This window comes from Stigmatopora argus, chromosome 14, assembly GCF_051989625.1.
Source record: "Stigmatopora argus isolate UIUO_Sarg chromosome 14, RoL_Sarg_1.0, whole genome shotgun sequence".
NCBI lineage: Eukaryota > Metazoa > Chordata > Actinopteri > Syngnathiformes > Syngnathidae > Stigmatopora > Stigmatopora argus.
Window position 1 is genome coordinate 5,747,390 of NC_135400.1, and position 72,089 is coordinate 5,819,478.

General features: G+C 37.9%; 4 protein-coding genes across 4 annotated transcripts in view; 1 reads left to right on the plus strand and 3 right to left on the minus strand.

Annotated features, from left to right (window-relative positions):
* Positions 1-848: 848 nt before the first annotated feature.
* On the minus strand, positions 849-10,673 carry LOC144088229 (extracellular serine/threonine protein kinase FAM20C-like). Its single transcript, XM_077618551.1, has 11 exons — positions 10,626-10,673; positions 9,413-9,883; positions 8,498-8,676; positions 6,227-6,305; positions 6,064-6,156; positions 5,050-5,165; positions 4,779-4,959; positions 3,251-3,360; positions 3,020-3,101; positions 1,427-1,486; positions 849-1,107 (listed from the first exon to the last, which is right to left on the minus strand). The coding sequence occupies exons 2-11, from the start codon at positions 9,880-9,882 to the stop codon at positions 849-851; spliced, it is 1,629 nt and encodes a 542-aa protein (XP_077474677.1). The 5' UTR covers position 9,883; positions 10,626-10,673.
* Positions 10,674-27,534: 16,861 nt separating this feature from the next.
* On the minus strand, positions 27,535-36,271 carry nptxra (neuronal pentraxin receptor a). The gene is made up of 5 exons (XM_077618973.1): positions 35,329-36,271; positions 30,594-30,870; positions 29,684-29,916; positions 29,021-29,200; positions 27,535-28,256 (listed from the first exon to the last, which is right to left on the minus strand). The coding sequence occupies exons 1-5, from the start codon at positions 36,013-36,015 to the stop codon at positions 28,026-28,028; spliced, it is 1,608 nt and encodes a 535-aa protein (XP_077475099.1). The 5' UTR covers positions 36,016-36,271; the 3' UTR covers positions 27,535-28,025.
* Positions 36,272-40,387: 4,116 nt separating this feature from the next.
* On the plus strand, positions 40,388-56,497 carry LOC144088231 (BAR/IMD domain-containing adapter protein 2-like 2). Its single transcript, XM_077618552.1, has 14 exons — positions 40,388-40,556; positions 40,720-40,795; positions 42,912-42,998; positions 44,187-44,248; positions 44,345-44,416; positions 44,515-44,589; positions 45,511-45,642; positions 47,894-47,989; positions 48,349-48,415; positions 48,726-48,930; positions 49,647-49,712; positions 51,023-51,206; positions 53,703-53,743; positions 53,955-56,497. Exons 1-14 carry the CDS (start codon positions 40,503-40,505, stop codon positions 54,031-54,033), a joined length of 1,296 nt encoding a protein of 431 aa, XP_077474678.1. The 5' UTR covers positions 40,388-40,502; the 3' UTR covers positions 54,034-56,497.
* Positions 55,761-72,089, minus strand: part of LOC144088829 (parvalbumin-7-like) — a 40,709-nt gene continuing 24,380 nt past the window's right edge. The window contains exons 2-5 of the mRNA XM_077619513.1: positions 59,256-59,323; positions 58,027-58,159; positions 57,376-57,485; positions 55,761-56,284 (exon numbers count right to left, since the gene is read on the minus strand). Of these exons, the coding sequence (XP_077475639.1) occupies positions 56,259-56,284; positions 57,376-57,485; positions 58,027-58,159; positions 59,256-59,316 (330 nt within the window). The 5' untranslated portion in view covers positions 59,317-59,323 and the 3' untranslated portion in view covers positions 55,761-56,258. The remainder of the gene's footprint in view (positions 56,285-57,375; positions 57,486-58,026; positions 58,160-59,255; positions 59,324-72,089) is intronic.

Below are 72,089 nucleotides of genomic sequence, written 5' to 3' on the forward strand. Positions count from 1 at the left end.
AAAAAAAACTTTAGTTATTTCTGATATATTAACAACCTAGTTTCCTCTCACATCCCCAAAACATGAACACTCTACCTTGGTATGAGTGTGAGCTTGAATGGTTGTTTGTCTCATTGTATGCTCCAATTGGCTGGCAACCAATTCTAGGTATTCCCTGCTTACTGCCCATAGTTGACTGGCATAAGCTCCAGCACCCCCACAATGCCAACTTGTGGAGGTTAAAATTAGGACAAATGTAATGAAAATAAATACATATAATATACATATAAGAAATACACAATATAATGAAGTGTCTGCTCCCTGTATGAAAATGATTACAAAACTGTAACAATATAAGTCTTATTGTCATCATTCACATGCACATTCAAGCAACAATATTACTTCGAGTTTATTTGTGAAATTTATATATTTCTATATTTCCTAACCGACTTAAAAGAAAATTGCCTTGGCATCATGGCCTTGAAACAACTGGAAATGGGACTTTAAGGACATCCACCCCTGACAATGCTAGGTGTCCAATACATTTAGACGGGAGGGCTTCATTCCCCCTCGCAGTCAAAATTGACTTGACGTCTAGTATCGTCAATAGCCATGAAAGATGAGCATGCACGGCCATTTCAGCCTCCTTAAATGAATTGGACGTCCATCGTTGTCAATGGCAGGAAAATTAATTCAGGGTCAACTTTTTGGAAAGGGGAGATATTTTAATGAGTTTTTTTTTCAATTTCATTTATTGTATATAACAAACTTAATAACTTGACATTCAAACAGACTTGGGTTGCCTTGACAGTGTTTAAAAATCCAATAGCTTAACTAACATTGATAAATCACAAAAAAGTCAAATATTGCTAGTGGCTTATTTGTTGTGAATCTCCTTTGTAATTTCCTAAATCATTGAGAATAACATCATCATGTTGCTTTTCACAGGTTTCCACTGTCTGCAAGATAGTTGCTAAACGTCTGTCCAAAGCAGAGAGATGTGCTTCGGACAGGAGGGGAGCAACAGCTGCAAGAGGATCCTGGGCCAGTGACTGCCGCATGACATCACTCAGGCGAAAGTCTGGATAGGACAAGAGACGAAGGCGAAGGAGGGTGGAGCGCCGAATCCTGTACAGATAAAAAAGAACAGCAAGTAGAAAGCACGAGCTAGAATTTTAAGCATATATTGTCCTCACAATAAATGTCACCACTTTCTCTGTAAAGTGTTAAAATAAGGGTAGATAAATTTCATTGCTCAAATTTGGTTTCATTCATTTACTCTTGTTTTAGCCCAGAATTCTTGGAAATACTCTCCAGGATAGTAAAGGATAAAAACCTTTCTAAATGCAACTCCAGTAAGTGTAAATCTAAGGTGTCCCAAATTAGTTAGCCATTTACATATTAAATGAAACCTTTTTGCACCCATAGGTTGTAAAATAAAGTTTACCTGCAGCACTGCTGTAAAGGAGCTAAAATTGATAGCTCGTCTTGGGAATGACGTCCAAAACTGCAAAATATTAGTTATAGTAGTAACATTGAATAATCATACAACATATTACTGCACATTTGGAGGGCCAATATGTTGGGCAGTCCATACAAATGTTCAACTCATTTTGCTGTAATTGACCATGGGACTGGGACTATTGGCTCCTGCCTGTCTAAATGGATTGGATGCCAATTGCAGGGAACTAGGGCTAGCACAATTAGTTGACTAATATATTAGCACATTTTTCATAGTCAATAAAGGGACAATGTGGACATCTAAATTCTTTTTAAATATTTATGATGATGAAATATATACATAAATATAACTGTAGGAGTACCGTATTTTCACGACTATAAGGCGCACATAAAACTCTTAAATTTTCTCCAAAATAGACAGGGCACCTTATAATCAAGTGTGCTTTATATATGGACCAATACTAAAATTGTTATCACGATAAAATAAAAGAAATCAGTCGATAGGGTATTTTCTCGTAGAAAAAGTACTGCGCAGTGACTGCTGGGATATATAGTTCTTTGTCAATGCACCCAATGGATTGTGGCCTGGCGATCGGCATCAACACAGCTTTACGAAGCATGGACACTAGCTACTAGCTAGCTACTATTTGCGAATGGATTGTGGCCTAGCGATCGGCATTAACACAGCTTTACGAAGCAACTTTGATGGATTTGTGGGTGATGATGACGTGAGTATATTGTAAAATGGCTAAATAAAGTACAACCGAACTCAGTTTTGCTTCCGTTGCCTTTTTAAAAACATGTTTTTAGCGTGTGGGTGTAGCGTGTATGTTTAAGCTGGTATATATGCCTGGCTGCGTCTATAATAACGGTGCGTCCTTTGTGTGTGTAAAATACAGAAATAGCACTCGTTATTGACACTGCGGCTAAAAATACGATTCGCCGTATAATCGTGAAAATACGATACGTCTTTTTTAATAATTTGTTTTTATTTGTCTTTTTGATAGATTTTTTTCTCCCTTTCTTTAAATCCTAAATCACTGCACACTCACTTGAAGATCAAGTATTTGCTATCATGGCTTAGTCAGACACTGTTTAACCAATTGTCTGTCTTTGATGGCACTGCACATGCAGCAAATACCCACAGCTGATTGTTACCATCACACTTCATATAGATTAGGTGTCTACTAATGATAAACTCATTTAAATTCACAGCAGAAGGATGATTTAATGACACAATTGAACATCTAACATCATTCTGAGTAGGGTGACAAGCAATCTTTTTTTTTTTTTTTTTTTTTTACAGTTCCGTGCATAGCGGGCAGTCATCTTGAGTTGATTAGCACGGGTCATGGTTATTCAGTCTAAATAAGGGCATACCCTATGAAAATGCCTGTTTATCTGCTCTTGGAAATACTTCAAAAGGCAGGAATTATTGTGATCATAACATTTTACCCTAGCATTGAAAATAGAAAAATCCTTAAATAAGTTGTATCTGTTTTATTTTATTTTATCTAATGGTACAAATTGAACATGCATATATTCCGTTCAATCATTTATAAAGTTTTTGTCTACTTACGCTCGTCCATTATCGAGATGCAGCAGGAATGATTCATTGCCAAATTTCTCAAATGTCTCATAGTGATGTCTGTCCATGTTGCCTTGGAAATAAAATGCAGCTACTCAAACTCTGCAAGATGCTGTACTTAAGATAAACTTTACACTTAATTCATGCCATGTCGAGTTTAGTCATTCCTACATGACTCACCCTCCTTGAATTTTGGGTTTTATTTAGAAAGTAGAGACTTACTCATGAGGAAGTCCAATATAGCCATGTCTATGACATCCACCAGTCTGGTGCCATTGTTGTATGGAGCAGTTTGCTTGACAGTGTCACAGTAGGTGGGGTCTTTTTCCCACCTGGCACAATAGAGTCCTCAACATTAAACATTAAGCTGTTGAATTCATAAACAGAAGTTTCAGTCATTAAACAGAGCACCAATTGTTATTACTAATAATTTCTATGATAGATCTTACAACTTACAACAAAGTAATGTCATGCACACGCCTGTAATTTTCTGTCAGTTTTTACTCATTCATTCAATTTCTGAACCGTTTTATCCTCTTTAGGGTCGCGGGGGGTGCTGGAGCCTATCCCAGCTGACTTCGGGGGTACTCGGACGTTTCGTCGAAAGACGTTTGGTCGACCGGACGTTTGGTAGAACGGACGTTTGGTAGAACGGACGTTTGGTAGAACGGACGTTTGGTAGAACGGACGTTCGGTAGAACGGACGTTTGGTAGAACGGAGGTTTGGTAGAACGGACGTTTGGTAGAACAGATGTTTGGTCGCCGGGTTGTTACTGTTGAAACCAGCTCTAAAAATTATAATCATGAGAGAGAGAGAGTGAGTTTAATATCTAAATATCTAATATCAAAATATCAACAGTAAACTCTCTGTCATAATTTGACAGCGAGCGAACCTGGTGAGCAAACGTCCGTTCTACCAAACATCTGTTCTACCAAACGTCCGTTCTACCAAACGTCCGGTTGACCAAACGTCCGGTCGACCAAACATCCGGTCGACCAAATGTCCAGGGACCAAACATCTTTCGACGAAACGTCCGGTCATGGAGTAGGGGCCAGAGGCGGGGGACACCCTGAATCAGTGGCCAGCTGATCGCAGGGCACAGAGAGACAAGGAGGGTAATATATCGACTCACTAACTACTCTTTGACGCAATGGCTCCTTTGCTAAACTGGATGGCTTCTACACCGCGCTAACCTTACAGATTCATAGAGCCACTTTGAATAGGAGGTCAGCAAGGTCTTAGGAGATAATAATAAAAACCAACTCCAGCACAACAGTTACAAAAAAAATAGATACAGGAAGTGTGTTTTAGTTTCGCTTGTGTTTGGTGACATGATGCATTTGCGGGTGCAAGAGCTGATGGGTACTGCACGCTTGACTGTAAACAATTGTCAACGTTGCTAAACCATGCATGGATGTTGTGATTGAAGTGAGTGGAAACTGTGCCTGTCTTGCTGGCCAGGACCAGAAAGTGGGCTCAAGATCAACACTTTTAAAAGCTGCTACACTGAGTTTTTCTAAATTGGGAACTTTTTTGTATCTTGGAACAGTAATTTGCATCCAAAGTGTTTTGTAACCTGAAAATCTATAAATAGAGGTACCAATGTACTGTGTCCAATACCGAATAAATGTTCACATAGTAAAAAATTAAAAATAAACAGGTCGAGATTTCGCACTTTTGAAATCATACGTAAATTTGTGAGCTAATGTGATAATTGTATTCATGATGTGACACATATGGAGCACTAACTGGGCAAGTTTGGTGCGGCTGTACGATCGTTTCCATGGTGACCTCCATGACCTGCGAGGAGCAAGGCTGAGTTCAGGTAACATGGCTGCTAAGGACACTTCCAATAAGTGTGGTCGGCCGCACAGTGGATGTTCTGTTGAGCAGTAGTAGTCACACTGACCATAGAAACACACATTCCCCGCTAGGGAGAGTCGCATAGAGACACATTTTAGTGGTGTGACATAATATGAGAGATGGTGTGGAGTAACAATATCCCACAATGACAGCATACCAGGGGAAGTGAAGAAGGTGCGATACAGCTTGCGGTCAGTGGTAATCTCTCTGATCTCACTGGTGAGATTGATGAGACGACCGACCACTGGGGGGATTCTGTTGAAGCCCAGCAGTCTGAGACACAGAGATCAGAAGGAAAAGCTCTTTAAAAAAAGAACAGATTGTCATAGAGCCAGAACACTTAGGTTACAGCAGGGATGTTCAAATGTATTTGCTCCAAGATTTACTTTTCAAGGAGTCCCCCTCCTGCGATTGACCTTTTTTTCTGGGCCACTGACAAAGCTCAGCATTTATTAGGTATGTTTATATACCTCGCATTAGAGCAAGGGTGTCGGACGTCTTTAACGTCAACTTGAGTTCACGTGGACCGGACCATTTTAGATATAATATTTAGATTTTATTTTAATAAATTGATTAAAAGAACTGGATTAAAGGGCCTGAATATTCAGTTTTTTATAGATCTAAAACAATGTTTATTTGAGCTTTTTTCTCTTTATTTATTTAATAATTGGTTATCATTTCAAAAGGAAACCATTTTTTTAAAATTATGTTCCATATTAAAGAGGAAAACAGAAAATATTTTTATATATTTTTAGATTTTACAAAATGATTTTTGAACTAAAACACAGAAAAAAAAGATTAAAAAATGACAATTATTGTTTTAAAAGGGGGAAAATCCGGAAACTTAATATACATCTATACTTTTCATTTGAATTTGATCCTAAAACAGAAAGTCGGCACTCATTATTTACTTTCCCGGGCCACACAAAATGATGCGGCGGGCCAGAGTATGAATTATTTCAGGAAATCTTACATTCATGGGGTGGGAATCCAAATTTTATTCTTACCGTGATTGAGATGTTACGGGAATAAGAATCAACGGGAGCAAGAACATGGAAAATTAAGCGCTCTGACTTTGCAGAATGGCCTCAAGTGTGGGGAAATTTCTCAAGTTATTTTCTTTTCATTTCATGATACAGTTGAACTTTACAGAGAAGCTGTTTCTTGATACCTGTCAAGATGAAATGCGGAGATTTCTGCATTGTGTCTTTCAAAGTCAGAGAAGTAAAAGAGGTCCACATCTGTTTCTTCGTCTCTGGCTTGCCTAGATAAGAAAGACACTGGTGCTGAATTGAATGTAGGATAGCATTAGCATCTTGATACATCGATCTTACTTTCTTGGTTTGAGCAAAGCTTGTCCGTGGTTTGGAAATGACATCAGGAGTTTGAGCTGTGTACCCCCTGGCTTTTGAACTGAAAGATACAATTAAAAAAAATGAATTTGTACCTTTTATACAGAAATTGGAAAAATGCAATCTCACTCATTCAATTGCCACATTTTTCTAATCAACTACTGCACAGTTTGACATGATTGCAATAAATCACGGATTCAGACCACCAATTCTGGGTGTACGTCGCCCGGTGCAGGTGGGATGGATTCCAGCACCCTCCACGACTTTTGTGAGGATAAGCGATACGGAAAACGAATGAATTAATATAATTTACTGTATTCTGCACTGTGCTGGAAGTCTGATTATGCTGCCTTAAAACCAATAAACACAAAACAATGTTCTTTATGAATGACCTATTCCAGAATGTACCAAGTCAGGATATTTACCTGAGATGTTTATCTACCCATGCGATCGGCTGGCCACCGATTCAGGGTGCCCCCTGCCTGTGGCCCGAAGTCAGCTGGGATAGGCTCCAGCACCCCCCGCAGCCCTAGTGAGGATAAAGCGGTTCAGAAAAGGAATGAATGAATAAATGTTCATCTACACTTTGCAATGTTAGCGATATTCCACATTATCCATGACAATTCTTTGATTTTTCCCCCCAGATGATACAATGCAAAATTATTTAAAAGGCTTTTAGGATTTAAATAGTATAAGTGACTAAAGGTACATGTATTTAGTGATGTGACAAAGATCAGACGTCTTTTAAATGTGTCAAAACCTTTGACTGCATGTATTAAGGTTCTTTTTTTAAAATGAAAAATCTCCTATGAATGTCTTGCTCTGAATGTAAACTTTGGCACAGTTTACGATCCCTATTCAGTTACAAAACTGTAATTTCCTTGCCTTGGGCTCTCAAAGACTAAAGTTAATTCTAAAAATTGAGTTCAGTAAAAATGAACTGAGAGGCATGTTGTTTCTGTTTAACTAAGAAGAAAGTGAATTATCATAATTAGATGAAAACTAAGCACTAGTGGGACCATCATGGTTAACAGCTATATCAATTACTACATTTATTCTTGCCTTGTTGAGCAATGCAGCTTTCTCAAGTGAATTACACAATGATGTCTGTTGGCTAAAAATCGAAAAGACAACTAAATAATTAATACTGAATGGTGATAAGGGCTTTAAAACTTTGATTGCATGAACGTTACCTGATGCTCTGTCATTTTTAAAATAACACATAAATTCAAGCATTAAGGTGAGCGATTTTGCGCGGTACCCGGACATTTCGTCGCCGGATACTTCGTCCCCGGACGGTTCGTCGAACAGATGCTTCGTCGCCGGACAGTTCGTCGACCGGACACTTCGTCGACGGACAATTGGTCGCCAGATAGTTCGCCTAACCTTAACCACTGACCTTAACCACTATTAAAGAAGACAAAGGAAATTCACATATTCTTTATTAAAGAAAATAAAACAGCAAAAACTTGCTCGACAACACAAACACATTATTATTTGGGCGTGTGCAAGCGCTAAATGTGCTCGTCTCTAAACACACTACGCACAAAACGGTTCCTCGGGGGGCCCTGAGTGACTTCACTAAATTACTATTAACTGTTTTGTTTTTAATCGCGAATTGATGTGGCTACGATTCTGACTGGATGCTGATATTTGTTATGAAGTATGCCAAAAATACTGCATCTCTGACTTTGATATAGACGCAAACGTTTGATTTTAAATCAAGCAATCTATTGTCCTTTCAAAGAACAAATTCTATTGACTCTATTAATAGGGGCGAATGGGCCTGTTCTTAAAATGGCCGACAAGCGACGACGTCTAGCTCCGTTGCCTCACAACGCGCATCGGAAATCTAGTCTGTATACATGATACCTATGGGAATACCAAGCAAAAAAAAAGAAGGAAGACGACAAAGAATATGTGAATTTCCTTTGTCTTCTTAATAGTGGTTTAGGTTAGGCGAACTGTCTGGCAACGAAGTGTCTGGCGACGAATTGTCCGTCGACGAAGTGTCCGGTCGACGAACTGTCCAGCGACAAAGCGTCCGTTCGACGAACCGTCCAGGGACGAAGCGTCCGGCGACAAAGTGTCCGTCGACGAAATGTCCGGTCACGATTTTGCACTATGTTTTCTTATCTTTCAAATATCCAATTCACAATGTGGACAAAATACAACATATACTATAATCCTGTTTCCACTATGCCGCTTAGTCTGCCCTCTCAACTGTTATTACTGTACCATTTATTTTCTCACCTGCACCAAGTATGCGTTGCGTTGCCAAGTAATGAGTCAGCTTTGACACAGAGAGGTCCTTTCTCTTGTACAGTTCGTGGCGAGTTATACCCAAGTGGAACCGCAACCAAGGCGGGTGTGTCTCTGTGTCGCTTGTCCAGAAGACTTTGTCATAGCCTTCTTCTTGACTCGAACTCAGCCTATAGGGGAGAGATTAGACCGTGAGGCATTGCAAATATTGTATTACCTTACCTGAGAGTTGGGCAATTTTTCCACAAAGGGCTGCATGGATCCTGGTCTCTGTTCCAACCTTATCCATGGTTTTTATCAAATGTGGCTAAAAGTAACTATATGAGTGTCATTCTTTTATTTGTCTTGATTTATGATATTTTAATTTTTGTTTGTTTGTTTTGTCTGGCCCCTGAGGCATTTGACGACTAAAAAAAGGAAAATTGTGAAACTGAAAACTAGAAAATCGATAAACAAAATCATTTGGGAGAGCTGCAGAGAACACAAACAAATGCAACAAAATGTAGAAAAAAGGCAAATGAAAGACACCAATGACCTACCATTATATAAACATTAATAATAATAATAATAATAATAATAATAATAATAATAATAATAATAATCGTACATAGGCTTTGTCATCATCATTGACTCGACAAAAGCCTAATTGTCATCATACTCAGCTGCGTATGACAAAATTGGTAAAAGTTGTATTAGTTTTTTTGGTTTTATTTAATAAATGGACTTGAACATGTGTTAAATGGACCCTAACTGTTTGCCATTTGAAAGATAAAAGTGGTAATGTTTGATTAAGGGATAAAAATACATGGAGGTGGTTACATAACGGCAAAACTTTCAGTCCATTGTTTTACTGTCATGTGATGCCAATTTGTCAGAACAGATGAACATTTTCCAAACTGCACTCACCAGTGAGAGTCACTATTGATGCCTCGTTCCTTGTAATCACCAATGTGCTCATTTTTCTTGACTCTTAATAGCCAGTCATCCTCTAGCAGCTCTGCTTCTGGCAGGTTATACAGCGGATGCTTGAAAAGTGCCTCCAGCTTTAAGGCCTCCTCAACGACTCGATTTCCTTTTCCAGTGCCAATCCTTTTTTTCTCTATGCCAATGGCACCAGGCATTCCGGTCCCTTTCCATTTGTAAGAATTGTCATCTGGGGAACTAGTTGATAGTTTGTGTGAAGAGGAGGAGACAGACTGATCAATCTGGCTATCTTTTCTTGGGTTCAAGGAGGAAGAAGATGAGTGCGGAAGGACACATGCTGTTTGGAGCACCGTGAGACAAAAGATTGCGAGAATGACATGAAGAGCAAGGGAGAGAAAGGCTAAGCAAAGATAGATAGTGCGTGTAGATGGACCAAGGTTCTGTCTCACCATGCTGGAAAATAAGAGCAAAAGAACAGGCACTTGAAAATTGCATGGACTCTTGAGCCCTGCCTACTTCAAACCTAATCACGATGAAAGATTTAGTATTTTTTCTCTTACCTTGTTGTGTAATTGAACGCCCCCCCTATTTATTTTTTCTCCTGTAAATTGGAAGCTCTGTATGTATTGGTCGAACATTTTCAACCACTGTACTTAAAAAACATTACAAAATATGTGGACCTTAAACACCTGATTGCGAGAATTGTCCCTGTTGTTGCCATGGCGACACATCTATTTCAGTGGTTTGGATTTCTTGTGGACTTGCCCAGAAAGCTCTAATGTTGAGTATAGTACATTCAATACTGAGAGCTCTGGTAAAAAATAAATTCAGTTTTCAAATAGTAGGCTGAGCCCAGGAGCAAAAAGTTTCCCAATTTAAATAGTATTCATAGTGCCTTTAATGTATGGTAATGTTAATCCATTGGCTTTTACTTTTGTCAATACAATAAGCTCAAACAAATGACTTAATATTCAGAGGAAAATTAATTACATTGCATCCAGAGAAGACTTGTAAATCCACTGTAAATACTGACAGGATTCTAGTTGATGAACAAGTTGGGGATTAATTAAGAAATAAATAAAAAAGCTAATCATTTACATGAGATACTGAAAAGCCTGCTGAAGAAAATCAATAAATTATTGAACTTGCTGATCCCAATTCCCCCCGGGTATGGCAGGCAGAAGAAATTACTCACATCTCTTTCCCTTCAAGACCTTTATTTCTTCTCCCACACTCTGTTCTTACTTCCTCGGCTAATGAGATGGATGCCTGGTTGTACTGTGGTGCGCAGTCATGTGTTTGTTTGTAATGGCAACTTCAATTCAAACAGAAGAGACATGTCGTATTGACCCGTGTCATTGTGACCTGCACAAAACTGATCTTTAAGCCTGTCTGTCAACGAATAGAGTGATAAACACAACCACACAGGCAGGTGCTGCAGAAAGTAACAATTTGCCCCTGACGTCATATTAACAACATTTTCCAAAGCAGTGAAGTGTTTTTGCTTTTTCCCCCCCAAAAGCAATAGTATCCTCACATTGTTCCGCTCTATACTAGGTCAAAACATTTTTGAAAACCAACAGAAAACAGTCCAATCTCCAATGTCCAAAGTTAACATAGAAAAATCCCTTTGCTTGTTATCTAATGAAGTAACACAGTAAATTTGGTGTTATTTAGAATCCAAATATTGACTTGTAAATGTTATCGATTTCAAGACAATAATGATTCGTGTTGCACAGATACCTACCAGTATCAAAAAAATGTCGTCATTGGTATTGGAGAGAAGAAATTAGACCCAATGCTGTGCAATATGCACAAAATGTTTCCAACTGGTGGTCACCCTACCCAAGATTTTTGCATACCACTATAAAAAAAAGAAGTTTTGTCACCCTTCCCTAGATGATGCAAGATTTCCAATCTTGTGGCATCAAATCATCCTTCTCTTGTGAATTCAATGAGTTCATCACTTTTAGACATTCGATCCATTTAAAGTGGTGGGTGGACGCAGATGACCGTCCATTCGCTGCCAGCCTTCTCTTTTCAAATGGACATCTATCATCATCAACCAAGCCATTACAGCGATTACATTACATTCAAGTAAACATGCAGTAATTTAGTATTAAAAGATTTCTTTTTATTAGATGATTTGAGGTACAGTATGGAATCAGCCAATACCACTCAATGGATTTTTGGAATCGGTATCAGGAGCCAAAAATGGTATCGGAGCAATACTTTGCCAAGATAATTTCATTCGAATATTTTCCTTTTTTTCTAATGAAAATCTTTTGTAGTGTACAATAATGACATTATGATTCTTTTATTTTATGGCTTTGAACCTTTCTAGATTTGAAGGTTTATAAGTGTATGTATGCTGCCACCTAACCAACTACTCTTTCTTTCCGTTAATTACTAGCAAACTGCTTTGGGTCTGAATGTATAATGAGTGTTGTTGCGGGTCACAGAAGAATATGGAACAGTAATTAAATCTGCAGCACATTTTACAGTATTACCCACTCAGAGTGTAAACTCAAACAGTTTTTTTTCAATATGTGCTCTACAATATGGGTGAAAATGACCTCAGGGTACCCTACAGGACAGTGGCGGGCCATGCATTTCACACCTGGGCCTTCAGTAGTGCTACGTCTGAATCAATCCAACCCTCAACAAGTATTTTATGTCTATAAAACCTTTACTGCAGCTACAGCTGCAACACATATAAAAAGAATCAATAATAACCTCAAAAATTTAAATATTATTTCGGAAAATAGACACAGGACAATGCAATTTTTGAGACAAGGTTTACGATAACGATTATCCCACAATATGTTGATGCAACAATTATCTATACAAAGGTGAGGGATTTGATCTACAATTTTCTACAATAAAACAGAGAAAACTGAGAAAAACAAGCTCTTACTAAATAGCAAAATAGTTGTGGGGGTGTCTAGCTCACACTCAGTCAAAAAACCTTTTCATCGATTATGTGAATATGTCAGCGTCATATTTCTGTAAGCAAACAGAGCGACACTTTTATAATCAAATTCTTTGAAACAAATGACTTCGTTAAATTATTGCCTTCTATTGACAACAATAGAGGCTTGTTTCATTTAAACTGGGATAACTGGCCTTGAATGCTCATTTTTCAATGCTATTGACGCTGCTAAATGTCTAGTTCATTTGGACTGGGAAAATGTGTCCATTAGCCCCCTCCCAGCCAAGAAGAATTAAGTGTCTACCTATGCCCTCTATGGCAGTCAGTGAATTAAAATAGACAATATTCTTGGTAGGAACATACAGATATACTATTGGGATGCAAAGTATGGGAAAACCATATCGATATGTTTTCTCAACCCTACTGTAAAATAAGAAAGAAATGATTTTTTTTGCATGTTTCAATAATGAATCTTTAAATTCTAATTAAAATTCCATCAATGCAAGACTCCTGTAGCATTTTTTCAATAGGTAGCATTTTATCTACAAACACATTTTTCATTAGAGAGGTGATAGATTTATTTTCTCATTAGACATAATTTTTAATTGGTAATTAATCATTTTAATATGTAGTGTTATCTAACACACTCATAGTCTTTTAAGTATACACCCTAATAGTCAAAATCTGGAGGCTTTGCTCCTTACACAACTGTTTAATGTAGGTTGCGTGGAAACAACCAAGACCTAATTTAATCATGCACTGCCAAAATATATACCAAGGATAATAACACAAACTCATTCAACCATGACATCTGAATTTGGCGAGTGTGTACCTTTTTGCTTTGTATGAGGTCAGAAATTGTTTCTCCTGCATTCTTCCTTCTCATATATTCTCTATGTGAATGACATTCTACATGTAGTCATTTGTTATTGTTGAGCTCAGGTGAAAGTTTTTCCTCTGTAATTTCCTTTCCTCAGCCAAGAACTTACATTTGAATATGTCACAAAGGCAAAAATTTGCTTGTCTGTTTGGCACAAGCACATAATACATCACCATTACATGTGCCTTTTAGACAGGAAAGCAGAAGACCTTGAGCTATTAGGAATTGCGCTGCAATGGGAATTGTAGAAGGGGCAAATGAACAAATGTTAAATTAGATTGGGCCTTTAATGCTGTCAATGGCGTGGAAAGATGAGCATTCAAGCCAACCCTCTCCGTTTGAATCATATTGACGTCTTTCATCATCAATGGCATGCAATGAGTTTAAATATTATGGAAAAAAAACTTCAGTGTTACTTAGGGTTGTAACCAGTGTGTACTTCCTGTGTTTTTATTATTCATCCATTGTCTGTACTGCTTATCCTCACAATATTCGGCGGGTGCAAGAGCCAAACCCAGCCAACTATGGGCACCAGGCGGAGGACACCCTGATTCATTGGCTAGCCAATCGCAGGGAAGAATCGAAGACAGGCAACCATTCATGTCAGGAGCGCCCCGTTTTGTCCCTCCTGGCCTGCCGTAGAGGCAGAGCAGCTGGAATCAATCTGTTGATGATTTCCTGAGTTAGTATTTAAACACCAATTAGTTCTATTATCATTGTCGGATCGTTCCTGCAAGCTCCTGCACAATTCCTGCATGTTCCTGGAAGTCACTGCGTGGATTCAGTAGCCATGCAGCCACGCTACCTTTCTCCTCGATACCTCTCGTTCTCCTGTTTCCGTATTGGTATCGCTTTCGTTTCACAAGTCCTCGTTGTGTTGTAAGATCCCTTCTGAGTTATTAAAGATGTTGCCTTGAAGCTAATACCTCGTCAAATCCTACTTCCCCGCGCCTGGGTCCGAATCCATTCCCGATCGTGCCACGACGACGCGGTGCGATCGTAACAATTCATGTTCACACCCATAGATAGGGGCAATTTATAGTATTCCACCAGCCTAGTGTGCATGTTTTCTGGGATGTGGGAGGAAACCGAAGTACCTAGAAAAACCCACGCAAGCCCGGGGAGAATATACAAACTCCACAAAGGAAGGTCCAGACATGGGATCGAACCCTCAATCTCAGAACTGTGAGGCCGAGGCGCCAACTGCTCATCCACCGGGCACTACAGGTCACCTTTTATTGATTTGGCTTGCTTTGGGCGTTTTGCAAACCATCACCACCCACCTTTAAAAGAGTATTAAAAAACAAGAACAATAAATTGGTTTAAAAAAACAACAACTAACAAAAAACAAATGATGAACTAAGATAGTGCCTAGTGGAAATTTGAGTTACGTGTCCATATGGAGAATTTGCCAACTGCCATGATATTTTCCTTTCATCTTTTCACCATTTTCCTTTCCAGACCAGTGCCATACCATCTTTCTCTCGCTGCTCTCAAAGCCTGAATCTTTCTGAACGCCTTAATTCCTTTGGGTTGGGCACTCGCAGTATGGATGTCCATGAATATTTCATTTGTAACGAGAGAGTAAGGCGAGAGGTGTAAGGTTGAGAGACAAAAGATAAAGAATGAACAGCAAAGCGGTGATGTAAAACAGGTTTGAGAAATAGGAAGAAATGATGTAAAGTAGGCACAATGCTAATAGAGAAGAGGGAAAAGAAGGAAGGAAAACGATGCAGGAGGAGCAAAGACAGACAGAGAGTAAGAGGAAACCGATGTGGAATACTAAGTAGTGTGGTGCGAGCATTGTGTTCGACATCGCAGTTATATGTAAACCCGCCTTTGTCATCATCGAACATATTGGACCAATTACAATCCAGATGTCCTGTATTCGTAGACTATTCTTCATTTCCATACCACTTCCGCCCATCCCCTGTGCTACTGATCGCGCTACATCTCATTATTTACAAGGTGACAGCTTGCAAAACAATCAAAATCTCTTTCCACATGAAAACCCCACTCTGATCTTAAGATGAGTAACAGTTAGCAGTCAGCACATTAGGAGGAAGCAAAAATGGAAAGGCAAGGAGAATTAGACCTCATGCAGTTATTTTTTTAATCAGAAAAGATAACAAAAGGACACATTGTAAATGATCTTTTCAGTGTTTGGCATACAATGACCACTTTGAACATGGGCATACAGTGAACATAATAAGATGTAGTATATGACATGAAAACGTGTTTGCGCATATAAAAACTGAAAGTGTCACTAACCAGCATTCCTCTTTGTGTATCAAAGAGTAATGTTTGCCTGATGTACTCTCTTACAGCTCATCTAGCTAGCATCCATTTCACGCGTAGGAAACTATTAACTACTTCTCTTTGACCATTTTCTCACTTTTATACCATTACACCTATGTATTTTCCTATTGGCTTCCATATCTCTTCCTCGACTCCATCTCAAATTGCCCCACACAATTTTTTTCGACTCAAATATCCTAAATTTTGTAAAAAGAACCCCAAGAACTTTATCACCTTCTTGTCGTGGGTTTAAGTTGGCTATGTCGCAAAATTCAACAAAATGGGTTTTTAAGAGGTAGAAAGTTGAGTGAAAAATAGCCAGCCAGGGTAAATGTTCTGTTTTTACCTTTAAAAAAATGTTTTTAATTATCCTATATCAACACAAGATGACGGCACACCATTTGCACAAACTAATATTATCAATAAAACATTGGACAAAGTATCAAATTGAATGAGAACAAAAAGAAAAGAAAGAACCATTTTAGAAAGTCAATTTGTAAAATAGCCTGGACGTCGTTTCGCGTCATTGATGGAGAAAAAAAGACTCCTTCCCTTTTGGCTCCGAGCGAAAGCAAGGCACAATTGATGTTTTTATAATGAGCAGTTCAACCCAGTCTTTATGGCCGAACCATGGATTTTTAGGCGGTGAAAAAATCCATTGTGTAAACAAGAAATATCTGTGTCCCCCTTTCATACCTTTGAGGATAAGGGTTCAAATGTATACAGAAGGAAGTCCAATTACTTTCCAAACGAGCCTGAAGATGGTAATAGAACAGCAATGTGGACATTGTGGCTTGAAATTGTCAAGATGACCTCATCTGCAAGAAACACATTCTGACATATGCACGTACACACATTTCATTTGTTTTAGGTTACATGTCAATATATTTTTCCTTCATATTGTCTAAAATGGAAGTATACCCTGTAATCACTCTGTATTTAACACCCTCGTTCATCATCTTGCATGCAGACACCCACCCACTCCCTCTCCCATTTTTGCACACTCATTTGTCCTCACAGCTCATTTTTATTACATAATAAATTAGTTCTAAATGTCAAAAGAATTTCTTGAAAATATCAAGTTCGCGAAAGCACGTCCCCCTCACAGTTCTGAGATTGAGGTTTCAATCCCAGGTTTGGATTTTCCTCTCTGCAGTTTGTGTGATTGTGTGGGTTTTCCCCAGGAAAACTTCCCAGATCCCAAAAACATGCATGGTTGGCTGGTTGAACACTCTAAATTGTATTGTATGAGCGTAAATGGTTGTCTGTCCCCTTGTGCCCTGCAATTGGCTGGCCACCAATTCAGGGTGTCCCCTGCCTGCTCCCCACAAATCTGCGACGGTTGTGAAGATAAGCGGTACAGATTACGAGTTAATTAATATTTATATATCTCAGTTAACTATAGGAAATCGGCGTGGTACGCCCTGCGTTGATTGCTCTCTCTATCTCTCTCTCTGAATAATTTATCACGGTTAAAAGAGATTCATTTTGAGGGAGACATTAAAACAAAATCAAGTTATAACAGGCCTCTCTATAAAGACTGGCCAAGAATACAATATCACTTTTAGGACAAAATAAATTATAATGCATGCCAGTAAGGAAGCGACAAAGGTTTGTAAAGGTAAAAATGCAGGTTGACATTAACTCATTGGCTGACATTGACAGCTATGGGCATTCAATCAATTTGTAGTCGGAGGGTTGAACGAATGTTTATTCGCTTCCACCTGTTCAGTTCAAATGGATTAGAGGTCACATAGTGAAAATATAGTGATGAACTAAAATAAAATAATATAAGACTTCCGGACTATATATTGGTCACAAATACATATGCTAGATATGATTCAGTTTTGCCTGATTCACATAATTCACACATTACAACAAAATCATAAAATCAAGGTGCACAAAAATCATCAGCCCAAAATGGGTTAATTCCACCAGAATTTAACAAATATGTTCCCATACATTTTCAATGGTGCCATTCATTGACATGTTCAAGTCCCCCAAAAACAATTCCATTCACCTGCAAGAATATCTCCTTTCATGGCCATTATTTTTACAAAAAAATGGTTGGCTGAGAAGCCAAATGGGCGGATGCTAAATTTACATTCATCATGCTGCATATAGCCACCTCCAAAACGATGGCAAGTGAAACGCGGCAGCAGCTATAACAGTAGCATTTGGAGGCTGGAAGTATTGAGACCATTTCAATTTGATTTCGATAAAAAGAAAAAAATATACATATTAGATCCACCTTGTCTCATCGTCCAAAGACACTGTCAACATCCATGAGCAACTTAATCCTAATGGAACACCTTCAACTTCCCTCATTCTGGGCATAGCCACTGCTTTTAGTATGTTCTCCAGAGACAATACTCCTACACCACGCAAACAAGCCAAACTAGTTTTGACCCAGCAGTGTGTAACTGGCACAGAGCTCAATACACTTGCAAGATATGCAGCAGAAAGCATGTCGAAACTCTCAATGAGAGCAGGAGAGCCACTTCCATCATGGAAAAAATATTCTCAAAATACAATGACTATGGGTGCACTTTTTAGTCTCATAAATATATAAACAATGCTTTTTTCCCTAATATTGTGCCAAATGTTATTTTTTAGGTTGAAAAAAAACATTGGTTTTATTTCCATAACAAAAGCAAAAAGAACATTACAAAACCAAAAAAAACACCATACATATTAAACTAGTTACTTTGACAGGTAACAAGCCTTTTGAATAGCACATTTACTTACCGTATTTTCACGACTATAAGGCGCACTTAAGTCTTAAATTTTCTCCAAAATAGACAGGGCGCCTTATAATCCAGTGTGCTTTATATGTGGAAAAAAATAAAATGTTTCATTCATTGAGGGTGCGCCTTATAATGCGGTGCGCCTTATAGTCGTGAAAATACAGTACTTATTGTGAGAAGTTACAACTAACTAATTGCTATATCAAGTAATTTTAATTAATTTTCCCAACACTGCCTGTAAGTGCTCAAAATACACATAAGATGCCCCACAGAAATAATCTACAGGAGGTTACTAATAAATAGGAAGTGACCTGGAAATCCTCAACAATAAACAGAAAATTGTCAAAAATGTACATGAAGTGACCCAAAGTCAAGACAAGCCAATTAACAACAGCTGAAGCAAAATGAGCTAATTGGCTGCCATAGAAACCGACAGCCAATTTATTGAGACTTTAAGGACCGCTTGTGAATAAACATTTTTTTTCGGCACACCGCTCAGCTCACACGCATTTACTGTAACCCTTTTATATGTGTTTTTAATTATTATTATTGTTTATTTCCATTGTGCCCTACTGTGATTTGCTGACTACCAATCCAAGGTGTCCCCCGCCTGCTGCCCATAATTGGCTGGGATAGGCTCCAGCACCCCCGCGAACCCTTGTGTGGGAAGTGGTATGGATAATGAATGATTGGATGAATGAATTTGCCTTACTTATTTTCTTGTAATTGAAAGCACTTTGAATGACCCTGTGTTTAATTGTTCTTTAGAAATAAATGTACTTTTTTGGTGTTACACGATCGTTCGTCATGTTTGAATGAATGCCGAGTTTCTAAACCAGGTTTTGTGTGTGTGTGTAGGAGGACGATGAGAAACAGAGTGGGTGAGCAAAACGGAGGAAGATAAGGTCTTCCTGTCCAGATGGAATCTCTGTGGGAATTTTAGTGTGTAAAATGTGTTCTATTCTACAAGGCAGCCATGCAGAAAATATGTATATTTGTTAAATGTAGGTATCTTTACACTGCTATGATGAAAAATGTTGTTGTTTTTTGGACTAGAACACGTGTCAAAGTGGCGGCCCGGGGGCCAAATCTGGCCCGCCGCATCATTTTGTGTGGTCTGGGAAAGTAAATCATGTGCCGACTTTCTGTTTTAGGATCAAATTAAAATGAAGAGTATAAATGTATATTAAATTTCCAGATTTTCCCCCTTTTAAATCAATAATTGTAATTTTTTAATCATTTTTTTCTGTGTTTTTAGTTCAAAAATCATTTTGTAAAATCTAAAAATATTTAAAAAATAGCTAAAATAAACATTGTTTTAGATCTATAAAAACTGAATATGTATGGCTTTTAATCCAGTTCTTTTAATCCATTTATAAAAACAAATATCTAAATATTATATATAAAATGGTCCGGCCCACGTGAAATCAAGTTGGCGTTAAAGCGGCCCGCGAACCAACCCGAGTCTGACACCTTTGGACTAGAACATGACTCCAGTTTCAATATTTTTATCCTTCTCTGAATTTAAATCAGTTGATCAGTATTTTGGGCAGCCCAGTGGATGAGTTGTTAGCGGGTCGGCCTCACAGTTCTGGGTTGTAGAGTTCGATCCCAGGTGGATCCTTACTGTGTGGAGGTTGCATGTTCTCCGTGGGCTTGTGTGGGTTTTCCCTGGGTACTCTGGCTTCCTCCCACATCCCCAAAACATGCAAGGTAGGCTGGTTGAAAGTTCTAAATTGCCTCCTTGTTCCCTTGCAGTTGGCTGGCCAGGAAATCCGGGTGTCCACCACCTGGTGCCCGTAATTAGCTGAAAAAGGCTTTTGCTTGCTTAAAAAATTCAAAGGTTTTAGTCGACAAACACAAATAACATTTTAGTTATGTAGTGTGACACAAAAAAATCAACCCGGGAACCGTTTAACCATTTAATAAAACCAAGAGTGATGGAAGAAACACATTTTCTTCATTGTAAATGAAAGGATTAAAACGTGCCATTTAAGAAAATATAAGGACATTTTCATGTGTTTTAAATTACATGCTTCCGGTGATGTCTTCCGTTACAAATGCATTTAAAAATCTCCTGTTGAGATTCTTTATTGACCGCTGCAACAACGCAGCAGGGATTCTGTGAATTTTATTCTTGATTCAACTTGGTTACTTTAAATTGTGGAGTATTTAGTTGTTCAAGGTTCCTGTCTTGCAGTGCTGACATTTGCTCATTTGTACTAATACGCACTACAAAAACTCCCGTATTTTTTGGGTCACTCTCTATAAGTCAAGCGACATTTTCTGTCATTTTAAACCTATGGGGAACAGCATCACATCTTTGGCCTATATTTTAAACAGTGCAAATTTGGTTTAAACCGCGTTCTGTGTAAAGAAAATCACCCAAATGCTGAGGTTATGCATATTTAATATTTTCTTTATCGTCATTGTTAATGAAAACAACACTTTCATTTGTCGCCAAAGTCCCTATTTAAAATATATTGGATATCTTGTGCGGTAAAAAGGAAGTGAGCCAATAATTCCTAAAAAAGTTACCCTTAAAGACCTCAAAATCATCCAAAGATGACCCAACATCTACAGGAAGTTCAACCATTGACCAATGAACAGGAATTGACCCGTAAATGCCAAGAAGTCAACAGAAAATGATTAGAAAATGTACAGGAAGTGACTCTGAATGCAAAAAAATGTGCAGGAAGTGACTTTGAATGCAAAAAAATGTGCAGGAAGTGACTCTGAATGCGAAAAAATGTGCAGGAAGTGACTCTGAATGCGAAAAAATGTGCAGGAAGTGACTCTGAATGCGAAAAAAATGTGCAGGAAGTGACTTAAAATACACGGAAAGTGAGTACGTACCCTTACCTTTACAAGGCATTGACCCACAATTAACTCATTGCTCACCTTTGACCACGATCGTCATCCATTTATAATTTAAATTCAGAGTACTGGCTGTGAATACTAAATTTTCAGTGCGAAATATCCATGCTATTTTGACAGGGTGGCAAACGAACGAACGTTAAGAATGTCCATTTACCCCGGTCAGTCAAAATGGATTCTAACGCTGTCAATGGCAGACAATAAGTTCAAGATTTGAGAAATCAAACAACCTGTGATGTCTATGTTTGTTCTTTTCCTGGACGTGTGTTTGCCAAGTGTTAATAGCAATTCAATAACTCAATTTCATATAAAAGAGGGTTACCATCTCAATTTTTTTTCTCACTGGAGGATTTTGTTGTAATGGAAAACTCCAGTCAATATTTACGATAGCTTTAAATCCAAAAATCCTGGCTCAGCATTACTTCTGTTTGGCACTTTGTGGAACTGCAGCATGTGACAGGAAGAAAAAATCTGGCTGGAGGGTTCAATAACTACCTGTGAAATTATAGCTCAAAAGAGTCATTTAATTAGTCATTTTTCAAAGAAAAAATACATGGCATCAGTTTCTTATGCAGATATGAGAATTCATATTTGGCAACACAAAGAGCGACAAAACTCATCCCACAACAAGTATTTTAAAATGCTAAATGTAAGATTTTAAATCAGTACATAACCTCGCTAAAATAACACATGAAATCAATGTAGCGTTCTTGTGGTGGGAAGCTTTCCAATTTGCAACACATCTTATCTGTTTATTGGAGGAACAAAGGAGTGAATGGATGACAAGGGAACATAGAACATAGAATAAAATACATATACTACATAGGGGCGATATGACAAATGCTGGCCAGACAGAAGCGATCTTATCTGGTGACTAACTATGATAAGAAATGCATGAGTTGGTGAATACGCTAAACACATTTACTCCACAAAAAATGTGTGTAAAGGGACAATTTATGACCATAGTTTTCATTTTATTCCAGGCTGGTGTGAACCAGCATCTGGATAAGAGTTCAAATCATAATGTTGCAAACTGTTGGCCCATCCATTGCATGGATTACATGGGATTACATACTGTCCATTCCTAGATGGATCATTATGGATTAGATCTGGATTAGTAATCCATCAATCATGTTTTGTTTGTGGATATTTGAACAGTAAACATCCTAGAAATTATTTAATCCTTAATTTCTCCCTCTAAAATGGTAAAAGGACTGGAACTATAACCTACTTTTAATTGCAATTATGCAAAATTTCAGTAGTCAACTCATTTTTATTCATATAGTCCTTAATAAAAACATGTTTCAAAGAGCTTCACGGGTCTAAGTTTCGTAAAAAAAAATTGATCTTCTGACTTGAAACCCCCAAAAGAGAAACAATAATTCCAAAAAACCCAACAGGAGGGAATAGGAAACGTCAGGTAGGGCCATGGGAGTAGATTCCCCCTCTTACAGGAAGATGAAGCAACAATATATATCCAGTGGGCAACATTTACCAAATTGACTGGTCCTATACAGAGTATATCAATTTAAATATCAAAAACAACTTGAAAATGTGAAGAAAAACTCATTTGCCCTGTCCAGTCAAAATGGATTGGAGGTCTACACATGTCAATGGCAGTCAAAAGAATGAATGACTGCCCTGTTAGTAAAAAAAAAATCATACTTTGTACATAAAATGCTTAAGTTCCAAGTATGTTAATATAAAAGTTGATTAAATGAACAAATGTTCCTCCGTCTCCCATTTTACTTTTTAAAGTCAAGTCTCACAGTAATTAGGGATTTATTCAATACCCACTCCATTGACCTAAAATAAATAAATAAATAAAAACATCAAAAGTCTGTTTTCTAGCGAGTACTCAACCCAACTCTATTGAAGTTAAACATGAACTTGCAGAAAAAAAACAACTGCAACAAAGTTCTACGGTCCGACATCCATAAAAAAAAAATTCAACAATTAAAAATAACAATAATATGAATTTATTCGTTTTCTATACTGCTTATTATCCCAAGGGTCACAGGGGTGCTGGACCCCAGCTGGCTATGGGCACTAGGTGGGAGTCCCCCTGAATTGGTGTCCAGAAAATCGTAGGGCACAGAGAGTCAACCATTCGTGCTCACATTCATACCTAGGGGCAATTTAGTGTGTTCAACCAGCCTAGGTTGCATGTTATTGGGATGTGGGAGTAAACTGGAGAACCCGGAGAAAGACCACGATAGCCCGAGGAAAACATGCAAACTCAACACAGTGAGAACCTACCTGCGATCGAACCCTCGACCCGAGAACCCCAGAGACACCGGGCCACATATTGTTATTATTGTTATTGTTATTATTATTATTATTATTATTATTATTATTATTATTATTATTATTATTATTATTATTATTATTATTATTATTATTATTATTATTATTATTATTATTGTTATTATTATTACCATTATTATCATCATTATTAATAATAATACTAATAATAATAATAATCATATAATACATAGATAAAATCATAAAGAAATAACATTCCTTTCTCATCATATCCCCTAGTTACATATAGCCCACATGCTGTGACCTTTTTCATGAATTTGCTCTGACAACAGAATAAGATAACTTGGGCAGCATGTATTATTCAGTTCAAGCTTGCTCAGATTTGTAGCATGTCACTGAATCCAAGTTGCTTCACTCACTTGGTCCCAGTACCCATATAACAAATTTTTCCATCTGTTCATCTTGCGGCAAACCTCTTTTACACTTTAAGACACAGAGTTGTGAGAGCAAAGGAAGTTTTTTTCATGACACCATATAAAAGGTGTGCTGTTGCATTGTCCAAAGAATTGAAAGGTTTAACTTTGTGGGCTATATGGTATTTAACTGCATTGTTTTTTTTCACTAAAACATATCACCTGAAAGCGATTGACATGTAGTAAATTTGATTTAGCATTATACTCTTGATAGGAATGGGAATTCCCAATATGATTGCATTTTATTTGTTAAAAATGATAGTATCTTCACACAACTAGCTGCAACTGCATATTTTTGTGTTCATTTCATCATTTTACATCATGTCAGTAATAATTTATTGATTTAATTTTCCCAAAAAATATGGTAACATGAGAAATGACACTCATTTTTGAAAAGCAGAATTTTTATTGTAATAAATGACCACAATGCAGTACAACCAGAGCGGTGCTCAATTATAGTGCACAACAGTTTAGACATACAGTATACAAAAAAACAAACAAACAAAACAAGTTTAATAATGCCAAATCACGACTACAGGGTCCTTAAAAACTCAAACATACAGAACAGTAACTGAATTAACATCAGTCTCGTCATTATTACACACTGGTAAGCATCTATATTAGCAATATTAGGCACAAGATGATTTGGCAGGCATGTATGTTGCTTTTTTTAATATTGCATTAACATTCGGCAGGAACAAAACACAACAACATACATTGCAGTTCTCATTTTACAACAGAAAGAGACATAACAAATTCCATCGTGTCTAGGAAACACAACAATTGACAAATATAGTTGACAGTATTCGAGGTGGCAATCTGTCAGGTAACAAGAGTTTGACATTTCTTGTAGTTTTTAAGTGCCATATTTTTCAGACTATAAATCGCACAAATCGATATACATAATGTATATTAATATTTAATGATAGCTTTAAAAAGAGTTAAATAAATAAAAATTCAACAAACGTAAGATGCACTTGAGTATAAGTAGCAGGCCTAGCCAAACTATGAAAAAAGCATGATTTATAGTCTGGAAAATAACAATTTGGATTCAACCAGAACTGGAATATAAACCTACTAGTATATAGAAATGTGTCCATGGAATGTAAGAAGGTTAACAAGAACCTGAAGGGTTCCTGTCCAAGAAGAATCCTGCTGCTTAATTTAGCTGTCTGCTGGAATTGGATTAAAAAAACATGTTTGAATCTAGTAGTAAACAGTTATCAATGTATTTCTCTCTTTAACTCATTCGCAGCCATTGACAGAGGTAGACATCCAAACCATTTGAACTTGGATGGCTATCATTGAGTGATCATCTTTCATTTTATTTTTCGATCGCTGCAAGCCCCACAGTCAAATTGAACTGGACGTCCAGCGCCCTCAATGGCTGCCGATAAATTAAAATCTTTGCATTCTGGTTCCAATCTCTAACTCAATCGAATTGCTGCATTTTGTTTTCTACCATCAAAGTTTTGCACATTCGATTTTAATAATAGAATTGTCTACAGAATGCAATGATTTGTACGCGTAATAGCAACGTAATACAATAGCTTATCTAACCTGTTCTTTTGGCTTTGTACATAATCTGCTGTTCATAATTATGTATATTGCTTAGAACTTCAAGCAAGAATTTTTCAGAAGCCTAGACTCATGGGAACATTTTGAAGAAAGGGTCAATAATCAGGAAATAACTAAATTAAATTCATCCACTGATATTTCTTTCAGCAGATGTATGTACAAAAATGAATCTATGTTCAGTGTGTACATTGGCAGGATTGTTTTTTTTCTTTTCTTTAAATGTACACATAATGTTAAAAAGATAAAAAAATGGTTGCATTTCTGCAGACATACTGAAAAGATAGCGTTAGCAACTTCAGGATCTCATTTAGTAACCTAAAGAGCCCAAATTCCATCACAAGCTTGATCATGAAGCTTAAAATGAATACATTGTACTTGCAAGACGTAACAACAATGAACACAACATGCAGGCTGGAATGTTCCAAACAATCTCAGAGAAAAGGAAAAAAAATGTTTTTCGATAAACCTACCATTCGAAATGTTAAGGCTAGCAACAATTTTAATTTTCTGCCACCCTCCCAATTTAAATGGATTGTAGATCTAAATATAATAAACTTAAGGAGTTAAGCTTTTAATAGCCGCATAATTGACAGAGATATATAAACCTATGGTTTTCCTTGTCTTTCATCATTCTGATTCCATCAGCTTGTTGTTATTCCCTACCCACCTTCACAAAATTTTACATCATCTGACCTTGACTGATAACGTCTGTAATCATGATAAAGGCGGCTCATTTTGTAATGAACAGTACTATATTTCAAACAGAATTTGAAGATTGCTGGTATTTCTCAGAAAAACCTCATCAAATATGTTTGCTTTTAAAACATAACCTGACAGTTCACATCATGTACATCATAACACCAATCCATCACCTATTACTTAAGTACACTATGTAGAAAAATATCCTTTATGTAGTCAGCCAGCTGGGGAAAATATTAGATTACATTTTATTACTACATTCATTAACTGTATAGATGAATTAACAAATAATAGTCATTCAAATAGTACAGTAGTAGCTGAGATATTCATCGGTGACGTAACTTTTGATAAATGTCGTAATTAGGTTACAGCAGATATGAAAGTCCATACATCCTTGTTCAAATATGAGGTTTTAATGATTGAAGTATAAATTAAATAGAACAAATAAACTTCGCTGATGGGGGTTATTACGAATTTTCAACTTTGTTTAATGGATCATAACAAAATTAACACATTTTATATACCTTTACTACTCCTACTACTACTCCTACTCCTACTACTACTACTACTACTACTACTACTACTACTACTACTACTACTACTACTACTACTACTACCACTACTACTACCACTACTAATACTACGACTACGACTACTACTACTAATACTATCTGAAGTCAGTTCCCATACATTTGGGTTATTTACTGCATATTCATGGATTTTCTCCGGGTACTGCAGTTTCCTCCCACATCCGCTGGTTGAACACTATAAATTCTCCCTTGGTATGAGTGTGAGCGTGAATGGCTGTCCGTCTCCTTGTGCTCTGTGATTGACTGGCCACCCTAATTCCAAACCTTCTGTTAACTGTGAACATTAGGATAGAAACTAAAAGAAAGAAAAAAAAGTATACCACATAATTTCTGGCGGAGTGATTGTGAGCGTGAGTGGTTGTCTATTTCATTGTAACCTGCAATTGGTTGGCGACCAATTCAAGGTGTCCCCTGCCTGTTGCCCGTGGTTGGCTGGAATGGGCTCCAGCACCACCGGCCATCCTTGTGAGGATAAGACGTATGGAAGTTGAATATTAAATAAAGGACTCATATTTATACCAAGGTGTGGTTTGGCTGGTTAGCGTGTCGGCCTCACAGCTCTTGGGTCCTGGGTTCAAATCCAGGTTGGTCCACCTGTGTGGAGTTTGTATGTTCTCTCCCAGGCTTGCGTGGGTTTCCAAAAACATGCATGGTAGGCTGATTGGACACTCTAAATTGCCCCTAGGTATGAGTGTGAGCGTGAATGTCCGTCTCCTTGTGCCCTGCGATCGGTTGGCCACCGATTCAGGGTGCCCCGAAACCACCCGCGACCCTAGTGGGGATAAAGCGGTTCAGAAAATGAATGCATAAATATTTATATCACTACATTTTGAAATAATGTATTTTGTCTTTGTTTTAAATCTGAAAACCTGTATTTGAACAACACTTTTATAGACTTATCATGTCCACTGTTGGTACTATTTTCTTTCCGAATATTACGCTTTCTACTAGACAATTTGGAGAATTATTTTCTGTATTATGATTGTATTAAAACACATTCTTAAATCTTGAAGACTGTGCTTCCAGGTTGTGGGAATTGGCGACCAACCTTATATTTTATGTTTAATGGCTAGGTGCCCAAATCCATTTTGGAGGGATACTTGTTAACGTCATCATGAACTTGTTCAGTGCCACAGAGAGTTATTTGAAAACATTTCCAGTACCAACAATAAACAAATGGATTTGCTTTTTGCTTTAAAAAAGGCTGATATTTTTTGCCTCACTGCCTCCCTCTTTTTCTGCAAATGTTCCATCTGTCACTTAGAGCTCTGGTTGTGTTTACTGCAAGGCTCTCCTGTGTACTTGATAGCCCCACCATAAACCTCCACTCCATGCTCAGTCCAAGGCGCCACACTGCCTTGGGTCACCATTCCACAATGGGCCAAGCTGGCCACTTGGTCAGCAGACAGGACTCGGTCCCAAAGACCCATCTGTGAAAGCTCTCCAACTAAAGCTTGAGTTGAGTCAAAGCCACCGTCTAGGGAATCCTAGAGTAGAAAATAAGTGCTTTTATACATGTTTCAGAGGGTTGCTGACCCAAAAAAAATATTAATCTTGCCAGACATCTTAACCCTCATGAGCACAGTATTCGTCGATTAACGCACCTTGTTGAAAATAAGATTGGAGCTGGCTCCTCCCAATAATACAATTTGCGATACAAGGCTCACAATAACCATTATCGTACAATATGGCAATACAATATCATTGATTCAGGGGTCAAGAAATCAATTCCACAAGAGAAGTATATAAACAATTATAGTTAATAATTTTATTTTTTGGCACTTTCGCAGAGAATCGGTAAGAAATAACCTTTCTCTTCCTCTTTGTCTATGAAAATATTGCAATGCAACATTTTTGTAAATAAACAGAACGACACTATATTATTGCAACATTCCTGTAAACAAATGAGTGTCTTTCTTGATGATAAACGTGTATATATAAGGGCGGATGAGTGGTTATCGCGTCGGGCTCACAGTGGGGGACGTGGATTCAAATCCAGGTCGGTCCACCTGTGTGGAGTTTGCATGTTCTCCCTGGGTCTATGTGGGTTTTCTCCTGGTACTCCGGTTTCATCCCACATTCCAAAGACACGCATGGTAGGCTGATTGGACACTCTAAATTGCCCCTAGGTATTAGTGTGAGTGTGAATGGTTGTTTTTCTCCTTGTGCCCTATGATTGGCTGGCCACCAATACATATATATCTATATATCTCACAACCTATTCGTTTGGTCAGGGTCTCGGTGCATTTACCTGCTCTTGACCAAGGATTAATACTCCCCCAGGTCTAATGTCATGACCAGCTGCCAGTCCATGGCCTTCTCCTTTCAGCTTTCCCCCTTGATAGGCCTGCCAATCACCTCCTCTCTGAGTCCAGCTCACACAGATGTGCTGCCAGTTACCTTTCGTAAGGTTCAGAGGTAACCGTGCCACCTAGCAGTAAGAAAGATGAATCACATTATAAATGAAGAATTTGTTCTTCCTTTTTTTATTGGCATAGATAATGCAACCTACAAGGCCACAATTTTCCTGTGGGCATTTTTCATTATAAAAATGTTCTTGTAATATATTTTAAGGCACTGTTGACTCCATGCAATGATGCAGGAGTATATCTTCATTTGCAATGATGGTATTGCGTTTTTCTAAACATTTTATACCACAGTATGCTACAATATGATAAATGTTTTAAATATTTGGTGAAAATTTATGCGACCATTTTGACAGTTTTTCCCTAACTCACATTATTTTTTAAACAACACTAACTTGACTTGGCACAAATGTTAACTGCATCAAGTAGTGGAGCAACCTAAAATTATTCAGTGTAAAGTATATTACAAAATTACAAAAAAATTGCATTTTAAATACAGTTTTGGTCTAATAGAAAACCCCAAAAATATATTTTGTCAAGTTCAATACCTTGTCATTGATGAGCAGCTCAGTGGGCGTATGAAAGCCTTGGAGCAAGACTAGTTCATTGGGCTGCTCAGAAACAGCATAGGAGATAGGGGTTCCGATTCCTCCTTCGGTGGGCCGGAGCCACAGGCAGAGGGTGAAGGCCACTAACTTGGGGATCGATTGTTTTACCACAGCATACATGTAGTTTGTACGGGATGGGAAAGACAGTCTGTAGCCCTCTGGAAAATAATTAGCTAAAATAGCAAAGAAGAACAGAGAAAAATAAATAAAAGTGTGTGAATATTTGCGTCTGAAAAATCCAAAAAAAGGATGAAATAGGCTGGATTTTTATTACATTTTTTCTTACCAAATCTCTTGGTTGGAATTATTAGTTTAGATTTATCAGTCTTTTGGATGTTCCATCATGCCACAGTTGATTTGATGCAAACATTTTTAATGAGTTAATTTAAGTGGGCGGCCCGGTGAATGAGTGGTTAGGAGGTTGGCCTCACAGCTCTGAGGTCCTGGGTGAAAATCCAGGTCAATCCACCTGTGTGGAGTTTGCATGTTCTCCCCCAGCCTGCATGGGTTTTCTCCGGGTTCTCCGGTTTCCTCACACAGTCCAAAGACAAGCATGATAGGCTGGCTGATTTGAAACTCTAAATTGCCCCTAGGTATGAGTGTGAGCATGAATGGTTGTTTGTCTCCTTGTGCCATGCGATTGGCTGGACACCAATTCAGGGTGTCCCACGCCTCTGGCCCGAAGTCAGCTGGAATAGGCTCGAGCACCCCCCACGACCATAGTAAGGATAAAGGGGTTTAGCAAATTAGATGGGATGAATTACTGTAACTGACACTGGCTATAACTTTGACTTAAACACACAACTAAACAAACTCTGTTTTCTTTTGTATCCTTTGTAATATTATTTACCTTGCTCCAGTTCTGCGAGTCGGTGGTGTAGCTTGTTGATTCCCTCGTCCATTTCCTGTCTGTGTCTTTCAGTTTCCTGCCTCAAGGATTTTCTCTCTTTTTCCAACAGCTCCACCTTCCTTTCAAGCTCCCCTTCCAAATCTTCCATCCTCCAAAGCCTTTCTCCCCTAGCTTTGTTCTCAGTTGGTATTTCTGCGCCACCAGATTTCCTGCCATTGTCTACAACTGCAGAGGTGTTGATGTCTGTCTGGTTGGGAGGAAGGAGATGGATATCTGCCTGCAGGGAGGAAGACAAAGGTATACTTTTGAATGATTAAAACATTGTCTTCCTCAAATTTACAAAGTGTAGTATGCAGGCGCGGCTTGGCGGACGAAAGGTTAGCAGTTCTGGGGTTGAGGGTTCGATCCTAGGTGGGTCCTCAGTGTGAGGAGTTTGCATTTTATCCCCAGGCTTGCGTGGGTTTTCTCCAGGTACTCCGGTTTCCTCCCACATCCCAAAAATATGCAGGCTAGGCTGGTTGAACACTATGTTAATTGTCCCTAGGTATGAGTGTGAGTGTGAATGGTTTTCCGTCTCCTTTTGGCTGGCTATATATATATATATCATATATATGTATATATATATATAATATATATATATATATATATATATATATATATATATATATATATATATATGTATATATATATATATATATATATATATATATATATAATTTTCATTTCGATGCATAGTATTGCCATATTGCACATCTTTCATTATTAGGCCAATAAAGCTAGTTTCATTTGTGAAATATAATATCATCCGTGCAATAAATCAAAGGGAAATAATGTAAGACATTGAGGCATTCCTTCAATCTCACAAAAAGATTGAAGGAATGCCTTAATGTCTTACATTATTTCCCTTTGATTTATTGCACGCATGAAAAGTTTGAAATGAATCAGAACTAACAAATCAGACGCTTTCGCGCCTTCCCGCACGCCAGTTGCTTCTGTTGAGAGGGCGGGCAAAAGGCGCCTACATCAAATGTCAGCATTTCTAAATAATGACATTGATTTTCTTAGGTCCTAACTAGATGGAATTTTTTTAAATTTGTTTTGCCATAGTCAAATTTACCACAGTAAGAGGTTAGTGCAACCGTCTCTTGGGCACTTCTGTGATGCAATTGATGAACGCTTCCCATTTCTCCTTGTCGCGAAAAATTGTTTTTTTTTAAATCCTAGAGCCGTACATTTGCAATTGTTTGTTCAAATCCGCATTCAAATCGGATGTACGGTGTTGTCTCCATTTTGTCCGATGTTAATGGGAAAAACACACCAAAGCAAACACACACACACATTCTCAGAATTAGTAATATGTATAGTTTCTAGTGGAAAATACCTGTCACTTCCATTATCTTTTCATTCATTCATTTTCCTAGGTACTTATTCATACAAGGGTTCCGGGGGGTGCTGGAGCCTATAGCAGATGAGTGACACCCTGAATTGGTGGCCAGCCATTCGCAGGGCACAAGAAGACTGACAACCCTTCACACTCATACTCATACCCAGGGACAATTTTGAGTCTTCAACCATCATAACATGCATGTTTAGTTAGGTAGTTATAAATTTGAGCGTGAATGGTTGGTCGTCTTGTGGTGCCCTATGATTGGCTGGCTGCCAATTCAGGGTGCCCTACTATTGAATGCACTAATAAATTTTCTCAACTGATTTTAACAACTGGTATAAAAATATGCAAACAACAACCTAAGCAATCGATTCACTTTGCAAGTTGAAGCCTCTGCTGAACGGCCATGATATTGACAGAGCTTGCTTTGTATACGCAAAACACATGACTAGTTGTGTTGTCCAGCAGGCGTACACTAAATGCTTACATACATTGCATAAGATGATAGAAATAAATGTTGCATTATAGAAGAATTTGTTCGCTTCCCAAGAGGATAAGCATTATGTAAGAAGCAACAACTCAGGAATTGATGTCAGAGAACAAACCATGCTCTTTTTAGGAGTGTGCTTCCTCCTAAAAAGAGAACTCAGTGTTTTTAAGGTTGCTAACAGAATAAATACTTATTGATTTTGCACTAGAAGCCAATGAGTAGAAGGTGTAATTTTCAGTCGTGACCAGCCTGTTTCCTATTACACACCTTTCCTCACCATCCGTCAATTCTTCTTACGAGTCATTTCTTCTTACGAGTCATTTCTTTTATGTCAAAGTTTATATCAGTTTCCCAATTCATTCACCCATATCCTTTTAAGGTTTGTGGTGGTTGCCAGAGCCTATCCTAGCTGACTTTGGACGAAAGGCAGACTACACCCTCAACTGGTCGCCAGTCAGCCATAGGGCACACATAAAGACAAAGGACCATTCAGAGTCACAATTGCACCCCCATCACCAGGAATCGAGCCCAAAGTCAGGCTACACCATCAATAAAAAATGAAATTGCACTTCAATTCAAGTGTGTTAAATAATCAATATTAGTGACAGTAGTTCATGTTAAAGTTAATTGCAACTGTGACCACCATGTTTGTTATGTTTTCTGCAGATGCTCCTATCTCGTCCCATGTTCCTTAAATTTGAAAGTCAGATTTAGATAAGATTAGATTAAACTTTATTCATCCTGTACTCGGGAAATTCACTTTGCTGTCAGGAACGGCCCGTTTGTCCCTCCTGGCTTGCCGTCAGGTTAAAGCAGCTGCAAACAATCCGTGATTACTTCCTGATGTGGGTATTTAAGCACCATGCAAATGGTTAGTCATTGTCGGATTGTTCCTGCGTGACACTGCATAAATTCCTGCGTGACACACCACATGTCACAGCTTACATCGCTACAGGTATCATTCCCGATACCGGAGTATCGGGAATGATACCTGTAGCGATGTAGTTCTGTTACGTTTTGGGATATACAAGCCCTTGTTATTTTGTAAAGCGTTTGAGTAATTAAAGCTACTGTCATGAGAACTGCACGCCTCGTCTCCCCTTGCTTCCCCGCAACTGGGTCCGAATCTACCCGATCGCGCCACGACGTCGCGGCGCGATCGTAACATTTGCTAGAGTAGCAAGAAGGTGAAAACACAGACACAGGAAAAGACATTGGAAATGGTTTGTTTGTCCACATACTGCTCTGCAAAAATAGGCCAAAGTGAAACCAAGATTTCGTGTTTTGTTTCTGGTAAGTATTTAATCAAGCTTCAAATTAATTAAAATCTTTAAAACATAATTTTGGCAAAATATGAAGGCCTTTTTGAGATGTTTTTATTTTATTTCAAATACTCATTTTTGAAGTGGAATATTTTATAGTGTCTCTACATTGTGATTGGAATAAGTTCTGGAATATTTCATTTATTTGTAGCACTTAGCCTAGATTGAAGCTTGAGGCAGGTGTTTGTTTACACATGGAGACACTGAGTTGTCCTGAGGGAAAAACAAATCATTATTGTTTCATTTTCTCTTCTGATGCATTAATGCATGAATGTGTAAGCACTAAATACTTTAAGGGGCTCGAGTAGAACACACATCATTGCCGTATTGCTGTATTTCAAATCATTGACTGCCATTGACAACAACAGAGGTTCAGTTTTTTTTAAACTGAGAGGATCGGCTGCTATTGATAATCTTTAAGCGCTGGCCTCCCAAACAATCGTCATTACATTTTGACTACCAATCAAAATGAATTAGGTGTCCAGTAATTTACTGCCATATGATTAAACATCTATCATTGCCAATGGCACAGGAACAATTGTTGTTTGTCGTACTACACAAGGACAAACATAAACTCTGTATTTACATAGATGTTTGCCAGCTGGGATAGCCTCCAGCACAACCCACCGACCCCCCCAACCCCCCGACCCATGTGAGGATAGGTGGTACAGATAATGAATGAATGTTGCTGCTCAACATACCATGAAAAGATGGTTCAAAGCATGTAAACTGCTAAATAAAACAAAACCGGAGCAGGTTTTGAATTGACAGAAAGGTATGCACCCTACAAATAGGCAACTCATCCATTATGTATGATATTGCTTTCATAAAGGGTTGGGGGGGCTGTTAGGGTTGCTATACATCTTCAGAATCTGGTCAGTTGAGAGAATGTTTCATCTTACACTGCTTGCACTCTACCCCCTCCCCTTTTCCTCTTGGCGGATTCTGTTATTTTCTTTTTTCCTCTTTTACCACTATATCATTATCCCTTCATTCCATCTGCCCGACTTTCCCCCTTAAATTGTTGCCTGCTTTCTGGGCATAATAGTTTTTGAACAGCTTTTCGCTGTAACATTAAAAAAAGCATTACAATGATCGCGCATATCACCAAATATTTATAAGCTTTTCTGTGCATTATGTTTTTCATTGTACAGATGGAGGGTCATGTTTTTTTCTTGAAACTGTCATGGGTATGTTTGTCTTTTTTTAATGAATAACGTGATTACTGGTCTTGAGGAGCAAGAGAAAAACTATTTTGCAGCCGAGGTTCACAAAGACCCCCTTGTCTTCTTTGTAAATCTATCCGCATGCAGCAGGAGAGAAATGTAGACTACAGATGATCCCAGATGAGCATTTAGACATCATTAAAGATAAATTCTCACACGATTGTCTTTTTCAACAGTTTCAATCCAAGAATCCCTAATCTCCTTTTAAAATCATGCCACGCAAGCGCTCCAGGACTACGAACTGGGATTCATTACGCCTCTGCAGTGTAATGTAGCTGAGTGTAGGGGGTGATTTGTTCATGCACTATACCTCCAGTCTCTCTATGCGGTCTTTAAGATGACTGATGGCTTGCTCCAGTTCATCCACAGCCCGCAGCGTGAGCACGTGGTCAGGCGCAGACCCCGGGCTGTCCCGCACCATGACCCGTTCCAGGTGCGCCCCTTCCCCCCATATGGCCGCAGGTCCCCCTCGTCTGTCAGCGACGCCGCTTCTACCTTTTAGCCCCTTCTCGCATTCGGATAGTTTTCCTGTCAGGTCTCTGATGGTCCGCTGATCCGTTTGTATTTGTTCTTTTTGTTGCCGGACGGTCCGCCGGAGCTCGTCCGCCGTTGTGCGGAGGGACCCCCATTCCTCTCCCGCGTAGAGCGACGGGTCGTCCGCTTGTTGCTGAAAGTTTTTCAGGTTGCACTCTCCGGCAGGGATTGGGGTGCATATTAAACGACTGACTGCTGGGTCGTGGCCAGTCAGTCCTGTAACCCCGTTCGGACCTTCGAGTCCGACGTGAAATGTCGGTCCCTCAGATTCGGGTACTTCAGAACCATGGAGAGCGCCCAGGCTTCCAGCCCTGGCTGCCGACCCTCTGGTAACGGGGGGCTGCGTTGCACCGACCGGGTATAACGAGCGATTGTCGGCCGCCGGTTGCTGCCGTGGCACCTTGGTGTTTCCAGTATGGACGGCCGCGATGATGCAGATAACGGCGCCGATAAAGGCCACCATACCCGCGGCCAAAATGATCACGATGAACTTCAGGGTGGCGGCAGAGACGATCGACGATCAAAAAAATGTAACAACAAAGAGGAGGGGAAAACGTAGAAGCTCGAAGGCAATAAAATCGTCCACCTGATGTGCTTTAAATAAGGAAAGAGCTGTGGAAGGCGAAAATCCGGTGTACTTTTCCGTGTAACGCTGCTGATTGGAGAGGAGAGCGCCTCACTGGAGTTATCATGGAGTCTACAGAAAGCGTCTGAGCTTAATGTGCTACTCTTTAGACCGCCTCCGTTCATGTGCACAACGCGCATGTCCTCACTATTTTGACAATATGCACCAGCATAGCAAAATGAGGAGAGCAATTTTTATGCACCGCTAATTCTTATATCCTCCTGACTACCAGTAGAAGTTCAAATTTGTCCTCTGTAGAGTACATTTTTAAACGTAAATACCTAAATATCTCCCACCCAGTGCATCCAATCGCATTAACTTCTTTTGTGCTCCATATATTTAAGCTTTCCAATGATACAATTTTTTGCAGTATTCCAATCACTTCACATAGATTGGGGAATTTCAAAATAAATGTGATTGGACATCATTTTTTTCTTGGTAGTCAGGAGGAAATGTGCATTCAGTGGTGTTTTCTCTCTCTCTTTTTGTTAGTTCTTTCCTGAAAACCCAACAACAAACCCCGCGCTTGCAGTAAATGGCAGTGAAACACGATTTCTCAATGCGAAACATCCCAGTTCAAATGGATTGCCTGGAGATCACAGGGCATGCATTTGATCAAAACTTGGGTCTTTTACATCAGGGCTAAAAACGCTACAGTAATCCCTCGAATATTGCGGTTAATGTAGACCAGACATGGCCACGATAATCGAAAAATCGCAAAGTAGGGTCAACCCTAACTTTTTTTTTAGAAGATGTTCTTTTTTTTAAATGTTTTTGTCTCTATCTTCCAGATTTAGTAAAACTTAAATGTATTATTTTATTGGGATTTTTAACTTTGCCTTGCTTTTATATCACGTGATGTACTTTGACATGCTCTATGTTGATTTGTGGTAAACAAATGATTTTATTTTGCTTTGCCCTGTCTATTATATGTCAATGATTTTTAATGGCAGTAAATTTGTTAACATTCATCCATTCTTTAAGTAATTTTCTGTACTGGATATTTCAACGAGGGACGTGGGGTGCTAGAACCTATCCCACCTAACTATGGGCAAAAGGTGGGGTACACGTAGAACTGGCTACCAGCCAAAAAAGGGAGTTAATATTAGTTTTCCCAAAACATTCAAACAGCACAACCTATTAAATATTCATTGTGAAACTTCAACAATCTAACTGCAAGGTATTAACCGATAGAGTTGTTCTGAATTTCCTACAGCTGAGCTCTGCCACTTGTTGCTAGGCAGATTTCATTCAGCAAGCTATATAGTTTACAATTGGAATTACTCTGTACGTGTCCAATACAATGTTTTTTTCTTTTTTTATTTAACAGAACAATGCCATCTAAAGGCACTTTATTTGCCCTTAGTTCAGTGTCTCCATCCATGAAATAATTTTTGACTCATGGGATGCTACGTTGTAGGTCACAGTAACAACCATGGGTTGCAAATCACCTTGCTAGTTGGAGAAATTGAAAATGTGTCCAGCATACGGAACTACATATGCCCTTGCTTTTTTTTATTCCAGGGAGAGTGTTGTTTTGCCTCACCACGGTTAATGGTTTCCCTGCAGGAAGTCTTCCTAAATATATCTGTATTACACCCCCAGCACCACAATGTCTTAATAATTTGTAGCTCAGCAGCACATTACAGGCATGTATACTGTACAGGGACATGCTATAACTCAGTCTCAAGGTTCCTATTGGATCAGCTCCAAAGCAATAGAGATGATAGAATGATGACCCTGATGGTGGCTAGTGGGTTTCTGTGCCTGCTGCACGATTCAGACCTGGTGCCATCAGTGAGGTTTATTATATTGCACAGATGCCCACACAAAACCCAGTGCCAAAACAATTTAATATTTGTGAGAAACACACCCCCCACACACACACAACGAAGTCCGAATCATCCAAATCAATGATTTGACAAGTGACAACATGAGTTAACGAGACAGATATAACTTAAAACAGGAACTGTATTTGCCCGAGTAAGACGATTGTGGTGTTCCTTCTCTGGGGCATTTAAGCAAAGACCTCTCCAATTGCCTGCACAGAGTCTTCTTTAAGATGGAGTAGAAGGGGAAATGTCTGTAGCGGAAAATGTATTTCCCTGTCCTAGCAATGCTAGAATAGTTACAAGATGACTGAGTATACTCTATCACGGATAAAATGACATTGCCTGTCATTTACAAACTATTTACATATTCTTTTCATGTATTCTTGTGTGAGGTATTAGAATAAAATTACATTATATTGCTATCTCAATATGGCAGAACAGTGGATTAGCAAATCCGCCTCACAGTTCTGAGATTGAGGGTTCAATCCCTGGTGGCTCCTGACCATCATATATGGAGTTTGCCTGTGTGTGGGTTTTCTCTGGGCATTCTGGTTTCTCCCTACCTCCTCAAAGCATGCATGGTAGGTTGTTTGAACACTCTAAATAGCAATTTGGTATGGGTGTGAGGGTGAATGGTTGTTTGTCTCAGTGTGTCTTCTTGTGCCCTGCGATTGGCTGGCAACCAATTCAGGGTTCTACTGGCCAAAATTGGCTGTGATTGGCTCCAGCACCCGCATGAACTTTGTGAGAATAGTTTGTACGGAACATGAATGAACACATTTTATTTTTATGTGGAGAGCAATAATATTTGTTACATAATTATTTTTTAAAAACAAACAACGTAGCATGTACATACTTCCTATAATCCATAATCCATAAATCCCATCAACCTGAAAGGATATGAGGGAGCATTTTTTATTACTATATTATGCAGTTTAACTCACTGGCTGACATAAACAGCCATAGACGTCCTATACGTTTGAACAAATGGCTTGGGCGCCTACTACTTATAAACTATTGACGAATTCGTTTAAATTCGCAGCAGAAGAATGAAAATATACACGATTGGAATGACATAGTATATCAGCCTCAATGGCTGTAAAAGAGTTAACATTATTCTCACGTATTCTGTGGGTTTTCAATGCCATCTAGAGCACAAGTTAATAACTGCTACCCTAGTCTTACTGCCATGGATCATAATATATTAAACAATAAATAATAAATTTGGCAATCAAAGTTTCCACATTTTCCATCTTCATTTCCACTGTTGAGTGAAACACATCAATACAACACATAAATAAAAGAGAGAAAAATGATAGATGATAAGATTTGTCCTAATAATAACATTGTTTGCGAGTTCATCTATTCACACACATTTATCTTTATACTGTTACTGGAATGCAAAGCACACAGTATCTAAACAATATAATGTGAGACATAATCAAACACATACTATATATTAAAGTCAACTAAAATAGACACCCGGTGGTGATACGGTTTTTCTGCCTGACCTCAGGGCATGCAGTCTTGGCTCGATTCCCACTTGGTGGCGGTGTTATTGTAGTTGTCCATTTTCTTCTGCCCGGCCCAGTGGCTGGCATCAATTTAGGTGTCCCCCCCAAAGGTGCCTGTGGTTGGCTGGATAGGCTCCAGGACCCCCAACGATCCATGTGTGGATACGCGGAATGGAAGATTAATTAACTAATATAAAATTATATGTCATGCATCAAACCCTCAAGTGGCACATTAAAATTTTGTATCTTATAACAACAGGCAGATTACCATTCTCTGTGTCTAAGCAGCAAAACAGGACAGATAAAAAATGACTCTTGTCCCTTTTTTCTTTTGTAAATTTTAATTAACACAGTAGCACATGTACCAAGAACATCATTGCTTACACAAAATGGGTAGATCTCCATCATTACCAGTAGTCTACTGAACATTTAATTGAGTTGTTTTACCAATAAATCACATAGAATACGCGCAAACATAGTGTTACATTAGCTCCATTATAACAAATCTTCTAAATATTATCTTTTTAAACTATTCATTTATCTGCCATTGCACTTTTTCCCACTTTCAAGCAAATTCCCCAATCATGCAATAAGACGCCTCTGCATTTTTTAGTCTATTACAACAGTGAAGTCACACACAACAATCTAAATATCATAACTACCTTAAAAAGATTTTAAAGGTTACAACACAGAACACATATGTATTATAAATTAACAAACATTGCCTATTTCAGTTTTAATGTCAGCAAACAAATACTAAGTCAATGTTTACAGGATATACTGCTGTGTTTTATGGCCGGGCCGTGTTTAATTATTTACTGCAGAGGGTTCAAGTCACAACCGAGTCTATTAACAAGAGCCTAGCAGCCTCGTCTGGGTTTTTTTCAGTCTAATTCATACAACTCTGATACCTGGATGAGTTAAGACCTGGACATTATCATTGAGTTTCATTGACAGTTACACGAGGGAGGATATTAACATGTCTACGATGCACAGGGAGCAGCTACATCGATCAACCTTGGGGATTTATTCAGTAAGTGAAAAAATATGTGGTACTTTTAGCAGGAAAGCAGTTCAATTTGAAAAATACGAGTTATGTAATTCTGCATTGTACTAATATCGTATCTGTGATTTGTAATGAACAAATCCGGAGCACAAAAATAATTTGCTTTTAACGTGTCTTGTTTTACTAACAGAGCTTGATGGATGAGTTCAACCCCGGCCTGCAAAATCTTGTATCACTGGGGCATAGTTATGCCCGAGCTTTCCAAGGTGAGACAGAGGCAAAATAGAATAAATGTGAGAGAGGAAAAAAATAATAATGAGAAACATTTATTTCCCATGTCCTTTTGTGTGCCATTCACACACCTTTGTGTATTAGTGCCGTAAACTAAACAAACGTAAAACGTCAGCCGGCTGTTTTATGAAACCTCATTCCAAAGTCCAATTTTGTAGGGAGGACTATTGTAGTGTTTGTTGATGCAGGTTTGTATCCAAGGAAAGCAGAAATTTGCATTGTTTATTTTAATTTAGATTGGAGGGTTGTTGCATTTAGAAGGTATGATATTTTTCAGTATACATAAAGTGTTGACATATTATTGTTGTTTTATAAAGAAATGTGACCAGGTTTTTATTTAGTAAGTTATCATTTAAAAAGGCTTTCTGCCATCAATGTCCTAACATGTTAAAATTTAAATCTGAACTTAATTTAGGGCCAAACAGAGGCACTTTAAATGGTCGCATTTAACATTAGTGTAATGCGTTTGGTTTATTCTCAAAACTGTCACATCCAATAATGCAAGAGGGTGTGTATGTTCATGATATCATATCTATCTAGTTTTACTTCCCTTTTTTATAATATTTCCTTTTTTTTCTACTTGAGATAGACAGCTGTAAATCTGTCTAAATGAGAAAATACAATGTTCAGTGGACGCCAAGAGATTTCAACATGTTGGTGTCTGTAAGTAAGGCTATGCGAACCAAATGTAGAGTTTATTATTCCATGTATCGATTGATTAATCCGTCTGTGGTCTACGGTATGAAGTGTGGTACCTGCTTTCAGCCAAGATTTTCTTTACTTTTTATAAAAATAAGTATAGTATTGTGCGATACAATTTTTTGGCTCCCAATATTGATTCTGATATCCAGCTGTGTGGAATCGACCGATGCTAATACTTTACCAATACCACATTTTATTAACAAACATACTTTCTTTTCTGTTCATACTAAACTAGTGCATACTCACTTTGCTGGAAAGTAATTGTTATCATGGCTTAGTAAGAAAAGCCTTAAGTTATTCTTTGCCAATGGTGGCACTAGCCACCATCCAATCAAGTTGAAGTTAATTGATGTCTACTGGTGATAAAGTATTTGATGAAAGGGTGCGTCTTGCCCACGGTAAGTACAAATGTTATTTTCAACCTTATTGGCTGCCTTTGACAGTGCTAGACAATCCATTTCATTTGAAGTGGGAGGGTGTCAGGGTAATTCAGGAAATACACAAAAACATCTAGTAAGAAAATAAACGCAGGAGATGAATGTAGTTTTTTTCCCTTGTAGTCTCAAAACAGATGTGCAGCTACAGGATTCTGTGAGCTCTCTCCTAGTCAATACATTTATATTGAGGACATAGAACATATAGAACACAGTTTTCGAAGCCCAAAACAAGAAAGACTGCCTTGGTAGAATCTTTCTAATCTATTGATAACCTAGTATATATGAGGAACATGTGAGTTGGTTAATTTATTAAAAAAAATGAATGAACAATGACCCAACAATGGATAAACAAATGCTTCAAATGGATTTGAGGTCAACTAGTGATTTAAAAAAAAATACTCATCCGTGCATAGTACTCTCTTGCTATTATGGCTTGGTCACACACTGCTTAATTCATAGACGTCCAAAATGATAATCTCTTTGAAATTCATTGCAGAAGGATGATTGGACACGCATAGCTCTCGGCCATCTTGGGTAGGGCGATCATTGGTTGGTTTTGTTCATTTGCCCCTCCAAGTCAAAATGAATTGGACATCTAGTGCGATAAATAGCAGCCAATGGGTCAAAAAAGAAATTGGAAAACCTTTCATTCCATCAAACATTTGCTCCTTTAATATCACTAAACTTTGAATGTATCCATCTCCTTATGCCCTGTGATTGGCTGGAAACGAATTCAGGCTGTTCCCCACCTGCTGGGCTGGGATAGGCACCAGCATACCAACGACCCTAGAGGGGATAAGCGGAATGGAAAATGGATGAACTTTTACCGCATTGCAATTACTAGATGCATGTAAATCAACAATGTTGTTGTGTTTAATTTCTCTACTTTCTGACTTTTGCCTATGCCAGAAAATGTAACTTATCATGTTTTTTTTGTTTTTTTGTTTTTTAGCTCTGGCTGTTAAAAGCGAGGCTTACTTCACTGCACTTTCCCAGATGGGCGAGCAGGCTTTCCACAGCCTCTCCTCACGTTCAATAGGTAAAGTGGAAGCTTATTGCAAACTTCAGTTCAATAGGCTTCACTGGTGAAACCTGGTAAAGTCTAAAGATTATGTGTATATTTTATTGAGCATAGATTTCAAAAGAGCATAGGTAGCCAAGAGATAGTAAATGATATGCTAGTCACTGGGTACAATTGACCCCAATTTCATACTTTCGTCTACAATGGTTTTATAAACAAACCTTTTGACATGAGTGTATCCATGACAACAGAAGTCAACATTTGAGTATGTTTATCATTTATCTAGGAGTGTAGGGTATCAGATGCTCGCATGAGGTCATGTATAATAGATAATGGCAGGCAGTAAACATATATATAAATAAATACATTAAAATATATAGTATATTATATATATATATATAAATATATATATATATATATATATATATACATATATAACATATATATATATATATATATATATATATATATATTATAATATAAAAAATTATGACATAAAAAACATTACTTTAAATCACTGCTTCTATAATAGTGGGGCAGGCCCCCCTACGGCGCCGCAAAATGATGGCTGGGAGCTTTTGACTTAAGAAACATACTTTTTGCCACACTAGAATATAAAGTGTCATTCCACATTCACTCGGTGGATAGCAGTGGCTTAGAATTTTCTATAAAACTACTGTTTTTTAGTTGCGGGGGCATTTAATTTTTCTATTGGGGGGGCGCAACAGAAAAGCATTGCGAAACACTGCTTTAAGTTGATGGCTGCAGTCTCTGAACAACCGGAACTATAACCATCAACCATCAACTATTAGTGATTAGGTCAGTGTGAAAAATTAAATTCTGGAATGATCTTTGGGGTATATTTGATTCCTTTTGAAAATACTTTAATGAGAACGACTTCATATTGTTAATTTAGGCGACATAGTTTTAAATGTTCATATGGTGCATTGAGATGTATTTTATGCAAAAAGTGTGCCACAGCTCAGAAAGGGTTGGGAAACATTGCTGTACTGTACTATTGCACTGCACTGCACTATACTACACTGTACTTCACCAGTCCTCAAACAAATAAATAAAATATAATAATAATAATAATAACAATAATAATAATAGTAATATTAACATTAATAATAATAATAATAAAAGTTAAATGTTATTCCTTTGTTTTCTAATTTGCTACTCTACTCATCTGTACTCATCTGCAAGGAGATGTTTTGATTCAGATTGCTGAGAGCCAAAAGAAACTTACCTTGGAGCTTGAGGAAATGGTAAGTTCGAAGTTTATTTATATATATATATATATATATGGATCTTGAGAGATTACACACGAGAGTTTACCTGCACTGTGTATGTATATGTAACAGTTCCACTGGTTCACTGAAGATATTCTTCAGGAGATGGATGGTAATATTCGGCTAGACAAAGACTACATATCAGTGAGTGAAAGATGTTTAAATAATATATTGAGAAGTCTCTTTTTGTTTTGGGATAGTGATTCAATTGATATGTTTGGTTGATTTTTTTTGTCTCACAGGGTAGTAGAAAAAAGTATGAGATGAGTGTCCATGGAGCAGCAATGGACAGACGGCTAGATCGTCATGCTAACCAGGTTTGTAACCCGTTCAACACCATATGATGTGTTTAGAATGTGTTTATCGTCTACAGAAAAAAATAAAATTGTGATTTTTCTGGCCGATATTTTGAAAAAGTCCGATTTACAGACATGACGTGGGATTACATCATAGCATCAAAACATTATAAGTGTGATACCGTTCTTTTAACTCCTTGCCTCCCATTGATGGCAATATTCCAATCCATTTTCACTTGGATGGTTGGCAATGATTCAGGTATAGGTATTCCGGCTTCCTTCCAGATCCCCCAAAAAATGCACACCAGGCTGGTTGAACACTCTAAATCAGGGGTCGGGAACCTTTTTTGACGAAGAGAGCCACACACAATTCATATTTTCAAATGTTATTCCTTGTGAGCCGTACTACAAATTTAAAAGTCAAAATACATACATGTAAACGAGTGCCTTTTCAATTTTTTGGGGGTAATTTCACCACTTTTAAAGTGGAAAAAACTGAATATTTTTTAAAAGATTCTTATGCTGTTGCTAATCAATGAGAGGGTGCATTCCAGAAGAGTCTACTGCAAAAAAATGAAGATTAAAGCAAAAAAAGAAGAAGATTAAAGCAGTTCTAAATGTAATATCTCAGTTCTATCAACAGCGATTTCCATATTTTAGCTCACAGGTTAGCAAAGAGCCAGATGCACCCATCAAAAGAGCCACATGTGGCTCCCGAGCCATAGGTTCCCTACCCCTGTTCTAAATTGACCCCTGGGTGTGAGCGTGAATCCGTCTCCTTGTGCCCATAGTTGGCTGGGATAGGCTCCAGTACCCCCCACGACCCATGTCAGGATAAGCGGTACGGAAAATGAATGAATAATTCATTAAATGTCTTCCAATGTTTTGGTCTGGGTGCAAGAGGAATACATTATTTACACTATCAACTATGCCCACACTCAGGATGGTGCTGAGGATTTACAGTTCCTTCGGGAAAGTCATAGTGAAGCTCTAAAAGAGGAAGAGAGAAGGTATCGCTTTCTGGCTGAAAAACACTGTGGTCTCATCCAGTCCATTTCCCACCTCATGAATAAGGTACACATTTTCCTTACTGTATTTCATGGCTTGTACTTTGGGGTTATTGACAGCTGGTACAGAATGACTTGAGAAAATCATGTAACTCATTACAGTAATGATCAGGAAGACTATAACAGGGACACGCTAGAAAGAGAATTCTCAATCATGACTAATGATTGTGTCAGCTACTATTAGTCTTTGTGAGGGAAATGTTACTATTTTATAATGAGGGTCAAGAACAGAACAAGGGATTAGAAGATAATAAAGATTCAGCATCTTTAGCCCGGATGGAGCAAAGGCTGCCTGTTTCGACTTCCTCCTCTTTCTTTCATCTATTCACAGCCAGTCAAACGGATGACGAAACCTGACGTATTGGAAACGTCTACACCAAGGGTGTCAGACTCGCGTTGGTTCGCGGGCCGCTTTGACGTCAACTTGATTTCACGTGGGCCGGACCATTTTAGATATAATATTTAGATTTTTTTTATAACGGGATTAAAAGAACTGGATTAAAAGCCCTGAATATTATTTTTTATAGATCTAAAACAATGTTTATTTTAGCTTTTTAAAAATATTTTTAGATTTTACAAAATGATTTTTGAACTAAAAACACAGACAAAATTGATTAAAAAATTACAATTATTGATTTAAAAGGGGGAAAATCAGAAAACTTAATATACATCTATACTCTTCATTTTAATTTGATCCTAAAATAGAAAGTCGGCACTCATGATTTACTTTCCCGGGCCACACAAAATGATGCGGCGGGCCAGATTTGACATGTGGTAGACATGTTGTCTACCGTGTGCGGTCGATTGGTCGCCGGTCTTTTGGTCGCGGTCTTTTGGTCGCCCGGACCGCGACAACGGGCGACCAAAGGACCGGTGACCAAAAGACCGACGACCAAAAGACCGGCGACAAAACAAGGTAAAACAACACGGTCTACCCATCAATAAAAGCCAACAATGGCCACGAGCAGTTTTACTGAGCCGACGTGTGAGTGTATAAGAGTTTGTATGTACATGCGTTGTCTCTTTAAGAAGCTACGTCAGTCAGGGTCTTAACAAGTTCTCCAACAAAAAACAATAAAAGTCCGGGAAATTTGGAGCTTTTCTTTAGCCTAATAATTACTAGGGCATTAAGTATGACTAAATAGTAATTCACAGTTTGTATTTAGGGAATTTGAGCAACAATTTAAATGGTAATCATCAATAACCTTCCGGGTGACCAAAAGACCGGCGACCAAAAGATCGGCGACCAAAAGACCGGCGACCAATCGACCGTGTACCGTGGTCTACACCCTGTGTACCCAACAGGGAACTAACCACATTTATATTTCCTTGTGAACTAATGAAAAAAATCAATTTATTCACAGTTACTGCATTGACTGACAAAGATAGACGTCCAGTTTATCAAAACTGAGAGGAATGAATGAATGAATGAATGAATGAATGAATGAATGAATGAATGAATGAATGAATGAATGAATGAATGAATGAATGAATGAATGAATGAATGAATGAATGAATGAATGAATGAATGAATGAATGAATGAATGAATGAATGAATGAATGAATGAATGAATGAATGAATGAATGAATGAATGAATGAATGAATGAATGAATGAATGAATGAATGAATGAATGAATGAATGAATGAATGAATGAATGAATGAATGAATGAATGAATGTTGAGTCCAGGTGGCCCGGTGGCGCGAGTGGTTAGTTAATTAACAAGGAAGTGACCTAAAATAAATTGCAGATGTTCATTCGCAACTCCCAGTCAAAATTAATTGGATGTCGGGCAATTTGTTATCAATGAAAATGCAAAAACAACCTTCATTACAATCAAGATTAGTATCAAATCAAATTTACCCCATGCCAACATGTTTCTGGTGACCTGCAATAGTCAAAAAGCAAATCAATAACTGAGTATCGGTACTTTAGTAATCATATATCATTTTGGTATCAAAACGTTCCCATACTTCTGACAACCGTATTAGAAGCAAGCACGAACTGTTTTACTTTTCTTTTGTTTGAAAGAGTTCCTTTGTAGCCAGGCGAAGTATAATTATATCTCCAAGTCAAATAATCTGCTCATGCTTCAAAGGGCAAAGATAATAAACTAGCTGTAATTGCCCTCTTCCCAGGTTGGTGAGGCGATGTTTTACAAAGCTATAGTACTTGTCAACTCTGTTGACACTAGTGTTCTTCATACAACGGTGTACGTCCACTATTCTCATACTGGTGTTGTGTGTGTTGTGTGGTAGAATGGGGGTTCCCTCCAAATCAAGGCTGACTGCTGGAAAGAGGAGATAAACGCCACAAGGGGATCGTATGCCATACAGCCTACCCTGGATAGTCCCGTGAGTTCATTACAAAATTGATGCAAGTCAGCTTCAAAGAATTTATCAAACAAGGACATAATGTTTCAGACGTGATTCTGTTTCTTAGAATAGATTTGAAGACAGCCTTATCAAATCTGTATGGATTTGTATCTCATTACACTGTTAAAAGAGAAGTAGTGCAATGGATGTTTTTACTGCCAGAGTGCCATCTGGTGGAATGAGATGTCTTAGCCTGCAGCAGGTGTGGCATGATGATATTCTCTGACGGCATGGTTTGATAAAAACAAAAGGAATCTTGCCAGATTTTGAATTTGTTCTGAAATGAGCATTTTTCAGGAAATGTGATGCTTTGAATTTTGTTGTTGTTGGTTATGCAGGCACAAACCAGGCAAGAGAACAGGAAGAAAAGAGAAGAGCAGCCTCTTGGAAAAATACCATCAAGACGTATGAACATTTGAGGAAGTTATAATTCTTTAATGAAATTTATACATGCTAAGATATCCAAATATTAATTCTTCTTCTGTCTCTTCAAAAGTTCCACAAACTATTGTTGTTAAATAATTTTCTTTCATTTAACCATCAAAATGACAAATAGCTTTTTGAAAGGGGAACAAAAAAATTCTTCTAAATGTGGAAAATGAATGGAAAATGTTAATGCTCCATGTTGACAGCTCCAGGATATTAACTGTAATATTTGCTATGATGCTTCAATAGATACGTATCACTAGTGTTCTTGATTTCTTTCTCTGTCTAGCTCCGTCTCCCCAAGGAAGCATCTATCGCTCTGCGGCTGAATCGTCAGGTGGTTTAGGAAGAACTACGAGGGCCCGTGTGGCTCATCAACCCGATGGCTCCAATCAAACTTTGTTGCACTTTGCCAGGGGAGAAATGATCACTGTACTAGTCCAGCAGACAAAAAACGGATGGTTATATGGTCATATAGCTGGAAACAATTCACGGTGAGTACAAGTATGTCAAGAAATGTGTGCGGAATGCCAAGGCACTCGGGCACACCAGGCGAGAAAGATGCTTTTCTGATTTTCACTCGGATCGTTAAAATTTGCTTGCCTAATTTCACAGACTTTCTCTCATGACAATGCTCATATCATAAATATCTCATAAGTTGGGGTGCATGCAATGTTCCCTCTAAGCTGCGCGCTACTCTCGTCTTCTCTGCGCACAGCAAATCATATGGAGCGCACAAAATAAAATCCCAATTTTTTATTTTTTTATTTTTTTTTAGCTGAGGCCGACGCGCAAACCACTCATCCGCCAGGGCGCCCATTCATAGATATTAATCATTACATTTTATTATTACTAAATCATATATGTGTAGGAGACATACACCTGCTTATGGCAGGTGTGATACTGGTGTGTGCCCATAGCGAGCAATGATGATGTTGCTCACACCGGTACTCAGTGTGCTCAGGGTGGTTGTCTTTCTGCCCAGACAAACAAAAAATTAGAGGGAACATTGGGTGCATGAGCTTCGATTGTATTCGTAGATCTTTTTGCCTAATTTGATCCTATTTCAAAACTCTTTGAGTGATCAAATCACAGTCAGTTGTGTAAAAAATATTTTGAATCTTATGTATTATGTAACAAGTCAGTTTTTACCAGCATCCGTCACAACATCAACACCAAAGTTTTTCCTCTAATGTCGATTTATTTTCAGTCAGGGATGGTTTCCGGCCGCCTATGTGGAAGAAGTGGATGACCTCCCTGTAAAAGCTAACTTGAGGTAAACAAGTAAACTACATTGAGATGAAAAAAATACAAGTTAAATTCTGTAGTTTAAAAACAGCAACAGATTTTGTTGATCATTGCAATGTTTCCATTTAGAATTCATGTTATGTCCTCACCCTCCAGATAATTTCCGCTTCATTAGCCTCTGTCAAATGGGAATTACTACCTTTTTTAAATAATTTGGATGTATCAAGTTTGATCTGTCCATATCAGTCAATTGCAATTTCACATGACTGGATATCACAATACATTCAGTGCTATAACTATTGTTCTTACTTAGAGTGAGCCCCCGTATCATCATTATCACTGAAAGAGTTAAGAGATCATTGTGCTGCTTTACCCCAGGCTGTCCCGATTGATATAGTAGACCAATATTCAGGGCTGGAATTAATGACTTAAAATATATTTAGGTGACCCAGCGCCTTCAGGAATGACCGATCTTAGATTAAACTTAGTTAATTTACTGTGGACACCCATCAAATGTTGACTTAATACTTTATTGAATTTGTGGTAACTGGAGGCACACTGTAGAAATCAAGCAATTTTGAGGGCACAGTCTCTAACTTCCAAATGAACAACCACTAACACACTATTGAACTGTAACTTGTGCCAATATTGGGACTGATAAGGCACTAAAATGTCATCATTGGTATGGGAGAGTTCTGACAAATAACATGCTTTGCAATATATTCTATTAAATATCTAGTTTCCAATTGATGGTCTACCTACTCATTATGGCTGCCATCTATGGCGCCATAAAAAGGAACAAACACTTGTCGCCCTTTCCATGATAATGATTGACATCCAATTTTCTAGCGTCCAATCATCCTTTTGTATTAAATTTAAATAAATTCATTACGAGTAGACGGCCAATCCATTTTAAGCGGGATTGTGGCCCTCCCACTTCTAATAGATTGGACGTCTAGAACAATGGCACACTATGTGACCAAGCCATGATAGCAATTACTTTACCTTCAAATTGACATAATACAAATCACAACAGTATTAGAATATTCCGATAGCACATAGTGTCAGAATTGTTATCTGGTGCCAAATAATTGTATTGGTGCAGCACAAACCCTAACATGGTGAAACAGTACATTTAATCAAACATTCTAAGTATATATATATATATACATATATATATATATATATATATATATATATATATATATATATATATATATATATATATATATATATATATATATATTTATGTGCATATGTATGAGTAGTTACAGGTTCAGCTAAACAAAAAAAATGTGACTTATAGTCCAGAAATAACTATTTTGCTTGTATTTTTAGTAATTCTGCTCTCCGGGGAAGAAGCAACAGTAGCGTGAGTAGCCGTATGGATGCACCAGGAACAAACACACCATCGCCCCCTCCACCGCCACCTCCACTTCTGCAGCGGCAGTCTTCAAATAAGTTCTCCCAAATGCAAACCGGCTCTTCCAACAAGACAACAGAGTCCAATCCAGAGAAAAAGGTATCACAATACACAATGCAATACAAAAATTATTATTACGGAGTCTAAGGAATTCATCTTGGATGACTTCACACGCAAAATGTTTTTCTTTCTCTCGGTAGAAGGAAAGCAACGTCTTTTGCGTCTTTAATTCACTAATTAGAAAAACTAAGAAACATTTGTAATGGTCTAATAATAAAATACGTTACTAAATTGGATTTTTCATGGGTGGCCCGGTGGGGATGCGGTTAGTGCTTCGGTCTCACAGTTCTAATCGAGGGTTCGATCCCAGGTTGGTCCTCACTGTGTGGAGTTTGCATGATCTTCCTGGGCTTCCGTGGTTGGACACTCTTAATTGCCTATAAGTCACATGGGTCAAAGTGGCGGCCCGCCGCATCATTTTGTGTGGCCCGGGAAAGTAAATCATGAGTGCCGACTTTCTGTTTTACGATAAAAATTAAAATGAAGAGTATAGATGTATATTACATTTCTTGATTTTCCCCCTTTTAAATCAATAATTGTAATTTTTTAATGACTTTTTTAAATCTAAAAATATATTTAAAAAAAATCTAGAATAAAGATTGTTTTAGATCTATAAAAAACTGAATATTCAGGGCTTTTAATCCAGTTCTTTTAATCCATTTATTAAAAAAAATCTAAATATTATATCTAAAATGGTCCGGCCCACATGAAATCGAGTTGACGTTAACGCGGCCTGAAGACCCCTGGCCTAAGTTGTCCGTCTCCGTGTGCCCTGCGATTGGCTGGCCACCAATTGAGTGTGCCCCCCACCTTCAGCATCCCTCATGACCCTTGTGAGGATGAGTGGTTCAGAAAACTAATGAATGAATGCATTTTACTTTGTTTTAATTGAGCGACTTATAATCAAACTGAAGCAAGTATAAGGAAATAGAAAATAAATATCTTTAAATACAGTTTTTGTAGTTTGGTGCATAAGCCGGTTTAGTTTTAGACACCGTAAAAAACATTCCACATACTGTATGTCATCTGGAATTAAGAACCATTATTTAGTGATATTACGTTATCAAGCATCGCCATTTACAATATCGGTACTACAACATATCATCCTCAACAAATATCCTGATCATTAAATGTATTCTGTATGTGGAATTTGCCAGTCCAATATGATTGGATAATAATGAAAACAAACAAGCTCTCCTCAAACAAACTGAGAAGAGCAAAACTAAATGCTCACATAACATGCTGGCAAACAGACCCTATGAAAGGTATTTTAAATCTGAACTGTAGAAAACCCCTTGATGCCAAATGTCTTGAATTAGTGACATTTCCGATCAAAGCCCTCAATCTTTTTATTTTTATTTTTTTAAACCAGATTAGTTGTTGCTAATTTGTATCATACACATTAATATTTTATTTTATTGTGTATTTCAAGAACAATCTTTAACAATTGTGCAGTTATAATCAATCTTATGTGTATCACTTTCAATGGCAGGAAAGTAGACTTTCTTATTCCTGATTTATCATCCACTTGAAAGCAAAAGAACAATTTAATATTTTTTTAATTACTATTATTTCTAATTTTGAAAACCACAAACATTCTGGAAGCCAAGATTTTGTGTGAAGTGAAGCAAGTGAGGACATTTTATTAAGTTATATAATTTGGGTTCTAAATGTAGGTAGGTGCTTCTGTGTAGGTGTTTCAGTCAGCAGAAATGTCATCATTTCCTCTTCTCGGCATAGCACAGATCCTGCTAAATGTCTGTGTTTGGTACAATCCTTAAATTGAGTCTGTTGTGTAAAGAAAGCTATTGTTTATTTTGTTGTTGTGTTTATTTGCTTTCATTGTTCCCTCTGTCTAGCACTGTGGCAAAGTGCTGTTCTCTATGTCACCTCATCCCTCATTCTGGTGGATGCAGGGTGGAAGCTCCAGCTGCTAACTGTGTAGAGTGAGAGAGTTTTTGTGCAGTGGTGTCGCTTTGATAATTAAATTATATTCAAGTATCATTTTTTCCGGACTATCAATCGCGTTTTTTTTTTCATAGTTTGGCTGGGCCTGCGACTAATGCTCAAGTGTGACTCATAAAAATATTTTTTCTCTGATCACCGTCAGCCTGTTTTTTTTAGGCTGTATCGGAAAAACTTAATAGATTATTGTTACTTTAACGTATATTTGTTCTTGATTTTTGCTTTAAAAAAATGCAACGTATACAAGGATGCGATTTATAGTCCGAGAAATATGGTAATGCCTAAATATTAGTAAAATAGTACTAAAAATGCATTATTTATCATTTTTGAAAATGGTTTAACAGTGGATATTGATGCATGGTGTGCAGTATATAACATTTTTGGATTTTTTTCTTTAGTCTGAGTGACTTTAATGTGTATGCATGTGTTCAACATGCAATTCTTGCACAAGCAGTGTAGCGAGGTCAATGATCAAAGCTGGTTTGGATGCAATTTTATAACTGCAAACATGTCTGCCTGCGCTTGTCTATTTATATTTCTCCTCGTTTTTTTGTGTCTTTTTCCATCCAGCGATCCCAACCACACGCATCTAAACCAGAACTATTCCCGAGGTTAGTAAAAAAAACTTACACTAAAAAGTTGTCTCAATGTTCTTTATCACCATTGATATTGCTATGTGTTCTGGAGTCCGAATGTATTTTCTTTAGGGCAATGTTAATAATATATTCTTCATCTTTACATAAAATATTATGTTGCATATTGGAATAAGGTCCATACTTCTAATTTTGTTAATATTTCTCATTTCTTTTCTTTACCTTGAAGGGGTACTAACCCATTTGCAACAGTTAAGTTGAAGCCTACATCCACCAATGACAGGTCAGCGCCTCGACTTTATCGCTGATGTCAATGTGTTTACAAAATAATTTTCTATGATTGACAATTATCTATGCTTAATGTAGTTTGTTCCAACCACAATCAGTTTTTATGTTAGCATTGTTGAACGAATCATTTTACAATTTCTGACATGCCTAAATATGTATGGCAAGTGTATTTCCAATTTTTGTTTAGTTTTAGAACAGTGAAATGTGAACTAAGGCATTCTGTCAGAAATGCATAAGCTCTGTAGAGCTAGCAGGGAGAACACCACTGTTCCAACCAAGTTTTAATAATTACCATAATTTCTGCACTTCAGAGCTCCTGACTATAGGCCACGAAGCCCAAATTTCTAAAAAAAATCCATATTCAGTAAATCGCATGGTTAACCTGCATTAGCATAGCGTGCTTTCATTGTGGGAAACAGCGGATGTGAATTTAAGAGTGGAATATGTATAATATTATATAATATTATATATTATACAAATGGTGGGTAGACCTCAGAAGCCCGGCGCCTGAGTGGTTAGCGCATTGGCTTCACAGTTCTGGGGTCCTGCATCGATCATCCTGATGACTAGATTGCATGTCTTCCTCGGGCTGCGTGGGTTATCTCCGGGTACTCCGGTTCCCTCCTACATTCCAAAGACATGCAGGCTAGGCTGATTGAACACTCTAAATTGCCCATAGGTATGAGTGTGAGTTTTAATCGTTGTCCGTCCCCTTGTGCCCTGCGATTGGCTGGCCATCAATTCAGGGTGCCCGTAGTTAGCTGGGATAGGCTCCAGCACATCCCGCGGCCCTTGTAATGATAAGTGGTTCAGAAAATGAATGAATAAAATTATTTACCTCCAATCATGTGGTGTCCAGTCATAAAAGTAATGTGCATTTATATGAGTTCATCAAAGTAGATGTGTAATTCTTTTGAAGCGGCAGGTATGTTTATTCGATTCGATGCCACTCCCCCCATTTCAAATGGAGTGGACATCTATCAAAGTCAATGGCAACAAGTTAGTCATTAAGAAAATGAAATGTTATACACTCCTCACCACACCTCAGATATGGCGTTATTGATAATTTTAATGTTAGCAACAGTCCAGAACTTAATAAACCTTCACCGTTCATTCAGCATATTTAATATTTGTACATATCTGTATTTAACTGTGGAATATGCAATAGTAATTACATCAACATTTTCCAATGGAATGCATTATAACAATGAATTAGCTCATTGGCAGCCATTGAGAAATAATAGAATAGAATGGAAATAAATGAAATGTTACAATTTCCCAATAAATGATGTTTATTGAAAGGGCATTTAACATTTGTATTGTTGTATATTTTGTTCTCGTGGTCTTCTCATGATGCAACAATGTAAAACTAACAGTTTCAATGCTGTTCGCTGCTATAAGACTGGACTATCCATTTACTTACTCAGGCGTTAAATTGGCCTACAAAAGAAGATCCCACATTGCCTGTTTGCTTTTCTTTTGGGGATACTTAACCCAAATTGAACCTTAGTGTGAATCCAATTGTGCTAATAGCTTCAAAGTATGGTTCTTTTAAATTAGCGCAACACCTCTGGTGCTTTTGATAGTCTTACCGCTTTGTTTTTATATGATGCCCTTCTCAAGCTCTTTGAAGTACTACATCGTTTTAGACTTCATGAGCTTGCTGTCATGTTTTTTTTTGTTGGTCTGGCTGAGAAAAAAAAGGGTAAAAATCAAAAGAGGGTAAAATGACAGAAGAGTCGAAGAGTCAAAGCTTTGCCTTAATTTTATTCATATTTATTTTCATTCACAGCTTAACCGCTTTCTTATAGCATGACAATAATACATCTCATTACTTGGCGGATGTGTGGCTAGATGAATAGAATGTTAATTTGAGAGGGTCAGGGAATACTGGCTGAGAAACTTAATGATAAGAAAGATAAATAAGAGAATGATGCATGGAGGAGAAAATAGGTTATCTTGCTCAGAATCTTTTCACACACTGAATCTACTTTGCTTTATAATGCAAGGTCTAGTCCTGCAGGCATTTTTTTTTATCATCTAAACATAAGCGCAAACAAGTACATTTTGTATAAAAAGGATAAAATGGGATGAATGCATGTGGCTGTAGGGCATCATATACTGTATGTGTCTGTGCATGTGTGTTTTTGTACTGGATATTCATTATGCAGTCAAAAGGATGTGGGAAGGGGGGCAAGATGTAACGATGGTGAGGAGGCTTTTTGGAGTGGGTCGTCACAGATGACTATTCTTTCACAAGGGCAGTAAATTCTGTAAGAGATGGGTGAAAGTAGTCAGAGAGTCATTGCATCAACATTTTATAAAAATGCAATTTACAGTAGAGCCTTTTCATGTCAAGTAACACTAATGGCATAGAAATTTAGAATTTGACACACTTCTGGCAACTTCTACTACCACGAAACAAAGTATGTATACTACAATAAATTATATCACACACCACCTCAGTATATTGGAGAATTAGCTGTGAGCAGTTTTTAAGTTTCTGTGAAAAAGAGGAGTGATTTTCAAGCCTCATATTTTAAGAGAAGATCACAAAAAGAAAAGAGGTCAGTCATGATGAAAGCTTTCCTACATTTTGAATACTATGACTTCACTTACATAACATTCTAGTATATCTCTCTATGTATCATTCTTAATGTAATATATTATTGTTGTAGTGGGTTATTTACACTTTATTCGAATGCTTCTCATTGACTGTCATAATTATGACATGATACCTGACACCAATACAAACAAATGCTTATCTCTTGAAGTGTAAATCAATAAATGATGTCACTTTTCATCCAATGTTGTCTGTTTCAAATGTGATAGGACACTTAATGACATCTTTCACAAACATTAAATCATGTTAGACAAAAACAATAGGCATTAAATTCATTCAAATTGGGAAGACTGGATGTGAATGTTCATCTTTCACTTCCATTGAGAACGCTAAACGTCCAATCCATATTACCTAGCAAAGAGGAAGTTAATGACTCCTTCCAGTCAAAATGGATTGAACGCCTAGCACCATCAGTGGTACTTATTGAGTTGAGAATGTTCAAAAGTGGGTTCTGAAAACTCATCTCCAACATAATTAACTATACTGTCTGAGTACCAGCTTTCTAAATCCAATGATAATTGACCTTTATAGCTTTCAGTGGCTGTGAATGATTGAATTTAATAACACCAGTGTTAAAATCTACCATCAAACATCAATCAGAAAAAATCTTTCCCAAGGTTTTTTTCTGCCCTAAAGTAAATTAAACCTATGGTCGACCACTTTGTCCAAAATAGGGTGTGATGTTGCACTTATTTGTATTATTGTTATTTTATTCAATTTATTGAAAAATACAGCTTACCATCAACTCCAATCTTGCCATCGCCATCCTTATCAGCTGCACATAAAAATGTTTTGGTTTCCTTATCTGTCAGGTCCCTGCCATCTTTGGCAAAGCCCTTCAGGACAAATCTAACAAAGAACAAGAGCATAAAATGAAAAGGTTATACTTGGGGAATCATTGTATTAGACCATATGTGTCAAAGTGGCGGCCCGGGGGCCAAATCTGGCCCGCCGCATCATTTTCTGTGGCCCGGGAAAGTAAAGCATGAGTGCCGACTTTCTATTTTAGGATCAAATTAAAATGAAGAGTATGGATGTGTATTAAATTTCCTGATTTTGCCCCTTTTAAATCAATAATTGTAATGTTTTAATCCATTTTTCCTGTGTTTTTAATTCAAAAATCGGTTTGTAAAATCTAAAAATATATATAAAAAAAGCTCAAATAAACATTGTTTTAGATCTATAAAAAAACTGAACATTCAGGGCTTTTAATCCAGTTAATCCATTTATTTAAAAAAATCTAAATATTATATCTAAAATGGTCCGGCCCACATGAAATCCAGTTGACGTTAATGCGGCCCGCGAACCAACCCGAGTCTGACACCCTTGTGTTAGACTTTATTAAGACCATTTGTAGCATGTTCTGAATCAATGTCCCTGTTTCTCTTACTTGAGCTCCTCCTCCTCTATATAGCCACTGTTGTCAGCATCCAGCACCGTGAAGACCTTTTTCACATCGTCAGAAGACTTGCTCTTCAAACCAATCATCTCAAAAAACTTCTTATGGTCAAAAGAGTCAGCCACTGCACACAAGAGAGAAATATATGACAAAATAAATGGGATTACCTGAGGATAGAATTTATGTGGTCATACATATTGTATTTGTTACCTTCATTTTGAGCGTGGCATGTATTTCTCATGAAAAATTGGTGCGTTATTGAGTGTATATGAGACACATATGACAAATTATATTTGAAATTCATTAGTATTGCCCTGATGGCCGAGACATTTGTAATGGTCTAATATTAAAATTAGTCGGATGGAATTTTTCTAAATTGTTTTTTTTATGGGGGGCCTGGCGGCCATGTGATTAACGCGTCGACCTCACAATTCTGAGGTCCAAGGTTCAATCCTAGGTTTGGAACTTCCTTTGTGAAATTTGCATGTTCTCCCTGGGTTTGCGTGGGTTTTCTCCAGGTACTCCAGTTTCCTCCCACATCCCAAACACATTATTGGTAAGCTGAATGCTCTAATGTGTCTCGAGGTGTGAGTGTAAGTGTGAATGGCCACCAATTCAGGGTTTCCCACGCCTGGTTTCCACAGTTGACTGAGATTGGCTACAGTGGGACCTCTGTGAGGATCTGTGGTATGGAAAATTAATGGATAGTGTTGCCCGACAACTAACTATAGTGACCAGTTTAGGGTGTATTACTTCTTTCCTTGAGGTCAGATGAGAGTTTCATTTATTTATTTTTACTTATAATTTTGGGGAGGTTACGTGTTTTGAAGTACAATTATACGCTCCAAGAAATGCTGGCAATTATTTAGAGGCTTGGGCTTGATAGGATTAAGAAAACATATACGTACTAGTAATCTAAAGGTTACATACATAATATACAAGTGGCACAGTGACATACAAAATGTTAATTTGTTCAAATCTGACATAAAAAAAACATTACCATTTCTGCTATGTGTAATATAGCACCTGAATAGCTGAAAAAAATTCCCCCTTCACGCATAACAACAATCACTTGTAAATTAAGGCAGTCATAAGTCAAGGTGCAACTTTATAACAAACCTTATCTTGCCAGTGGCGCACTTTGCTTCAATTTATTGTTTATTTAACAAATGTCTTTATTTTAAACATATGCGACACTCCGCTAAATCACCGTTAAGTACCTGCAAATGCATCTAAAGCTTTCTTGATGTTGTCAGCGCTGAGGATGCTGTTCATCGCCATTTTGGCTCTTGTAGACAGGTGTTAGAAAAAGACAGAGAGACAGGAGGTGGTAGAAGAAGAGATAAAGTTAAAATCAAGGTCACAAAAAAGCGGTAAGGAAAATTGTACTACACTCACAAATTATAAGTAAAAATAAATAAAATACATTTGTATTACACTCAGATGACTTGTTGGAACGGAGCAGGAAAACCATTACATACTCAAATTAAATAAAGAATGATGGAATGTATAAACTCATTAGCTCCTATTGACGATCACCATCAAATTCCTTTAAACTGGGAGAACTGTCAGTCAAAGTTCGTCTTTAACTGCCCTTGATGCGACTCGGCACCCAGTCCATTTGGCCTGGGAGGGGGCAAATGAACAACCTCCCCTTCTTTAAAAATGGATTGGACACCTTGAGCTGTCAATGGTGGAAGAGCAAAGAATATTCAAAAGTGGGACATGGAAACTCATCTCACACATAACTTAAATATACTCAAAAAACACTATATTTAAACCGGGAGGACTGGCTTTTTTAGTGCTTTTGACAATGTTATTTATTTATTTTATAAAAAAGGAAAAGTTATACGAATTAATAATACGACAAAAGTAGTTCTTCATTTTCATTTTCAAAGAAAAAAGTAGGCAATTAAGGGTATGCCCCGCCTCATGCCCAAAGTCTAGCTGGGATAGGCTCCAGCACCCCTCGTGAATGAATGAAAATTAAAGAGTAGACAAAATATTCTCTTTTTCATATTTGGATTTAATTAAAACATGAAAAACTTCCAATTAATTAATTGGCAGCCAATCAATGAAACTTGAAGTGACAAATTGAGGAACGCAGTTGAAGCAGGATTGGTTTTGAAGAACAATATCGCAGTCAAGGAAAGAGACACAGATGGCAGCCAGTGCCATTTATGAGTGGAACATTTTATGTGTGCCGTAACATCGAGCTGCTGCAGATGAAAGCAGGGCGGAGGGCCGGAGGCTAAGTCAGCAGGGATTGACTAGACCATCTGAGTCTTCAGCTGTCTCTGAAATACCAAGTGAGACTTTACTATTCTAATCCTGACAACGTAATTGTCTTTTTACTGCAGTGAGTATAAAAGTCTACATGTCCTTGTTGCTAGGTTATTTCGATGGGAAAAAAAGATAACGAATAATGCGGTTGATAACCCTTAACCCATCAAAAAATATATACATTCGATAGATGATGTAAACATAATTTACCAGATAATGGTTTGGTTTCTTGTGGATAGTTTTCATTTGCTGTATCTTCTAAATCACCAAAAGGTTGTTTTGGAAAGCTTTCTTTTTATTCTTGTTGTCATTTGGCAGATACATTGATTTGCCTTAGTCTCATTTTTCGCCGTAAAACACTATCATCTGAGTGAAGATTTTTTTTCTATGTTCCTTGTAGACGTAGTCAAAGAAATTTGAGCACTTTGACTATTTTACTCAGCATGTGACATTGACATAACCTGATTAGCCTTTGACTGACGACCTTCTTTTCTTAATTCTACATTTGACATCTAACTATTTTTAGGACATTTTGCTGCTAAATACTTGATCGTAAGTTTTACTGAACCCTTTTACTCATTACATTATGATCTTTAATTCTACAATCAAAAATCAATTGCTCGGGATAGTGCTTTGGAACAGACAATTTTCAGGCAGATTTTTTAAGGAAAATCATCATGATAAATGTTTAACTGGAGTTTTATGATGTAATTGACATGTAATCAATCTTAATGGTGGTGAAAACACATCGCTATTTTTCTGTCCTCTTCTTTTCGTCCCAATGCTCCATTTGGGATTTGAACCCACGTCATTAAGTTGGCAGTCAAACATGTTAACACCTGAGCAGTTGAAGTTGAAGCACTGTACTTCAGAAGATTATGAAAACATGACTCGCTGAGATTTTAAAAGAGTGTATTGGCAGGTGAAATTCTACTTTACTGTTGGCTCAGTAGTTATCACACCTGCCTGCCACATTGACAGCTTGGGTTCACACTCTAGTTGGACAAGAGGGAGAAAACAAGAAACTGAGCACTGTGACATCACCTCCATCCGACTGTTTGAAGATATCCAATTTGATGTACAACAACAGTTTACTATTATATAGTAAAATACAATTCTTTTTATAGTAGTTTGTGTTTAATATGGGTAAACATTTCAGGCTTTTGATGTATATTTAACGGTTAATTCGTTCTGGAAACCACAGCTTCTAGTATTTTGCTGTAAATTCAAGGTGTTTGGCAGTACAACAAAAAGACACTGTGAAAATTATATAATCTATTTTTCTCTTGTGAAACGTATTTGCACGCACAAACCTTTTTTAGCACTCTGATTATGTAAGTGACCTCTATTTGACGTGCTTTGTGTGGTTTCCTCCATTTTTACCAATCAATCATCTTCTGTACCCTGATACTCGTAAGGATTGCGGGGGTTGCCGGAGCCTGTTCCAGCTGACTTCGAGCGAAAAGCAGCCTACTGCCTAGACCGTGACCGGATGTTTCGTTGAAAGACGTTTGGTCCCCGGACGTTTGGTCCCCGGATGTTTGGTAGAACGGACGGGCTGTCGACCGGACGTTTGGTCGCCGGGTTCGCTCGCTGTCAAATTATGAGAGAGAGAGAGGGACAGAGAGTTAACTGTTGAAAGCGAGCAACCAGGTAATCTCTCACTGTCAAAATTATAATCATGAGAGAGAGAGAGAAAGAGAGAGAGAGAGAGAGAGAGAGAGAGAGAGAGAGAGAGAGAGAGAGAGAGAGAGAGAGAGAGAGAGAGGGAGAGAGAGATCGAGAGAGAGAGTCCGTTCTACCAAACGTCCGGTCGACGCCCCGTCCGTTCTACCAAACGTCCAGTCGACCAAACATCCGGGGACCAAACATCCGGGGACCAAACGTCTTTCGACGAAACGTCCGAGGGCCCCCTAGACTGGTCCCCAGTCAGCCGTAGGGCACTCAGAGAGACAAACAGCCATCCGGATTCACAATCATACTGCCAGAAGCAGGAAACAAGCCCGCGCCTGCCCGCGCCTGCCCGCACCGAAGTCAGGCGAGTGAACCTCTACACCACCAGGCCATTGTTATCACAGTAGGTGATATATGAGCTTCTTGAGTTCTGTACTGTTATCTACTTATGTGACACAGACCTAGACAAATGGATCAATGGGAAAAAGTACTTGACTTGTGTGGCCGATCGTTCAATCTTTTATTATTACCTGCATGACCTATTGCACAAAGGTGTCCAGGGGAAATGAAACAATTCACTCTGAAATGAAGAGAATACGATTGACTTGGTGAGATAACCAAGCTAAGCCACTCAGCTCTCAGCAGAACTGGGAAAAGTCGATAGTTATTTATATATAGTGATAGGAATGCATACAGACTTTTAGAACCCTTGAGATTACCCCAGAATAAGGCTTGCATTTTAAAATCATCTGCCGTAAGGATGTGGAAAATGTTTTTTGTATAATATATACTGTTTTCATAATACAAATCGTGTCAATGCGCTATTGATACACCAACCAAATTTGAATTAACAGAAAGTGAACTAAAATGTACAGGAAGTGCCTCAAGAATTTCTCAAAGCCAACAGAAAGTGGCCCAATAAAACAGGAACTGCCTCAAGAACTCCTCAAACCGGAGTACCCGGAGGAAACCCACGCAGGCACGGGAGATCTTGCACGCTCCACAAAGGAAAATCAGAACCCTCCGGTGATTGAACCCTTGATCACAGAACTGTTAAGCAGGCATGGTAACCAATCGGCCACCGTTCCGTTAATGTAAAGTATGTTTAAATAAAAAATTAAAAAATTAAAGGAAAATGATTCAAACCTAATTTGTGAGAAGTAAAAGCGACAACACAAAAAGTTCTAGTTTTCCAACCCCCAATAAATACGTGTCTACAAATAATTAAAAACTGTCATAGTTCTTTGGAGTCTTCCCAGATTACACATATTTTCCTTTGTTATGATTCACATTAATGAGATCAGTTTACAAAACAAACATAATGAAAACAATATGGGCGCTGAGACTGTTTGAAATATTGTAATATTAGCAAACAAATTAAAGATGTAGATTATTTGAATCACTCATTGTAATATGGGTAAAAGCTCATAAATATTTCGTTATGAGTGTCCAGATCATTAACTTTAATTATTTAGGTAGTCTTCTGTGAGTAAATGCTCCTGGTAGAATAGATGCAAGAGCGATTATAACAGTTTCATTTTAATTCTTTTTCAGTCATTAAAATTGAATTCATTCATAAATTCTTTGTTTAATTTCATCACCATTTTGACAAAGTTTGGTTACCCCAGAGCACAGCTGTTAGAGTGCAGTCAATCGCATTACGTGTAATTAAAATTTGACCTTGAAATAAATCACAAGTAAGCCCTGGGACACCACTGCTTCTCATTTTGCAAGCAAACAGTTGCTATCGGAATGTAATTACCTGGTTGAGATGCTCCCTCTTTATCAAAATTGATCTCATTCTATGGAACAGCCAGTTCAGGGAGTTAAACATCGTTGCCCTTTTAATTTTCTTTATCTATATACTTACTTTTTTGTCCAACACTGCATTTCAGTACAGACAAACACTATCCATCACTACACAAAACAATAAGTTTCAGTCGCTGATGTGAGGATGATAAACTTGAAAATTTGACTTTGTGTTCAATCTTCAATTTCAATGTTGTGAAAATTGGTCCTTATTTTAAACATTTGGACTGTTGTCACAATACTAAAATTTCAAACACAATATTGATACTTAAATCATCAAAGAGCACAACCATTCATGCTCACACTCATACCTAGGGGCAATTTAGAGCATTTGTGTCAAAGTGGCGGCCGGGGGCCAAATCTGGACCGCCGCATCATTTTGTGTGGCCCGGAAAAGTAAATCATGAGTGCCGACTTTCTGTTTTAGGATCAAATTAAAATGATAGATATAGATGTATATTAGATTTCCTGATTTTCCCCCTTTTAAATCAATAATTGTAATTTTTTAATCCATTTTTTCTGTTTTTAGTTCAAAAATCATTTTGTAAAATCTAAAAAATATATTAAAAAAGCTAAAATAAACATTGTTTTAGATCTATAAAAAACTGAATATTCAGGGCTTTTAATCCAGTTCTTTTAATCCATTTATTAAAAAAATCTAAATATTATATCTAAAATGGTCCGGCCCACGTGAAATCAAGTTGACGTTAAAGCGGCCCGCGAACCAACCTGAGTCAAACACCCTTGATTTAGAGTGTTCAACAAGCCTATCCTCCACGTTTTTCGGAATGCGAGAGCAAAGCCAACTACTCAGAGAAAACCCACGCAAGCATGGGAAGAACATGTCAACTCCACATAGAGAGCACCGACCTGAGATTGAACCCTCGACCCCAAAACTGTGAGGCTGACGCGCTAACCACTCGGCTGCCGGACTGCCTGTGCAAATACAAATATAACTTTGAATCGATAATTTTGCAAACAAAAAAATAGTGTGTTTGTATACAGCATTTCTGGATCAATACTTTGGTACATTTCCAAACTTTTGACTGACAACTATATTTTGGACATAACATACCTGTCAACCTCGAGTCGTACGGTGTTTGTAAGGTTTTTTGGGGGTTTGTAAGGGGAATCATAATCATTTATAAGGGCAGTTATCGGCAGAGGTTGACAGGTATGCATAATATTGCCTCATATGTGCCAATACAAACTGTCAAAATACCCCAAAAAATGGATCATGATATAAAGACTGGAAAGGATACACTCATTGCACTTTGGAACTTTTCGGACACAGCACTGCATACAGCGACAACCTGCTGAAATTAGAGGGTTTCATATTCATTCATATTTGAGGCAGTTCCCCTGGCTACTCACATGACGTTGAAATATTATTATGTCTTAATAACAAGAGACACAGCAACTTTAAACATATAAAATGGAAACATTAAATACAGTAATGACATTGTGTTGTGTTTATTTATTGAGGTGGGTAGATTCCTAGAGTGGTTAGCCCATCGGCCTCACAGTTCTGGGTTCGATCCCAGGTCGGTCCTCACTCTGTGGAGTTTCCATGTTCTTTCTAGGCATGCGTAGATGTTTCCGGGTGCTCCGGTTTCTTCCCACATCCCAGAAACATACAGGGTAGACTGGTTGAATACTTTAAATAGATATGAGTGTGAGTTGTGAATGGTTGTCCGTCTCCTTGTGCCTAACCAAGACAACACACTGTTTTCCTGTTTGCATTGGGCAACTGATACAACATTAACCTGTTGTAATTACTTCTTTTTTTAAAATATCGTATCGTGACATATCATATCATGACCCTGGCATATCATGGTGCATTGTGTCGTGAGTTTAAGCATATCATAGCATCCCTAATGACAACCCTACGCTTTCCAATGTCAGTCCAGTTTAGGGTGTGACCTCGGCTTAATTGTTTGGCTTTCATGACTAATTAAACCTCACTATTACTGATCATCAAATTTGTGCTCTTTTCTCATCAACCATTCTTGTTTTTTCATGCCCATCCTTGTTTTGTCCTTCCTCCTCCCCCCCATTGCTCTTTCCTCCCCGCAGCTATTCGATTTCTTCACCTAATTTTCTCACTGCACCCACCCAAGGGACCTTTCTGTCCTCTAATCCCCCTCTGAGATGATTAACCCCCGCCACCACACAAACACTCTCTCTTTCATAGACCTGTGTCTGTTTCATTCCTTTACACTTTTAATTGACAATTTCTCTTTTCATTTAATGGTTGCTTCAAAGAATTTGTGAAGCACGTATTTAGTGCTACTGATGTGTTGTCTTGTTTTGCTTCCACATTAACTTTGTGTTTTTCTATATATATATATATATATATATATATATATATATATATATATATATATATATATATATATATATATATATATATATATATATATATATATATATATATATATATATATATATATATATATGGAAAAAGCATGCACACAATTTTCTTTTTTAATTAATTTGAATGAATTTGTTCTCAACCTTCTAGTTCTAATGGATTGGACCTTGTCAGGAGCAGCTCGTTTGTCCCTCCTGGCTTGCCGTTAGGCTAGAGCAGCTGCGAGTGATTCTTGATTACTTCCTGATGTGTGTATTTAAGCACCACGGAAGTGGTAGTCATTGTCGGATCGTCCTGTGTGATACAGGATACATCGCTGCAAAGGTACTGTTCTCCATGCTCCGGTTTTGTTTCGTTTTGGGATGTACAAGTCCTTGTTAATTTGTAAGGCGTTTTGAGTCATTAGAATTACTATCATGAGCACAGTTCGTCTCGTCCCCTCCTGCTTCCCCGCTACTGGGTCCAAATCCCTCCGATCACGCCACAACGTCTCGGCGCGATCGTAACAGACCTCTACTATTGAAAAATGTAGTATTTCAACATTCAACACAGAAACATTCCTTTGAACTAATAAAAAACTCAAAGTGGAATAAAAATGTATATATGTTCCCTGTGATTGACTGGCGACCTGTCCATTGAATAATGAACAATGAGAAGACAGACATAATGAAGTACCATAAAGGCCAATTTGTACTAAGATGTGAATACTTTTCAGCACAAACTGACCTATTTCCAATGCATTAAAGGTGGCCACGTTCACTGTAACATAAAGGCTGTAAACACATTTTATTGATAGTTAGGAATCTGGATGCTCTACAATCCTGTCGTACTTGTCGAAAATTGTAATGAATTTTGGCAAGATGGAAATCATCAGTTTGTGGGACATTTAGATGGCAGCAATGTATTAATCATTCCTCATTAAGTATTCACAGCCATACAAGTTGTTCAACAAGCATTTTCAAAAAAAGAAGATAACAAGTGACATTTGAAATACTCGAGATTTGTCCCCGGTCTACACTAATGTGTGATCTACTGATAGGTGCGTAAGAAATATGTAACTATTGCTATGAATGAGTGTAATAATGTCTCCTGAATTGGTCACAAAAGGAACATTTTCCACCAGAAAATTACTTTTAGACGCAATCATTCTCGTTTCTCAAACAAGTACATGGAGGATCTGAAAAATGAAGTGAAAAATATGAAAAAGGTTTTGAACAAAAATTGAATTATTAGTGCAGGGATGTAATACTGCCCGATGCTTGTGTGAAGAACAATGTTAACAGGTTGCAACCCTCCAAGTTCAAATGGGCTGGATGTCTCCTTGCGACAAACTAGAATGAAAAGAACCACATCCTCATCAGCGGCACTAAAAGTCTTAAGCCGTTCTTCTCTGAAATGTCCAACAATTTTATTGGTACAGTGGTACCACGACCTACGATCAGCTCGTGGTACGACATGCTCGTGGTACGACATGCTCGTGGTACAACGAAAATTTCGATCGAATAATTCGCCCGCAATACGATGAAAATTTTGAGATGCGACCAAGCCAGGTGGCCATGACATGAAGGCTGTTTATCATTGTAGCGCACTGTCTTTTTTGCCGCATCTCTTTCGTCTAAACAGATATCTACGAGCACTGAACGATTTATTCAGACGAGTTTGGAGCAGGAAACGCACAACGCGCATGCGCGGGCAAAAAGAGGGCTTTCTGGGTAATGAAGTATACTCGTGCACACAACACCGCCCAATTTTAGTTATATTAAACACATTTTATTACTATTAAACCACTAGTCATGTGTTACTTTGTTAATAGATGGCGAATTAGAAGAAATAAAACATTTTTTTCCAATCCAATATCCTGTTTTTTGGTGTTTTTTCAGAGGGTTGGAACGAATTAATTTGTTTTTAGTTCATTTCAATGGGAAACGTCCACTGGAGTTACGAAAAGCTCGACATACCATCTCAGTCCCGGAACGGATTAAGATCGTATGTCGAGGTACCACTGTATATTAATTCAAATATATTGCTGAGACCAACTCATCATCGCAGCAGAATAGAAGCCACAAGAGATCTGCCTCTTGCAGGCACTGACAAGGCGACAGGAGGATGAAGCACTGACAGGTAGTTCTGGGATGATGATAATGAAAGACGGAATAATCAAAAAGGAATGACAGAGAAGAGATTAAAACCAGAAAGACTTGACCGAGAGGACAGTAGAAAGGGAGAGATGAGGCCTGCCACGTGGTTTGTGGCACATAGGTTAACGTTAGATTCCGCCATGGATTTCTAGATGAGCCAGGTAAAGGGACGACAAGCATAAATGAGGGAAAATGAGGCGGCTACTTCATTAAATCTACATAAGCAATATGGTTTGGTATTGCTCAAAGCTTGTGAGACTATTGTTGGACAAGAGGAAATATCAGGGGGAGCCGCTAAAGACAAGAGGACGCCTTTCATAACCTGTTTGCATTTCCACATCAATGGCAACATCACATACTTAATCAACACAATCTCTTTGTAGCTAAACAACATCCTAATTTGAGCCCCAGTTGTCCAACTGCTACTCATTGTTTTGATTATGTCTGTGTCTCTTTCATTGTAAAGGTTATACCTTGTGTGATTACTTATGGGACTCCCATGCAGGTTGTTTTCAAATGAATGAGGGTCTTCATCGTGCTCTGAATACTAATGCGAGATTCAAAAACACTCCACTGACTGCTGGGGCTTCAATCGTGGTCAAACAATTGACCATTGTGACCCCACAAAAAAAAGAATGAGTGCACAGTAGTATACCTGTTTACTAACTGCTCTCCACAAGTTTATAAAAGAAGACTTTGCAGACAAATGGTCGACAATGGGTAAGTTAGAAACAACATTAATTGAAAATACAAATAATTATGACAAAAATTAATTATGCAATCGGCCCAGCGGATGAGTGGTTAGTGCGTCAGCGTCACAGTTCTGGGGTCTTGGGAAGGAATCCAGGCGGGTCCTCCTGTGTGGAGTTTGCATGTTCTCCCCAGGCCTGTGTGGGTTTTCTCCGGGTTGTCCGGTTTCCTCCCAAATTCCAAAAAACATGCATGGTAGGCTTGTTGGACATTCTAGGTATGAGTGTGAGTGGCCTGCGATCGGCTGGCCACCGATTAAGAGTGAGACCTGCCTCCGGCCCGTAGTCAGTTAAGATAGGCTCCAGCACCCTCCGTGACCCTTGGGAGGATACGCGGTTCAGAACATGAATGAATGAATTAATACTGAAATTTAGAAAAAGTATGAAAAGTGCAGCGTGCCAACAAGAAAACTGGTAATAATCTTTCATTCATTCATTTTCTGGCCCGTTTTATCCTCACAAGGGTCGCGGCGGGTGCTGGAGCTTATCAAACTGGTAATATAATTGAAACTTAACGCATTTTGGAGGGCCTTTCTGTGGCGAAAATAGGGCCTGTTCTCCCCTAAAATCAGTGCTCATAAGCATGCCGTAGTCGACATCGGAGTGTAGATGGCAGACTCTTTTCTCTTGCTATACGATCCAATTTTGGCACCATATCAGCATATTACGCCTCCACTGCGCTTTCTTTTGTATTTTTATGTCTGTGTCTATTTATCCTTAAATCATGAGTCATGAACAATAATTATGTCTCATTCTGTCCTAAAGTTAAAAGACTAAGTGGCGAACAATGAGTCTGCACTGCCCTCAACTGGCAAATTCCAAACTTACAACAAGGTTCATTCTACTGTGTCACAATTGTAAACAATTAATTCATTAGACTTGATAGAAAAAATAATTAATTAAAATTGGACTCCGATGATCCATAGACTCTAGCCCTTCCTCCATAGCTACCAAGTTTCAAGATGCTCAGTTCATTAAGGATGAATGAGTAGGACCTCAAAGTTAATGTCTATAAGAACAACAATATCAACCTGAGTAGCATCATGACAGATCTCCAGCCTGTAAAAATAAGAAACCTTGAGAACGTAACAGCTATGAGAGGGATTCCTTTTTCTGGATGATCAGGTCACAAAGGATGCCAACTAACAAGTGTAATTTAAACCAGTGTTTTGAGCATAGGCTCATATGTTACATTAAAAATAACTATACAAACAAACACAAAACAGACGTGAATGAACAGCAGTAATTTCAAATAATTAGAGCAAATGAATAGGCAGATGGATAAGAAAAGGCAACTGGATTACTGGAGTTAGTGTGTTATACAATTTTGGTTGTGTTGCCATCCGTACTTCATTTCTTTATATCACATGTGTCAAAGTGGCGGCCCGGGGGCCAATTCTGGCCCGACGCATCATTTTGTGTGGCCCGGGAAAGTAAAGCGTGTTTCTGTTTTAGGATCAAATTAAAATGAAGAGGCTAGATTTATATTAAATTTCCTGATTTTCTCCCTTTTAAATCAATAATTGTAATTTTTTAATCATTTTTTTCTGTTTTTAGTTCAAAAATCATTTTGTAAAATCTAAAAATATATTTAAAAAAAAAGCTAAAATAAGCATTGTTTTAGATCCATAAAAAACTGAATATTCAGGGCTTTTAATCCAGTTCTTTTAATCCAGTTCTTTTAATCCATGCGGCCCGCATGAAATCGAGTTGACGTTAACACGGCCCACGAACCAACCCGAGTCTGACACCCTTGCTATATATCAATCGTGATTATACCACATTGCGTCTGTTTTTAAGCCGTAAATAGCGGGACATTTTATTTTAAACTAACATTTTTGTTAAAATACTAAAATATGACTTTTTAAAAATACATTTCAAATAGTTGCCAGTATTAGCCAGCTTCCACCTTTGAATCAAAAATGATCTCTGTCCTCTTTCTTTAATGAGCCTTATGCTAGTACATCAACCAAAGTAAATAATTTTTGTGCTTTTTATTTGTCAGATTTATGGTGCAATGTCCATTACTAAAACAAAAGATTAGCAAAAAATAAGCAACTTGTGCTCTCTCTTCCTGCAAATGTGCCCTTTATGCACTGTTTATTTTTAAGTGATTTCCTCATTAAAACATTAACTTGCTCACCCTGTTCCAGCTTCATTACATCTTAATGTAATTTGCACATTATTCCAGAAGTCAGCCAGGGAAACGATTCTCGTTTGGTTGCAAAGCAGAAAGGAACCACTGATATCATCAATCAGAATTGATTCATTAAAATAATAAAAGAATCCCCACAGGAAAGATGATGGTGTTAACTTTTATTTATTCACTTTCTGAGGTGCTGGCTTTTTATTCACATGCTATGAGTGTACTTAGATAATATTTTTATTCAGGGCACCTTTTTATACCAATCTTTTTTTGTTGTCTCGGGGCTCAAACAGTGAGCTGGATTCCGTATTAAGCAATCGGCTTTAAAAAAAAAAAGGAAGCATTATATTGGTATCATCAACAGGCTAATCACGAATATTCTCAGGGAGTAGATTAAAATCCTGAATACAATTTATATTTGACTGCAGGACACAGAATTGCCTATCTTTTTCTTCCATGTTATTGTAGCAGTTTTCTGAATCACATACTGTAGTGTGACACAAATTGCATGCTACTAAGTAATCATAGATATGGACCTGTTGTTTTAATATTTATTTAACTTTAACATGGTATTTTAGGCACATCATTTGCTAAAATAAAGGTGCATATACAGCTATGTGAAAGCGATATTGTAAGTGCATTACACAGTACTAATGGTTCGACACAATGGAGGCTGTAATGAAGTCATCTTAATGCATTTGAAGTTAGTGTACATCGATCCTCTTGCTGCTGATGTCCCATGCCGCCATGAGTTGTTAGCCTTATTAGGTGCGCATTTGTGACTGCAGACTGCAGCGGGGAAGTTATTACATTACAGAGGACTCAGGGGCTTTGGTTCCACCCACATGCACTGTTCAGATGAACTCAAGCAAACTTTTTTT

Excerpts from the sequence above, each read along its gene's own strand:
- nptxra (XM_077618973.1), bottom strand. The coding sequence starts at position 36,015 with ATGGTGGCCTTTATCGGCGCCGTTATCTGCATCATCGCGGCCGTCCAT. Across the intron at positions 30,871-35,328 it reads ACCGCATAGAGAGACTGGAG|GCAGATATCCATCTCCTTCC; the intron begins GTATAGTGCATG and ends TCCTCCCTGCAG. Across the intron at positions 29,201-29,683 it reads AGCTGCTCATCAATGACAAG|GTGGCACGGTTACCTCTGAA; the intron begins GTATTGAACTTG and ends TCTTACTGCTAG.
- LOC144088229 (XM_077618551.1), bottom strand. The coding sequence starts at position 9,882 with ATGGTGAGACAGAACCTTGGTCCATCTACACGCACTATCTATCTTTGC. Across the intron at positions 4,960-5,049 it reads CACCTTCTTCACTTCCCCTG|CGGGGAATGTGTGTTTCTAT; the intron begins GTATGCTGTCAT and ends GACTCTCCCTAG. Across the intron at positions 1,108-1,426 it reads CCTTTACAGCAGTGCTGCAG|GATTCGGCGCTCCACCCTCC; the intron begins GTAAACTTTATT and ends TTATCTGTACAG.
- LOC144088231 (XM_077618552.1), top strand. The coding sequence starts at position 40,503 with ATGTCTACGATGCACAGGGAGCAGCTACATCGATCAACCTTGGGGATT. Across the intron at positions 40,796-42,911 it reads TTATGCCCGAGCTTTCCAAG|CTCTGGCTGTTAAAAGCGAG; the intron begins GTGAGACAGAGG and ends TTTGTTTTTTAG. Across the intron at positions 53,744-53,954 it reads AAACCAGAACTATTCCCGAG|GGGTACTAACCCATTTGCAA; the intron begins GTTAGTAAAAAA and ends TTTACCTTGAAG.